The 72,089-nt window shown below is 36.3% G+C and overlaps 1 protein-coding gene across 1 annotated transcript; it reads left to right on the plus strand.

Moving 5' to 3' along the window:
* Nucleotides 1-39,444: 39,444 nt before the first annotated feature.
* Nucleotides 39,445-40,361, plus strand: LOC133096524 (olfactory receptor 2A14-like). The gene is given in 2 exon segments (XM_061198135.1): nt 39,445-40,204; nt 40,207-40,361. Coding segments are annotated over 2 exon segments (915 nt in total).
* The last annotated feature ends 31,728 nt before the right edge of the window (nt 40,362-72,089 follow it).

Here is a 72,089-nt window from a genome sequence, read left to right on the forward strand (position 1 = left end):
GGCCTCTCCCGTTGCGGAGCATGGGCTCCAGACGCGCGGGCTTCAGTAGTTGTGGGTCGCGGGCTCTAGAGCGCAGTCTCAGTAGTTGTGGCGCACAGGCCTAGCCACTCTGCGGCATGTGGGATCCTCCCGGACCAGGGCTCGAACCCGTGTCCCCTGCATTGGCAAGCGGACTCTTAACCACTGCGCCACCAGGGAAGCCCAAGATTTGAAATTTTAAATACGAGGTTCCAGAAAATCCTCACTGAGGAAGTGACATTGGAGCAAATATGTGAAGAAGCTGAAGGAGCAAGACATGTGACTAACTGGGCAGAGATCATTCCAGACAGAAGAAATCTGTCTTGATAACAAAAAGAAATCTGCCTTGATAACAAAAAGAAATCTTTTTGTTATCAAGACAAGGGAGCAATTTGAGTTTGGCTGCTCAGAACTGCAAATGCCCACTACATTACTCCATTTTGGTTGCCTGGAACCCCCATATACCTTATTTCGTAAGATAAACTTTCTAAGATGCTCATGCTTACCAAGAAAATCCTCCCCCATCACTCCCCTCTACTGCTAAATGGAGACAACCCAATTCTCATGGGTGCTACATTGAGCTCCGGGTCCAAGATGACAAGCCAGTAAGCAATCCTCTCTGTATAGGAAGAATAGAGCTCTTGTTCTTTTTTTAAAAAATGTTTTCAAACTTGGAAAAAAGGCAGAATGACAATTTCTTGACTTTTTGATATTATGCCAAAGCCTTTTTTAATAAACCCGTTTGATACTAATGGAGCTTTCTTGGGGAATGTTGCCGTATATTTGACCAACAATTTACAACAGACAAAGGTGCAGAATTTAAAGCCCTATATAGTTATCGATTAACCTGCAGACATTGACAAGATGTTATAATTCTGCAGCCTCTTTAGAAAAGTTGAACCAAAGTTGATTTGGTTTATTGGGCTGTGAAAAGTTCACCAGGCTTATATCTAACTCAGTAATCTTATGTTGGTATTCCTTTCCTGGCTGACTGTGTTAAGTTCTGTTCCTTAATGCTGTTGGGACAATTTATTTTGTCTTCCTGCTTCTTACTAACAGGTTAAATGAATGTTGGCACATGTTCATTATTTATTTGTCGGAGACTAGATGTGGGGCAGTGGGGCGAGGCAGGGAAAGTGGTAAATAAGCAACATGATAATAGCATGTGGCTAGGAAATACTTTATTTTATTTTATTCTTTTATTGAAGTGTAGTTGATTTACAATGTTGTGTTAGTTTCAGGTGTACAGAAAAGTGATTCAGTTATACATACATATATATCTTTTTTCTTCAGATTATTTTCCATTATAGGTTATTATAAAATATTGAGTATAGTTCCCTGTGCTATACAGTAGGTCCTTGTTGGTTATCTATTTTATGTATAGTAGTGCGTATGTGTTAATCCCAAACTCCTAATTTTATCTCTCACCCTTCCTTTCCCCTTTGGTAACCATAAGTTTGTTTTCTATGTCTGTGGGTCTGTTCTGTTTTGCATATAAGTTCATTTGTATCATTTTTTTTAGATTCCACATATAAGCAGCATCATATGATATTTGTCTTTCTCTGTCTGACTTACTTCACTTAGTATGATAATCTCTAGGTCCATCCATGTTGCTGCAAATGGCATTATTTCATTCTTTCTTATGGCTGAGTAATATTCCATCGTGTATATATACCACATTTTCTTTACCCATTCATCTGTTGATAGACATTTAGATTGTTTCCATGTCTTGGCTATTGTAGATAGTGCTGCAATGAGCACTGGGGTGCATGTATCTTTTTGAACTATGGTTTTCTCCAGGTATATACCCATGAGTGGAATTGCTGGATTGTATGGTAGCTCTATTTTTAGTTTTTTAAGAAACCTCCATACTGTTCTCCATAGTGGCTGCACCAATTTACATTCCCACTAACAGTGTAGGAGGGTTCCTTTTTCTCCACAACATCTCCAGTATTTATTATTTGTAGACTTTTTGATGATGGAATACTTTAGTAACAGTGGTCTAGGAAGGCCTATGAGGAGGTAACATTTTACACAAAGCCTGAATGATGAGAAGCAGCCAATCATGACAAATAAAGTGCAGTGACTGAAAAGCACAGGTTCTGGGGCCACACTACCTACTTTGAAACTAGTTCCTGCTGTGTAAAGTTGGGCAAGTTTAATCTTTCTGTGCCTCAGTTTCCTCATTTGTAAAATGAGGCTAATAACTGTACCTACCCCATTGCATTGGTTTGAAGATAAGTGATTACAGGTAAAGTAATTAATTTAGTGTTCAGCACAGAGTAAGTGTTCAGTAAAGGATTATTTTTATTTCTTTTTGGGACAAAGTTTTATAGGCAAAACACATACTGAGTTTAGCCGCTTGTAGTGAGAATTAGAGTGGCATGTTACGTGGAGAAGGCTAATAATGCTGGGAGTAAAGTGAAACTTGTAGTATAATCATTCCAATTTAGACATTTATACTAAGGAAATGCATACATGTGGGAATAATTAAGGAGATGCTCATTGCAATGTTGTTTATAATAGAAAAAAATGAATAAAGAAAACCCCAGCATGTTAAAAAATATAGCTGGATAGAGAAAAATGTCTTTGTGATGGAAAATACTGTAGCTAAAAAAAATGACATGGAAAGTGGCTCATAGTATTCTACTGGGTTAAAAATAGTTTGCAAATAAGCAATTACAAAAATGATGTACAGTATGATCTCATAAAATACATGAATATATGGCATATGTATACTTTTATGAAAAGAGATAAAAGGAGGAAGCATTAATAATTTTCAGGCTGCAGAGATGAGAGTAGATGGGTCAAATATTAATCAAATGAAGGTTTAATAGCCCAATATAGTTTGAGAGAACTAGGCAGCTATTTCTTTAACCTGCTTCCTACATTCTGTACTAGTGATACTACACCAAGGCAGAATAACAATGAATGGCAAAATATGATTTTCCTTTTTCCCTTTTGTTTATTGACAGATTCTTCTGAGGCCCAGAAGCCTCTGTGGATTGGGCTGGTTATGACCCCATAAGTGTATACATAGGGTAAACAAGTTATATTGAAATATGAAATTTAGGTAAATTAATGTTTCTGATGTATAACAGAGTATGCACAAAGGCTGTGGTTTATTTGATATTAAAAAATCTAAAGCATCAAATAGCGAGGCAAAGCTTCTGGATCAGAACAACTTCGTCAACCTTGCCTTTTGCTCTGAAGGTTGTCATGGTAACGGTAGGGCTCAGAACTGAGAGCATACTAAAGCAGTTATTATAACTCTACATAAAACATATCTGACATTTGGAGCATTTCTCTTTTGATTCATGATTAGTCTGAGACACTGAAATGTCCCCATGGTGGGCTGAGGCCATGTGGACAATAATAATCTAAAAAGAAAAAAATCTAGAGATATAGATACAAAATAGAAGAAGTGTTTGTCTAGGAGTGGATGCACTGCAAGATTTTTGTGTCTCGTCCTCCTCCCTCTGGTCCTCCTTCTCCTTTTTTTACTTACCTCATATTTTCTACTGTTTTTCTGCTTAATAAATGCTGTATTGCCTGTTTCCAAGATAAAATAATTCCCCCCTAAATGAAAATGCTACTGTGCTCCTGTCACACTCCTCTTTAAAACACTTCATTGTTTCTCTTCACCACCTACGAAGACGAGGTCCTTAGCTGGGTCGTAAAGCTCTCTGCTGTGTTCCTGCCCATGCTTCCCACCTCGGCACCTCCTTCTCCAGCATCAGTGTCAGATATTCCCACCTAACACTTTTGGTCTCAAACTTCTTGTAGTTTATAAACACAACATGCTGTTTTAGGCATCCCTGTCTTGTTCAGGCTATTTCCTGAGCTTAAAACATCCTGCCATCTCCAGTTATGTGATTGAGTTGTTTTTGTTTTTTTCATTCTTTTAACTCAATTTAGGTATCACCTCTTTCAGGAACCTTACCTCCCCTTTCTGTCTGAGGCACAATCAGCTGTCCTGCATTCTCTTTCCTGATATCAAAGGAACAGGAACTTGTCTTATTCATCTTTGTCTCCCTAGAGTCTAACACGGCCCCTGGCATATAGTTGATGCCTGATTAACAGTGTTAATCTAACCTGAACTGAGTTAAGGGAGAGTTTGTGCTTCTGAGTAAAAGGAAAGGAACTAAGAAGTTTATACAGGGTATTTCTCTACTACTACTGTAAATGTCTTGAAAAGTTTCCTTATGAGAAGAATCCTAAAGATGTACACAATTCTGTAACTATTACTAACAGACTCAAGAAGGACCTGGCTCTGAGTATTTGCTTTAGATGATGCTACAATCATAATGCTTACTCAGCAGATCTAGTAGCTTTTTAAATCATCAGCGAACATGTAGCATGCTACAAAAACAGAAATGGGAAGCTGTTGCTGTCGCTGAGCAGAAAAAAAACACTGGATTTGTGAAGAGAGAAGCTGTAGTGTCAGCTTCTAAGACTCAGGATGTTCAGATTAATCATTATAATATCTTCGTAACTCTTAAAAATAAAACTGACTCATTTTCTCCAGTTATTACCCAGTTATTACCTTTGTTCTCATTTTCCTTGCTCTCCACTTCAGTCCATCCCTTACTATGCTCCTTGATGGCCTATACCCCTCATCACTGTTACCATCATTCATCTCTAAGCCATCAGAATCTCTCACAGGAATGTACTGTCATGTCCCTTCAACCAGTAGCCCTATTTCCTTTCTCTTATTCTCATCAAATAACCACACCACCAGCAGATGTATCTTTTATAAAAATTGCTTTATTGAGGTATAATTGACATGTAAAAGCTGTGTGTATTTCATATACTCAACTTGATGAGTCTGGGGATGTGTACACCTGTAAGTATATCACCACCATCAAGGCCATGACATAATAACCATCACCTCCCAAAGTTTCCTCCCACCCCCCCTTTTTGTTGTTATTATTAATTATTGTTATTTTTTAGTAAGAGCACTTAGTATAGATCTATCCTATTAGAAGAATTTTAAGTATACAATGCAGTATTGTTAGCTCTAAGCACAATGTTCTGTAGTAGATCTTCAGAACTTATTTTTCTTGTATAACTGAAACTTTGTACACTTTGATCATCCCCCTTGCCCCTTCCATCAGCCCTGTCAAACACCATTCTACTCTCTGCTTCTATGAATTTGGCTATTTTAGATTCCATGTATCAGTGAGATCATGTAGTCTTTGTGTGAGCAGATATAACTTTTTTTAAACTGAAGTATAGTTGGCTCACTATACTAGTTTTAGGTGTAAAACATAGTGGTTCAGTATTTTTATAGATTTTACTCCATTTAAAGTTATTACAACGTAGTGGTTATATTTCCCTGTGCTGTGCAATAATATATCCTTGTTGCTTATTTATTTTATACATAGTAGTTTGTATCTCTTAATCCCATTCCCCTATCTTGCCCCTCCCCCCCCTCCACAGTGGTAACCACTAGTTTGTTCTCTATATCTGTGAGTCTGTCTTAATTTTGTTATACACATTCATTTGTTTTATTTTTTTGATTCTACATATAAGTGACAACACAGTGTATTTGTCTTTCTCTGTCTGACTTATTTCACTAAGCATAATACTCTGTAGGTTTATCCACGTTGTTGCAAATGGCAGAATTTCATTCTTTTTTTTGTGTGGTTGAGTACTATTCCATTGTATATATGTACCACATCTTCTTTATCCATTCATCTTTTGATGGACAGTGACATTGCTTCCGTATCTTGGCTATTGTAAATAATGCTGCTATAGGGCTTCCCTGGTGGCGCAGTGGTTGGGAGTCTGCCTGCCAATGCAGGGGACACGGGTTCGAGCCCTGGTCTGGGAAGATCCCACGTGCCGCGGAGCGACTGGGCCCGTGAGCCACAATTGCTGAGCCTGCGCGTCTGGAGCCTGTGCTCCGCAACAAGAGAGGCCGCGATAGTGAGAGGCCCGCGCACCGCGATGAGGGGTGGCCCCCACTTGCCGCAACTAGGGAATGCCCTCGCACAGAAACGAAGACCCAACACAGCCATAAATAAATAAATAAATAATAAAATAAAAAAAATTAAAAAGAAAAAAAAAATAATGCTGCTATGATCATTTGGGTGCATGTATCTTTTTGAATTAGTTTTCATTTTCTTCTGGTCATATGGTTGTTCTATTTTTAGTTTTCTGAGGAAGCTCCATACTATTTTGCATAGTGACTGCACCAATTTACAATCCCACCAATGGTATACAACAAGGATTCCTTTTTCTCCACATATTTGCCAACACTTGTTATTTGTTTTCTATTTGATCATGGCCATTTTGACAGGTATGAGGTGATATCTGTTGTTTTGATTTGCATTTCTCTGATGATTAGCAATGTTGAGTATCTTTTCATGTGCCTGTTGGCCATCTTTATATCTTCTTTGGAAAAATGTCTGTTCAGGCTTCTGCCCGATTTTTAATTGGGTTGTTTGGTTTTTTTGATACCAAGTTATGTGAGCTGTTTTTATATTTTGGATATTAACCCTTTATTGGTCATATCATTTGCAAATATTTTCTCCCATCAGTAGATGCATTTTTATTTTGTCAGTGGTTTCCATGGCTGTGCAAAAGCTTTTAAATTTAATGAGGTCTCATTTCCTTATTTTTGATTTTATTTCTTTTGGATTAGGAGGCAGATCTACAAAAAATATTGCTGTGATTTATGTCAATAAATAGATGAGTGTTCTGCCTATGTTCTCTTCTAGGAGTTTTATGGTTTCAGGTCTTACATTTAGAACTTTAATCCAATTTGAGTTTATTTTTGTATGTGGAATGAGGAAATATTCAAATATTATTCTTTTACATTTAGCTATCCAGTTTTCCCAGTACCACTTACTGAAGACTGTCTTTTCTCCATATATTCTTGCCTCCTTTTTTGTAGATTAATTGACCATTACTGTGTGGGTTTATTTCTGGGCTCTCTATTCTGTTTCATTGATTTATGTACCAGTAACATGATGTTTTGGTTACTATAGCTTTAGAGTATAGTCTATTTTCTTAAATTTGTTGAGATGTATTTTGTGGCCTAGCATGTGATCTATCTTGGAGAAAGTTCTATGTGCACCTGAAAAGAATGTGTATTCTGCCGTTTTTGAGTGGAATGGCCTGTAGATATCTATTAAGTCCAGCTGGTCTATTGTATCATTTAAGACCACTGTTTCCTCTTTGATTTTCTGTCTGGATGATCTGTCTATTGATGTTGGTGGGGTGTTAAAGTCTCCTACTATTATTGTATTTTTGTCAATTTCTCCCTTTATATCTGTTAATATTTGCTTTAGATATTTAGCTGCCCCTGTATTGGGTGCATATATGTTAACAAGTGTAATATCCTCCTGTAGTGGTCCCTTTATGATTATATGATGCCCTTCTTTGTCTTTTGTTATAGTCTTTGTTTTAACATGTCTGTTTTGTCTGATGTGAGTATTGCTACCCCTGCTCTCTTGAATGAAATACCTTTTTCATCCCCTCACTTTCAGTCAGAAAGTCATAACTTTTAAACATATCTCTGATCATGAAACTCTGTGTGGAAAAGTCTTCAATTTTATCTCATTGTCTCTGAATAAAGTCCAAAGACCTTCGTTTTATATTCAATATCCTCTACTATCTGCTTTAACAAGCTTTTGTTTTTTATGTGACACAACAAATTGAGCCCATAACCCCAAAATAAAATGCCCCATGAAGACCCAGTGCTGATTTCTGACCTGAAAGTAATATCTGCAGCCTCTGAATAAACTCATTTTCAATTTGTATTTTGTTTTTTAAAATTGTATGTATTTCATTTTCTTTATAAGAGCATCCATGCATGATTTACCTTTGTGTAGTCTCAAACAACCATCATATTGTTGTGTTCAGAGTAGGAACTCAGTAAGCATTTGTTTAACAAGGTATTTTTGGTTGATTTCACAAACATTACTGTAAAAAATGTGTGTTTTGAGGATACTCGTTTATTAGCAAATAACTGTCCATTTAAAAAAGTAGAAAAAATTCTATGATTCTCTGTAATTGATTTTTCACAAATTATAACTGGTATACATAATGGGCTACCTATTCTGATTATTTACTTTTACAACTCACTTAATAAAAAAAAGTCAATTTTCTCAAGCAGTGTTTATTTGGTGTCAGTACCATCTAGTGGCAAATATGAGTAATACTCAATGATTAAATTGGCATTGGAGAGTTAGTACTGAGACAGGCCTTGAAGGTCATCTGGTCTATATAATCTGTATAATTCATTATACAGATTACTAAACTGAGATTTTGAAAGTTTAAGAAGTTTCTCATGGTCTGCAAAAAGCTGAGCACTTATTATGTGAAATGAACTGTTAGACGGGATATTAAGAATTATAAAACATGGTTCATGACCTCACATAATTTACCACCAGCACAGGAAATAGACATTAATATGTTAAAGATGACAATGAAATATTTAAATTATTCAATATGAGTTAAAATACTTAATGAAATATCCGGACAAAAGTTTCTATAAGAATTCAGAAGAATAAGAACAATGTGCTAAGAGTGAAGTGAATAAAAAGTAGTCTTTAGAAGAGGTTGAATTTGTGTTGTGTTTTGATGAGGTTTTAGTACGTTTATTGTACTTTGCATCACTGATTTGAGATGCCATTTTCATCATAAAATTCCAATATACATTTGTCTGTTTATGGTCTTTTTATTCTGATCCATTGGTGTATCTCTCTACTCATGCACCAGTAACACGCTGTTTGATTACTGTAATCTTATGAAGTTTGAAAATAGAAAAAGTTTAGTCTTCCTTATGACTCTTCTTTTATAAAATTTTGCCAGTTGTTCATGCTTTTTAGTTTTCCATATGATTTTAGCATGTCCTATCTAATTTAAAAATCCTGTTGCCACTTTGGAATATTTATTGAATTGCTTAGGGGAATTGACATATTTATAATGCTCAGACTTCCTATTCAAGAACATAAAAGTTTTTCCATTTGATCAGGTTTTTGCATCACTAAGCAATTCTTTAAAGTTTCTTTGACATAGTGTTTACATGTTGTGTTAATTTTTAAGAGACCATGGATGTTTAGTTTTCTTACTAGTATTCCATATTTTTTTGGATTGTGTTTAGAAAATAATGTCTGTATTAGTTCTAATTTTTGAAATTAGTTTTCTTTGAGCCTTGATATGTGACCTTTGTGTGTATGTGTGTATGTGAGTGTTCTATTGGCATTTGGAAAGAAGACTCATTTTTTTTCAGGATAGAGTCTGTGCAATATTAATATGATGTACTTGATTGATTATGCTATTTTTAATCCTCCATATCTTAATTTTTTCAGTGATCTGATAGGGACTGAGAAAGGTGAACTAATGTCTCCTACTGCTTCTGTTTTTCTATTTCTCCTTAAATCACTTGTAGTTTTTGCTTTGTGAAGGTTGACCTTATTTCATTTGAAGTTACATCATTATAACTATTGTATCTTCTGTGTTAATTACATTGCTTGGTGTTATGAGTGCCCTTATATGATTTATGCTTTTTTTTGTCTGTATTAAGCCTTCTCTGATATTGAGATTACAACTCATGCTTTACTTGTGTTTGTATTTGCCCCATTTGCCATTATCCACACTTTTCTTTCTAAATATTCTGAATCTCTGCTTTGCCTATCTTTCTTGTGAACAGCATAGACTTGAACTTTGTTTTTCTCATCTAGTCTCTAAGTTTTTTTTGGTAAGTGAGTTTAAGTCTATTTACATTTATTGTTGTGACTAAAATGTTTGGTATGGATTCTATCATCTAATTTTATGTTAAACTTGATGGGTTTATAGCCTTGAAAAACTATGCTGTATATTTTATTTTTGTCATGCATGCATCTATTAATAATTAGGAAAACTGTGGTTTCATTCTAGAGGTTATGTTTTGTATCTATAACTTGGTATAACTTCCTTAATTTTCTATGTTTTTACATTGAATTTAATTATCTGCCACAGGTAATAATTACCTACTGTGGGAAATAATGAAATTTTTCTGAGTACTTACTCTTTATCCTTCTTTCTTTCTCTCTTTTCTTCCACCTACATTTAGTTGATCTTATCGTTCTTGGTAATTACTGTCATCAACTAAATGTACTTATAAATCACCTGGTTTTCTTATTTAAGTAAAATATTTTTGTTCCTAGATACTAAAGATGAGGAAGTCAGCATTACAGAACTCCTCTCCTTCTTTCCTGTCAACTTTTGTTACTTATATTTGTTTCTGCATTGTCAGGGCATGTTTTAAGCATTTGAATTTTGCTCTGTCACCTTAATCCTCATAATTATGTTCATCATAGTCTACAATTAAAACGCTTCAATTCTCACTGCCAATTCTTTTGCCATAGATTTTCTAGGACTGATATTCTTTGGATTTTTTTCATGTTCTGCACTGTGCTTTTGTGTTTATATAACCATTTGGCTGGGTATATAACTTGGTTGATTCCTTCTTTCCTGAAGGATTGTGTAGGTGTTGCTTCACAAACTTTAGCATTGAATATTGCTATAGAAATGTGTAAGTCCAGATGGAATTTTTTTTTTTTTGCTTTATAAGTAGTTTTTTCCGCTCGCTAACCACATGATTCTTTATGTTTTTAATCTAGTAACATTACTAAGATATATTCTTATATGATCATTCTGTGTCAGTTTACCAGGGACAAAGTTTGTCTTTTCAGTCTCTAGATTCATTTATTTTTTTACTTCACAAAAATTTTCTTTAATTGTATTTTTAAATATTTGTATTTTATGATTTAGATATTTTAGAAAATGAATGCATTGTCTCCTATGCCTAACTTTCATATCTTTTATTTTCCTAATTCAATTTAACTCTCTATTTCAATTTGGTTATGCTGCTTTTATTATTTTTATGCTCAATTTCCTTAGTGTGTTTCCAGCAGTGTCTCTATTCTCTTTTACTCATTCCAATTTCAACTTCATTTCTGGAGTTTTTCCCATAGTTTTTCATTTCTATTTTAAGCTTTATATTTCCATATTTTATCTCCTTTTGCTGCATCACTATGTTTTTCCTAAATTCTATTTTTTTTTACATTTTTTATTGAGAAAAAATTCACGTAACATAAAATTCACCATTTAACCATTTTAAGGTGTTTCTTTAGTAAATTCATGATGTGATGCAACCTTCATTCCTAATTCTAAACCGGCACTGACTTTTCAGCTTATTGCACCTGAACAGGTGTGGTGCTCCTGACACCTAGTGGGCAGGGGCCAGAAATGCTGCTAAAGTCCCAGAAGAGAGAATTATCTGTCTCCAGAGTGTTGGGACTGAGACACCCCACTCTACACCATTAGAGCACCACATCACATCCAAGGAAGTAAACAGCCATTCAGTCATGTCATCCCTACTGGTCTCAAGAATGTCTTTACAGCATTTTTTATTTCAGTTCAGGAGGCAAGGTTCACATGTTTGGTTGTTAGGTCTTTTTAGTCTCTTTTGATACGGAAGAGTATTCTCTGCCTCATACTCAGCCTTTTTGTCTGATTACTTTTTGTAAGAGTTCAGGCCAGTTTTAGCACTGCATTCTGTTTCCATATTTTATTATTACCTTTTTTTTACTGAAGTGTAGTTGATTTACAATGTCATGCCAATCTCTGCTGTACAGCAAAGTGACTCAGTTACACACATACATTCTTTTTTTTTTTTGAATTTTATTTTATTTATTTTTTATACAGCAGGTTCTTTTTTTTAATTAATTAAATTTATTTTATTTATTTTTGGCTGCACTGGGACTTCGTTGCTGCGCGCGGGCTTTCTCTAGTTGCGGCAAGTGGGGGCTACTCTTTGTTGAGGTGTGCGGGCTTCTCATTGTGGTGCTCTTGTTGTGGAGCATGGGCTCTAGGCACGCGGGCTGCAGTAGTTGTGTCACGTGGGCTCAGTAGTTGTGGCTCACGGGCTCTAGAGCACAGGCTCAGTAGTTGTGGCTCGTGGGCTTAGTTGCTCCGTGGCATGTGGGATCTTCCCAGACCAGGGCTCGAACCCGTGTCCCCTGCATTGGCAGGCAGATTCTTAACCACTGTGCCACCAGGGAAGCCTTACAGCAGGTTCTTATTAGTTATCTATTTTATACACATCAGTGTATACATGTCAATCCCAATCTCCCAATTCATCCCACGACCCCCACCCCCCTGCCGCTTTCCCCCCTTGGTGTCCATACATTTGTTCTCTACATCTGTGTCTCACTTTCTGCCCTGCAAACCAGTTCATCTGTACAATTTTTCTAGGTTCCACATATATGCGTTAATATACGACATTTGTTTTTCTCTTTCTGACTTACTTCACTCTGTATGACAGTCTCTAAATCCATCCACGTCTGTACAAATGACCCAATTTCGTTTCTTTTTATGGCTGAGTAATATTCCATTGTATATATATACCACATCTTCTTTATCCGTTTGTCTTTTCCTAAATTCTTGATTCTCTACAAAGTTGTGAGTCTCTGCAAAGTTTTGTTTTACAGAGAAAAGAGCTTCATAAAATTTTATGGAGAAATGTTTGGTTACCATTTTCATCTATTATGTGAGAAAATTTCTCTCATGAGTACTCTTTATCACCTATTAAGTTTTCTAGTTTCTTTCCTTTTTTCTTGCAGAGTATTTTCATAGATACAGCCAATCCTCATTATTTGAATATTCTGTAATTGTGAATTTGTCTACTTGCTAAAATGTATGTGTAACCCCAAATAATCACGTGGGATACCTTCATGGTCATTCATGGACGTGAGCAGAGTGGCTGAAAATTTGAGTTTCTCAATATGCATGTTTCCAGCTAAGGTGAACAAGCTGATACTCTGCCTTCTTGTTTCAGCTCTCATGTTGTAAACTCGTGTCCCTTTTGTGGTCTAATTAATGCCACATTTTTCACATTTTGGTGCCTTTTGTTGGTAATTTCACTGTTTAAAATGGTTCCCAAATGTAACACTGAAGTACCGTCTGGTGTTCCTAAGCACCAGAAAATTGCGATGCGCTTTATGGAAAAAATAACCATAAATTTGGTTGATGAAGGTTAGATAACCTTCTTCAGGCATGATTTATAGTGCTCTTGGCCTTGAATCCAATGTTAATGAATCAACAATACAGTATATCCAGAAAAACGAAGAGGAAATTTGCTGATGTGTACATGAGAACTCTCTTAAAATGCTAATGTAACAGCTATAGTGCATGATGAAGCTATGGAAGAGACGGAAACGTGGCTAAAATGTGTATTCATGAGATGAAAACTGGTAAAAAGTGTAATGGGCAGCATTGTTGTGAGGCTTAAAGCCAAAAAAATTGTGATCATGTTACCCAGAGTCAGAAAAATGTTAGCCCTTCTCAGCTAGTGCTGGCTGGCTCACAGTTTTCAAAAGGCAGTGCAGCGTGAAAAATGTTAAACGCTCAGGCAAGGTATTCTCTGCAGATATGGGGACTGTGAAAGAATTTTTATAATACTTGCTAAGTGTTATACAAGAAAAAAAGTTACGTGGAAGAGTAAGTTTTCAATGCTGATGAGATGGGCTTGTTTTGGTAAGGGAACCTATGTAATGCAAGTGGCATTTTGGTTGATAAACATGTTGTGACTAGAGGTTTGCAGGAACCTAATGCTGTATTTTACCTGAGAGCACTAGTTCGGTATTTGGTAATTCAGTGTTTACAGTGACTTTATAGAACATAACTACTGCAAATAATGAGAATCGGCTGTATTAGTCTGTTTCCCATGGACTATCTTTGAAGCAGATAAATTTTTCCTGGACAAGTAAAGAAAGAGCCAAAACCAACAGGAAATTTCCTTATGAACCAGAATAATACAGTTGATTTTTAGTTATTTGTAATAGTTATGTTCTATAAAGTCGCTGTGAACACTGAATTAACAAATACAGAACTAGCACTTCTGGGGGAAATACAGGGTTAGATTTCTTTTTTAGACTTGTTTTTTATTTTAATGCTTTATATATAGAGCAATTTTAGGTTTACAGCAAAATTGAGCAGAAGCTACAGAGATTTCCCATATACTCCCTGCCCCCCAACATGGGCATAGCCCCCCCATTATCAACATCCTCCACCGGAGTGGCACATTTGTTATAATTGATGATACAGAATATTTTCACTGCCCTAATTCTCTTTTCTTCACCTATTCATCCCTCCCCTCTCAACCTCTGGTAACTACTGATAATTTTATTGTCTCTATAGTTTTGCTTTTTACAGAAGGTCATACAGTTGGACCCATACCGTAGGTAGCATTTTAAGATTGGCTTCTTTCACAAAGAATTATGCATTTAAGTTTCTTTCCTGTCTTTTTATGGCTTGATGGTTTATTTCGATTTAGTGCTAAATAATATTCCACTGTTTGGATATACCATAGTTTATTTATCCATTCACCTACTGAAGGACATCTTGGTTGCTTCCAGGTTTTCACAGTTATGAATAAGGGTGCTATAAATATCCATGTACAAGTTTTCTTATTGGACTTGCATTTTCAACTACTTTTGGTAAATACCAAGGAGTACAATTGTTTGATCATATGATAAGAGTATGTTTGTTCTGTAAGAAGCCACCAAACTGTCTTCCAAAGTGTATGTACCATTTTGCGTTCCTTTCAGAAATGAATGAGAGTTCCTATTGCTCCACATTCTCACCAGCATTTGATATTGCAATTGTTCTGGATTTTGGCCATTCTGGTAGGTATGTAATGGTATCTTATTGTTTTAATCTGCATTTTCCCGATGACATATGCTATGGAGCATCTTTTTATATGATTGTTTGCCATCTGTATGTCTTTTCTGGTGAGGTGTCCATTGAGGTCTTTGGCCATTTTTTTAATTGAGTTGTTTGTTTTCCAGTTATTGACTTTTAAGAGTTCTTTGTTTGTTTTGGATAACAGTTTTTTATCAGAACTGTCTTTTGCAAATATTCTCTCCCAGCCTGTGGCTTATCTCCTACCACCTTTATCCAGTATTGTACCAAAGTATCCAGAAAGTGCATTGAGGCAGTAAAAAGAAATAAAAAGTATATAGATTGGAAATGAAAAAGAAAAATATCTTTATCCTCAGATAATGTGTGTGTGTTTATGTGTACATGTACACAGAGAGAGGGACTGCAAAAAACTACTAGAACTAACAAGTTATTTCAGCAAGATTGCAGGACATAAAGCCAGTATACAAAATCAATTATATTTCTAAGTACTAAAAACAAATAAAAATTGAGTTTGGAAAACAAAAACCATTTATAATAGCAACACAATTATGAAACATGAGACAAAAGTTGTGTGAGAGCTATACTCTGAGAACTACAAAGTATTTTGAGGCAATTTAAAGGAAACCTTAGAAATGGAGATATATCATGCTCAAGTAAAAGAATATTCACTATTATTAAAATGCCAATTGATTTTTGACAAAGGTGCTAAAAGAAGTCAATGGGGAAACAATTTTTTCAGTAAATTATGCTAGAACAATTGGATAGCCATATGTAAATAAACAAAAAATAGCAAAACTCAACCACCCTTATCTCTCATCACATATAGAAATTAATCCAAAATGTATTATAGCTCTAAATGTAACAGGTAAAGTTATTAAAACTTTAGAAGAAAATATGAGAAAATTTAGTGATATTGGGTTATCAAAGATTTCTAAAATAATATCCAAAAAACAAATTATAAAAGGAAATAGTGATAATTGGACTTTATAAAAATTGAAACATTTTAGTCTTCAAAATGGTGTATAAAGAAAATGAAAAAGCAGCTTATAAGCTGGGAGAAAGTATTTGCAAAAAATGTGTATCTGTGTTAGGTAAAGAATTTCCTCAGTTCAATAATAAGACAAATGACCCAACAAAGTAAGCAAAAGATTTGAATATACACTTCACAGAAATATATACATGTAGGAAATAAGCACAAAGGAAATTACTGCATACTATTAATTATTAGGAAAATGGTAATTAAAACCACAGTGAGATAGTAATATACAACTATTAGAACGACAGAAATTTAAAAATTGACCATACAAAGTGTTGATGAAGCTGGACCTCTCATCATGTGGTAGTGGAAATGTAAAACAGCACAACCACTTTGGAAAACAGTTTGATAGTTTCTTAAAAATTTAAACATATACCTACCATACAGCCCAGTCATTGCCCAAGAGAGGTGAAAGCATTGATCCTCACAAATATTTGCACACAAATGTTCATAGCATCTTTATTTGTAGCCAAAATTGTCCATCAACAAATGTCCATCAATAAGTGAATGGATAAACAAATTATAGTATATCCATACAACAGAATACTATGTATCAATACAAAGAGATAAACTATTGATACAAGCAACCACACCTACAAATTTCAAAATAATTATGCTGAATGAAGAAAGTTTTATCAAGAAGAATATATACTGTATGACTCTTTTCAAATAAAACTCTAGAAAATATAAATTAATCTATAGTAACAGAAAACAGAGTTGAGATTAACTGGGAATGAAGTGCGATGAAGGATGGATTTCAAAGGAAGCTTTTGAGGGTGATGTTGATTGTGGTGCTATTTATGGGTGCGTGCATATGTCAAAACTCATTAAATTGCACTCTTTAAATATGTGCAGTTTATTGTTCTTCAATAATACTTCAATAAAGTTATAAAATAACAAAAGGATGACCTTAGTTTTTCCAAAATAGTGTTTGTAATTTTTGTTTTTTATTGTCTTTGAGGTTTATGGAGAACTTCAAGGAAGAGAAGGTGGAAATGTCAAATGTTTCTATGGTTTGAATATTTGTGTCCCCTCAAAATTCATATGTTGAAATCCTAATCCCCAAGGTGATGGTATTAGGAGGTGGGGGCCTGGGAGGTGACTAGGTCATGAGGGCTGAGACCTCCTGATTAGGATTGGTGGCCATAGAAGATGCCACGGAATGCCCTAGTCCCTTCCACCATGAGAGGACACAGTGAGAAGGCGCATGTCTATGACATAAATCAGGGCCCCACAAGACACCAAAACTGCTGGCACCATCATCTTGGACTTCGCAGCCTTCAGAACTGTGAGAAATACATACTTGTTGTTGATAAGCCACTCAGTCAATGGTATTTTGTTACAGCAGCCCAAAGAGACTAAGACATATCCCATTACTAAAGCTGGAAGCCCCCCTGTTTTGAGATTTTTAGATAAAAATATCTAAGATCATATTTTTTCAGCAGTGCTCAGCCTGAGTCTGAAGGGAAAGACAGTAAAAGAGTGGGATGGATCCAAGAACAGTGTCTTTCCCAGGCAATTTCAGAGAAAGGACAATGGGATTTAGATTATTTATTAAAAACATTGTTAAAGAGATGGAACATGAAGTATAAGTAGGGTGAGAAAAAAAGTGAAAACAGCTGAGAGTAATAGAAGAAAGGGTGGGAAAATGGAAAGACTAGAGGGTCTCAGGAAGTCAGAGAACCAAGATAAGTGAATTCCAATGCATGGGAAAGCTAATGAGTGGATTTTGTGCTTGAGAGATTATAGGTGGCCACAGGGCTCAGTGGGCAGAGAGTGAGCAGAGGAGGGAAATACAGGCAATTAAGCTGAACATATTGTACTGTTTTTTCTTCTTTTAATCACATTGATCTGATTCTTTAAAAAGCAGCTTGGTATAATTATTAATCTTTAGCTTAAATGATGGAATTAAAAGTAGCTGAAGCTAAATAACCTTACCAGAGCCTTAAGTGAGGAAAGAACAGCTTGAATAATGTTTTTTTTTATTTTTATTTTTTATTCAACTCAGGGTTTTAGCATGAGAAGAGAGACTGGAAAACAGGGGAAGAAAAGGAGGGAAGGTTGGAGTAAGGGGACCTAAGCAGGCTGACTTGGAAAGGTGTACTCACTAATTAGACTGATTCTTCAGGGTAGGGTTATTTTATTTGTATAGTAGTTTTTTTTTCATAAATAGAACACCATCTTCTAAAACCCAAAGCAGATCATGAGTAGGGATGATGCTGACCCTAAATGTTTCACAGTAGCAATGACAGCTTGTGTTTAGTGGCCACCTCTGTGCCAGGTAACTGCTCTGTGCTGGATAATTTAAAAGTATAAGAAATAGAACAAATATATGAACAGATTTTTTTGTGATCTTTGGCTATCAAAAGTAAATCAGAGTAAATGATGAGAGAAGGAAAGTGGGTCAGAGTCAGACTGACAGATATAGACTGTTTTATATCTCATGCTCTTACTTTGTCTTCTTATTTTTGTATCACATCTTTTGGCCAGTCTAGTTGATGTTTTATTTGATTCAGTTTTTCTTTTTAACCAGTGTTTTATTGTAAGATTTTGAAATTCACAGAATTTTGGAAAGAATAATATAGTGAACACCTATATCTCCTCCTGTATTTACTAATTGCTAATTAGTATTTTGATATATTTTATCTATTGCCTATCTATCAACTATCTATTTATCTCTCTTGCTTTCTCTTGATAACTACCTAGCTCTATATAGATGTACAGCTATTCATATACATATATCCATGGCAATTTTGTACCCCTTCCCCAAGGGATATATTACAAAGTCTGGAGATATTTTTGATGGTTAAAATTGGAGAGGGATGCTATAGTCATCTACTGGGTGGAGACCACAGGTGCTTCTAACCATTTTACAATGTATCAAACAACACTCCACAACAAAGAATTATCTAGTCCAAATGTCAATGATGCTGAGGTTAAAGAGGGAAATAACATATATATTTATGTGTGTGTGTGTTAATATAATATGTATTATGTGATACAATATATAATGTATATTCAAAATAAATGTATGTAATTTACACATTTATATATATGTTGCTGAATCACTTTTAAGTACATTAGACATTATGAGTAAACTTTAATAGAATATATGTACATACAACCTTCTCACCAATGAATAACATGTATCTCCGAAGAACAAATATTAAACATAATACCATTATTACACTCACAAAATTTAACATTGATACAATATTATTATCTACAAATGGTTCTTTGGAATTTTTTTTCCAGTTCAGAATCCAGTCAAAGGTCATGCATTGCATTTAGTTTCTTATCTCTTTAGTTTCATTTAATCTCAGACTTTGTCTTTCACATCATTGACATTTCTAAGAATCCAGGCTAGTTGCTTTGTAGAACGTCCTGAAATTTGGATTCATCATATTTAGAGCCAGATAAAACTTTTTTGGAAGGAATTCTACATAGATGGTGTTGTGTTCTTCCTAGTGCATCATATTAGGGGGCCCATGATGTCAGTCTGTCCCAATATTGATAATGTTAAGTTTGGTAATTTGGTAGACTGGTTTCTATTAGATTTCTCCATTGTAAAGGAACTTTTTCTTCCTTTGAAATCAGTTAGTATTCTGCAGCATGAATCTTGGAAATTATGTGAGGATTATGTCTCCTAACACTATTTTCAGCCAATTATTTTAGCATCCATTGACTGCCTGAATCAATTATTAAGTTGGCCACAAAATAGTGATTTTCTAATTCTGTCCTTTTACAATTATTAGTTAACATTCTTTGCTAAAGAAGAACTTTCCCTCTTCTTATCACTATTATTTAATGTACTTTTATTACTATCCAAAATGTTATTTATTCATATAAGTAAATATTTATAAATAAAATGTGTGTATTTCCTTGAGGTTTCTGATCTGGTGGAGTCTAAAACCATGGCCAGTTATGATGAACATACAAATCAAATGCTGTGTGGGCATCTTCCATTTGCTTCTCCATATCCACACTTTACCTTTCTCTCCCCTGCTCTGTGCCTGGTAAGACTGATCTGCATGTACTACATCATGGGGCTTCACTGCCCTCTGGCGTCTTGTTGGGTTTGGCTCATTAGAAACAAAGACAAAAGACCAAAGAGAGGGAGGAGAGTGAGGCTAAGTATTTATTACTTTCTGCAACATCAGTGTGGACTGGTCCATTTGCCTTAAGATTCCAGTTTCTATCAGGCTATTCTTTCTGCACAGCCCTCCTTGTCTCCAGGTTCTAGTAACATCAATCTCTTCTCCTTTAGACCTAGGGGTTGTAAAAAGTTTTATTAATAGCCCAGGTTCTTGCACTAGCATGGGATCTTGCACTTTCCCTTGTGGTTTCCCCACACCCTGCACATACCTTTGTAAATAGTCCCTTTATTAAACTTTCCTCAAATTATCACATTTGAGTGTGCCATCTGTTTCCAACTGTGGCCCTAGGTGATACACATGCCTTGATCCCTTCCTTCTTTCTCTCCATCACAGGAATCAGACCAGCATCAAATGGCTCTTCAGGCTTTCACTGGATCCCTCATTTTCCCTCATGGTGTTTTCCCAATAAATCCCTTGCACATCTAATCTTGTCTTGGCACCTGCTGCTTAGAGGACCCAGACAAACACTGTAGCTCATTAACCTCAAGCATTCCCCCATGCCTTGAGCCTTAGTTAAGGCTTACAGAAGAACTAAGAGGGCTGAATAATTTGCCATTGATTTGGTATCAATCTATTGAGACAATTCTATTGTAGCATATCAGCAAATGTGTATAAATGAAATATATGGCAAGGAGATGGTTGAGTTAGACCTGGGGTTATCATCATATCTTCCATTAATGTTGCTTTGTTTTGTCTTCCTTGCTGTTGCTAAGAAAAAATATACAGGGCAGCTGTTTGAGTAGCTGAACTAGAGACTATGAGATGGTCTAGAGAGACTGGGCTTGAGTTCATACTAGAGTCTATTAGCAGAAAAATGGAAAAGGCTTCAGAATCATTTTTAAATTTGGGGGCTGTCACTTATATGGCCTTGGATGAGTTATTTAACTTGATGGAACTTGCTTCTTTTATAAACAGGAAGGTAATAAACATCTACTTTAAAATATCATTTTGATAATTCACAATAATTCATATAAAGCCCTTAACAGTGTACCTGGAATATATTGCAGTTATTTGGTTTATTATTCTCTTATCTAAATGTGTGGATAGGAAAAGAGCTCAATCCATTGATAAGACACTTGGAGCCCCAGTCTCCAAGGAGGGTATCCCCACACTCCACTTAAACCTTAACTCTGGGGCCCCACTGCTGAGCAGCCAGGACTTTTTCCCAAAAGGCCAAGTGCCCGCATGCTTTCTTGAGCAACTGCCTGAGGAGAGCTCTGCTGCTGTAATTAATAGTGGCAACGTTTTAATGAACTCCACAAGGAGATTTTTTCTGACACCTAGTTTTAGATCCTGAAATAGTTTCTATTCCTTCGAGATCAATTAAAAAGTTTTTTTTTTTTCCATCTCTGCCAAGATGCCTGAGGCAACTTTCCAGCTGTATCTTTTTAATGAGTTCTCTAAAAGGCTCCTGAGCCTTGAGGTTCTGTAGAGAACTAACTAAAGTTGCAGGAGCTCTTGGGGAGTAAGGGCATGAAAACTTCCGAGAAACCCTAATGGTGATTTCCCTGGGCAGGCTCAGAGGTGCACACACCTTGTAACTTAGAATCTCTCCAAATTCATTTGCAGTCACTGAGGGAGGGAGGAAGTGGGGGAGAGTACATTGGAAGTCTTTAATAAAGTCACTGATAAGTGAGACTCTTCCAATTAGTTTCATATTTGAGTACAGACTTTGGGCCTCTGTCCTATTGGCTGGCAACTGGAGGACCTACAACGCTCACCAGATCTACAGTGGGGAGCATAAGCACACACTCACCAACTCTATCCCCAGACTCAGGCTACCTCAGCGCTTTAATTAACCTGATGGGTGTGTCAGGTGATCCCCTCATCCCCAAGAAATCAACAAAGAAAAAAAATATATATATATATGCTTATACATGCACAAAGCAGGTTGGACATGTAATTGAACCAATCAAGCAATTCATGATGAAGACCATTTAATTTAAACTCATTTGTAGAAGAAAGTTTGGGTGCATGAAGCAAGTAATGGAAAGGACTGAAATTTATTGCTGATGTGACCAATTCTTCTGAGTTCTTTGACCTTGCATTTACATTGATTTTCATACTTAACCACCTATCAAACATACCAGTGGAACAGGGTTGGGATTAAGGTAAATGGAAGAAGAACCTGGGATGAGTTCAATTCATTATAGACAGTCCAGGCAGGAGAGACATTGACATGATATCTCTGATGGAATTTAATAAAGAGGATTTAGACCATTATGTAAATGTAAATAATTTCCCCATTTCTCAAATACCTCTCGAAAAAAATAAGCCAGCAGGGGCTTCCCTGGTGGCGCAGTGGTTGAGAATCTGCCTGCTAATGCAGGGGACACGGGTTCGAGCCCTGGTCTGGGAAGATCCCACATGCCGCGGAGCAACTAAGCCCATGAGCCACAATTACTGAGCCTGTGCGTCTGGAGCCTGTACTCCGCAACAAGAGAGGCCGCGATAGTGAGAGGCCCGCGCACCGCGATGAAGAGTGGCTCCCGCTTGCCACAACTAGAGAAAGCTCTCGCACAGAAACGAAGACCCAACACAGCCATAAAAAAAAAAAAAAAAAAAAAAAAGCCAACAAACTACTAGTAGTCAAAAGATTTTCCTGAATATGCTAGGGTTATTTTCTTGTGTAAAAATTTAGATGAATTAAATTCAATTTACTTTAGAGAGAGAGAATTCTTAGGGTGAAGAATTACTTGATAGAAATAAAAAATTTTAAGTGATAAGTACTCTTTTAGAGCGAGGAAGATTGATCATACATGTATATCTTTTCTCCCTTCTAAGATACCACTGATATAGCAATAGACCAAAAGGTATAATCCACAAGAACAAATAGAATGGCAGAGGAGACATAAGCAAACAAGAGAAATTGCAGCATTAAAAAATATATGAAAAGTACTTGGAGGGATGATAACGAACATATCAGAGAGGAAGCAACCAAATAACAAGCATGCAGAAGGGGAAACCATTAAGAAGTAAGATGAATTACCTCTCAGAGCCCTTTAGGGGCTAGAGACTTGAGGACACTAGCAACAGTGGAGGGTTGGGGTACCCTCCAAAGGGTGAAATGGAGATAAAATGAAAGTATTTTATTACAGTGGTTGGATCTTCTGACTTCTGCACCATCCCTACACAGCTAGGTAACATCTCACCCTGGGCAAGAGCACATTTAATTTAAATGAGCCCATACAATTTAAAAGATCTCATTCTGTGGAAAACCTGAAGATTAGAAGCCTTAAATTCTGGTGTCCCAGACAAAGCAGGAGCCAGTGAAGCTTGGGTCTGCAAACAGAGGAATTAAGTGAAAGTCTGAGTACCGAAGGATGAGAAGGTGAGCCCAGTTACTCTCCCTGCACCTCATTCTCTCACACTCAGGTGCATTCTACACCTCCTGCTCACAATTCGACAAGGGGTTAGAGAATTCATTGGATAAACCAAAGAGCCCAGGAGACATTTATATTTGAGAAAATCTCAACAAAATGGCTAGCTGGACCATCTGTAACCCTATGTAAAAACTCTATATATGGATTTTTCCAATGAGAGACAAATGCAAAAAGAAAAGAAATCAATGGAAACAGATACAATGAAGAAAAGAGAATAAAACTATAAAATGCAATAATTAAATATTTCTATCTTTCCCACCTTCTTTTCCTATAAGAAGAAATCAGCAATTGGCCAGCTGTATGGATGTGGGTGGGGTGATGTTTCAGGAATCTGTGTACATGTACTGGATTGTGGAAGTAGCATGGTTTGGAGATTGGATGCATTGAGCAAATAAGTAATTGATTGAGCAAGTAAGGAAATAATTTGAGGACTTGCAACTGGAAAAGGTACTCACAACTGTAAAATGGTAATAGGGTAGAAAGCACCCAGAGAGAGTAGGATTGAAATGGAGCAATCAGTATGAACTTATTTTGTTTTTTAGTCAACTTCATTGAGGAATAATTTACACACAATTAAGTGTATTTCTTTTAAGAGTACAGTCCAATGAGTCATGACAAATCAACACAATCAAAATTTAGATCATTTCCATCACTCAGAGAACTCTCCTGGTATCCCTTTTCAGTGGATTTATGCCCTCTTATCCTCTGCCCTATCCTCTGATATGCCACTATAGATTTCTGCCACTGTAGATTAGTTTTGCCTGTTATACAATTTCATATCAATGCAATCACAGAATATACTCTTTTTAATCTTCTTTTACTTGTCATGTTTTTGATTCATCCATGTTAATGCATGTATTAGCAGTTCATTTATTTTTATTGAATGACATTCCATTGTATGGATATATCAAAATTTTTAAAATCCATTCAACTGTTGGTTAATATTTGGATTGTTTTTAGTTTCTGCTATTTTTTTAAAAGCAGCACTGAACATTTGTGTACATGTCTTTGTGTGACTTCATTCTCTTTGGAAAATGTCAAAGTATTTATATACTTCACCATGTAAAAGTATATTTTACTTTATTTGACACTGAAAAATAGTTGTTCCCACCAACAATATATGAAAATTTCAGTTGCTCAACATTTTCATTACAGTTGGGTTTTAATTTTTAACCATTATAATGTGTATATTGTGGTATCTCATTGTTTTAATATGTATTTCTCTGATGACTGACGATGTTGAACATCTTTTAATGTGCGTATTGACCCTTTTTATATTCTCTTCCTTGGAGTATCTGTTCAAGCCATTTGCCCATTTGTTACTTGGGTCGTTTGTATTCTTATTAAATTTTAGAGGTCTTTATATGTTCTAGATAGAAGTCCTTTGTCAGATATGTATTCTAAACATTTTATTCAGCTCTCTGTTTTGCCTTTTCATGTTCTTAATGGTGTCTTTCAAAGAACAGATGTTTTTAATTTTGATGAAGTACAATTGATCATTTTATGTAAAACCATGCTTTGAAATATATTAATACAGAAGTAGTTATAGATGTATGTTTATATGTAAGTGTGTGTATGTAAGTATGTAAATACATTTATTTACCACCCCTGTTTGCTGACCTAGAGGGCTTAGAAATACTGACACACTACTGGCAGTGAACACACTGAGAGCTCAGATCTTGGTTTTTAAATACTCATCTCCACTAAAAGTTACAGGGCTTCCTGAAGAAATGGCTAATTCTAGGGTAAGATTAAAAAAAAAGTACAAGAAGAGCCTTTAATGTCTTTTTTTCTCTTCCAGTTTTATTGGGATATAATTGACATACAGCACTGTATAAGTTTAAGGTGTACCGCATAATGCTTTGACTGACATACATCATGAAATGATGATCACAATAAGTTTAGTGAACATCCATCATCTTATACAGATACATCAAAGAAGTAGAAAAAAACTTTTTTTTTCTTGTAATGAGAACTCTTAGGATTTACTCTCTTAACAACTTTTGTGCATAACCTACAGCAGTATTAATTATATTTATCATGTTGTGATAGATACATTACATGTCTAGTACTTATTTATCTTGTAACTGGAAGTTTGTACATTTTGACGACCTTCATCACCATACAAAAATGCTACCTTATTATTGACTGTATTCCCCACATTATACATTACATCCCCCTGCTTGGACCTCTTACTTTCCCTCACCTATTTCACTCATAACTCTCCCCCTCTTTTCTGGCAACAACCTGTTTGTTCTCTGTATCTTTAACTGTTTCTCTTTTGTTCACTTGTTTTATTTTTTAGATTCCACGTATAAATGAAACCATATGATATTTGCCTTTCTCTGACTTACTTCACTTAGCCTAGTACTCTCTAGGTCCACCCATGTCCCTGCAAATTGCAGGATGTCATTCTTTTTTATGGCTGAGTAATAGTCCATTGTGTGTATGTATGTGTATTACATCTTCTTTATCCATTCATCAGTCTGTAACATCTTTTATACCAGAAATAAGAAAATACTCAAAAAAACAGTGGGGATGTCACCTTGAAGGAACTCTTATTGGCCAAATAAAAACAAAAAATGAAAGTAACAGATTACAGTCCGCTGAGTAAAATGTGGATCCATGAGTCCATACTGACATAAACAAATAAATTACCAATAAAATAATGAAAGATGTGTAAGCTCTTATTTAGTAGAATTATAATTCATAAATGTAGGATAAATGATAGAAATAGAAACGTGTCATTTGGTGACCATTATAATGCTGATTGATTTAGACAGAAGTCATCAATTGAGGCTGAACCTGGTGGATAAAGTTCTCATAAAGATCAAAATGTTGGTACAATGTCAGAATATCTCCTACAAAACTCTATAACTACAAAGGGAAAATCAGGAGTCTATGGTGGAGAAACCTGGCAGATATCAACATAATCAGATGATCAAGATTAAAACACTGCCAGTGGTGAGATGGGTCAATGTCAGGTATGCTCTGATGTACTGTGAAGAGCACAGCACTGTCACTAACAATTAGATATATGCAAACAATGGAAAGGCATAAGAATTGTAGTTTGTGACCTGTGCTCTTGAGTAGATAACAGAAGTGTGGTTGGGGTAGAAGGGGACAAGTGATCATTAAACCGAGAGCATACTTCTGGTATAGGGATCAGTGAGTGAAAAAATCCCAAGGCTGGAAAGAGCTTGATATGATCTAGAACTTCTTCTAGGCCCAGTGTGGGCTTAACTCACTAATCAAAGAGAAGGATAACAAGAGATGTGGTTTAAGAAGGAGGAAGGGCCAGACCATTTATCTCTTTCAAAACTTTTGAAAGGAATTTGGTTTTATGATGTTCAAAGAGAGGATGTTATAGATTTTTAAGTAGGAGACATATGTAATATGTTTTGCATTTTCAAAGGATAATTGTTACTATGTAGAGAAAGGCTTGTGTTGAGGCAGGAATGGAAGCCAGAGGCCAAGTTAAATGACTTTACATTAGTTTCGTGGGTTTGGTTGGCCCTGACTAGAATAAAGCCTCACAGAGGTTAAGAAAGGCACAGATGAAGTGTTTTCATATAACTAATTAATGCTTTTAATACACAAAAATAACAAAATCTATCTTTGTTAGAGATAAGGTAATTATAGGATAATAAAATATTATTTATAGTACTTTATAGGCAGCATGGTCCAGTAATGGGATGAGAATTGAAGGTTATACAATAAATATAGGTTGATGTAATGAACTTATATCTGTTTACACTATTCAATTTGGAAGTAATGCTAAATATATGCATTTAAGGCCATTATAACTATGAGGCTCAAACCTCTCCTCTCTTCTTATCCAGGAACTAACCCCCCTAATAGACTGTGGACTATGATGGTGGCACTGACGGTAGAGAAAAGTGAACAGAATTAAGACACGTTTTGAAGAGGAAGAAAAATCAAGAGTGATTCCATTTCTCACTTGAGTAACTTGAGGGTGCAGTGATACAACTTACTGTGGTAGGTAAGACAAGGAGAAGAAAACTAACCATTACATTTTGCATACACTAGATTCGAGATGCCTGGATTATTATCTTAAATCTGCCTTTGGTCTTCAAGAAATCATACCTTTTACAGCTTCAGTATTCTTATCTTTAAATTGACACCTTTGGACACTATGGTCTCTAAAGTTCTTTGCATGCATAAAATATTTTATTTTAAAAATAGCGTCATACCTTTACTTTCAGCTTTAGAGTTTGCAAAGTGCTTTTAGCTTCCGTATAAAGAGTGAAGTACTCTTCTCATGCTGGAGGTCCTTGGACCATACTTTGAGAAATACTTCTCTGTCAACTAAGCACTCTACCAAATGTTTAGCAGTTGAGAAGTAACAGGAGAATTTGATGGTTTCCTTAAAAACACCCAACAAGGGCTCTTTGGTGGGGATAACGGCAGACTCTGGGAGGGCTCACGCCAAGGAGTACTTCCCAGAACTTCTGTTGCCAGTGTCCTTGTCCCCGCAGTGAGCCAAAGCCACCCCCCGCCTCTGCAGGAGACCCTCCAACATTAGCAATGGCTGACAGGGCCTTGGTGCTCCGGCCAGGTATCAGGCCTGAGCGTCTGAGGTGGGAGAGCCGAATTCAGGACATTTGTCCACCAGAGACCTCCCGGACCAATGCAATATCAAATGGCAAAAGCTCTCACAGAGATCTCCATCTCAACGCTAAGACCCAGCTCCACATCAACGACAAGCAAGCTACAGTGCTTGACACCCTATGCCAAACAACTAGCAAGACAGAAACATAAACCCACCCATTAGCAGAGAGGCTGCCTAAAATCATGATAAGGTCAAAGACACCCTAAAACACACCACCGGATGTGGTCCTGCCCACCAGAAAGACAAGATCCAGCCTCATCCACCAGAACACAGGCACCAGTCCCCTCCACCAGGAAGCCTACACTACCCACTGAACCAAACTTACCCACTGGGGGCAGACACCAAAAACAACAGAAACTATGAACCTGCAGCCTGCAGAAAGGAGACCCCAAACACAGTAAGTTAAGCAAAATGAGAAGACAGAGAAATACACAGCAGATGAAGGAGCAAGGTAAAAACCCACCAGACCAAACAAATGAAGAGGAAATAGGCAGTCTACCTGAAAAAGAGTTCAGAATAATGATAGTAAAGAGGATCTAATATCTTGGAAATAGAATGGAGAAAATACAAGAAACGTTTAACAAGGACCTAGAAGAACTAAAGAGCAAACAAACAATGATGAGCAACACAATAAATGAAATTTAAAATTCTCTAGAAGGAATCAATAGCAGAATAACTAAGGCAGGAGAACGGATAAGTGACCTAGAAGATAAAATAGTGGAAATAACTACTGCAGAGCAGAATAAAGAAAAAAGAATGTAAAGAACTGAGGAAAGTCTCAGAGACTTCTGGGACGACATTAAACGCACCAACATTCGAATTATAGGGGTCCCAGTAGAAGAAGAGAAAAAGAAAGGGACTGAGAAAATATTTGAAGAGATTATAGTTGAACACTTCCCTAATATGGGAAAGGAAATAGTCAATCAAGTACAGGAAGCACAGAGAGTCCCATACAGGATAAATCCAAGGAGAAACACGCCAAGACACATATTAATCAAACTATCAAAAATTAAATACAAAGAAAAAATATTAAAAGCAACAAGGGAAAAGCAACAAATAACATACAAGGGAATCCCCATAAGGTTAACAGCTGATCTTTCAGCTGAAACTCTGCAAGCCAGAAGGGAGTGGCAGGACATATTTAAAGTAATGAAAGAGAAGAACCTACAACCAAGATTACTCTACCCAGCAAGGATCTCGTTCAGATTTGACGGAAAAATTAAAACCTTTACAGACAAACAAAAGCTAAGAGAAGGGCTTCCCTGGTGGTGCAGTGGTTGAGAATCTGCCTGCTAATGCGGGGGACACAGGTTCGAGCCCTGGTCTGGGAGGATCCCACATGCCACGGAGCGACTGGGCCCGTGGGCCACAATTACTGAGCCTGCGCATCTGGAGCCTGTGCTCCACAGTGGGAGAGGCCGCGACAGTGAAAGGCCCGTGAACCGTGATGAAGAGTGGCCCCCGCTTGCCACAACTGGAGAGAGCCCTCGCACAGAAATGAAGACCCAACACAGCCATAAATAAAAATAAATAAATCAATTTAAAAAAAAAAAAGTGCTCCACTATCAAATCCAGGATTTTTTCCAAGCTGCAGATCCTATTCCTCAAGTTTAAAAAAATAAATAAATAAATTTAAAAAAAGCTAAGAGAATTCACCACCACCAAACCAGCTTTACAACAAATGCTAAAGGAACTTCTCTAGGCAGGAAACAGAAGAGAAGGAAAAGACCTACAATAACAAACCCAAAACAATTAAGAAAATGGTAATAGGAACATACATATTGATAATTACCTTAAATGTAAATGGATTAAATGCTCCAACCAAAAGACATAGACTGGCGGAATGGATCCCAAAACACGACCTGTATATATGCTGTCTACAAGAGACCCACTTCAAACCTAGGGACACATACAGACTGAAAGTGAGGGGATGGAAAAAGATATTCCATGCAAATGGAAATCAAAAGAATGCTGGAGTAGCAATTCTCATATCAGACAAAATAGACTTTAAAATAAAGACTATTACAAGAGACAAAGAAGGACACTACATAATGATCTAGGGATCAATCCAAGAAGAAGATATAACAATTGTAAATATTTTGCACCCAGCATAAGAGCACCTCAATACATAAGGCAAATGCTAACAACCATAAAAGGGGAAATCAACAGTAACACAGTAATAGTAGGGGACTTTAACACCCTGCTCTCACCAATGGACAGATCATCCAAAATGAAAATAAATAAGGAAACACAAGCTTTAAATGATACATTAAATAAGAGGGACTTAAGTGATATTTGTAGGACATTCCATCCAAAAACAACAGAATACACTTTCTTCTCAAGTGCTCATGGAACATTCTCCAGGATAGATCATATCTTGGGTCACAAATCAAGCCTTGGTAAATTTAAGAAAATTGAAATCATATCAAGTATCTTTTCCGACCACAGCGCTATGAGACTAGACATCAATTAAAGGAAAAATGTAAAAAATACAAACACATGGAAGCTAAACAATACACTACTAAATGACCAAGAGATCACTGAAGAAATAAAAGAGGAAATCAAAAAATACCAAACAAATGACAATGAAAACACAACGACCCAAAACCTATGGGATGCAGCAAAAGCAGTTCTAAGAGGGAAGTTTATAACAATACAATCCTACCTCAAGAAACAAGAAACATCTCAAATAAACAACCTAACCTTACACCTAAAGCAATTAGAGAAGGAAGAACAAAAACATCCCAAAGTTAGCAGAAGGAAAGAAATCATAAAGACCAGATAAAAATAAATGAAAAAGAAATGAAGGAAATGATAGCAAAGATCAAAAACTAAAAGCTGGTTCTTTGAGAACATAAACAAAATTGATAAACAGCCACTCATCAAGAAAAAAAAGGAAAAGACTCAAATCAATAGAATTAGAAATGAAAAGGGAGAAGTAACAGCTGACCTTGCAGAAATACAAGGATCATGAGAGATTACTACAAGCAACTATATGCCAATAAAATGGACAACCTGGAAGAAATGGACAAATTCTTAGAAAAGCACAACCTTCCGAGACTGAACCAGGAAAAAATAGCAAATAAGCAGACCAATCACAAGCACTGAAATTGAAACTGTGATTAAAAATCTTCCAACAAACAAAAGTCCAGGACCAGATGGCTTCACAGGTGAATTTTATCAAACATTTAGGGAAGAGCTAACACCCATCCTTCTCAAACTCTTCCAAAAAATTGTGGAGGAAGGAACACTCCCAAACTCAGTCTATGAGGCCACCATCACCCTGATACCAAAACCAGGCAAAGATACTACAGAAAAATAAAATTACAGACCAATATCACTGATGAATATAGATGCAAAAATCCTCAACAAAATACTAGCAAACAGAATCCAACAACACATTAAAAGGATCATAACCATGATCAAGTGGGATTTATCCCAGGGATGCAAGGATTCTTCAATATATGCAAATCAATCAATGTGATATACCATATTAACAAATTGAAGGAGAAAAACCATATGATCATCTCAATAGATGCAGAAAAAGCTTTTGACAAAATTCAGCACCCATTTATGATAAAAACTCTCCAGAAAGTGGGCACAGAGGGAACCTACCTCAACATAATAAAGACCATATATGGCAAACCCACAGCAAACATCATTCTCAATGGTGAAAAACGGAAAGCATTCCCTCTAAGATCAGGAACAAGACAAGGATGTCGACTCTCACCACTATTATTCAACATAGTTTTGGAAGTCCTAGCCACGGCAATCAGAGAAGAAAAAGAAATAAAAGGAATACATATTGGAAAAGAAGAAGTAAAACTGTCACTGTTTGTAGATGACATGATACTATACATAGAGAATCCTAAAGATGCCACCAGAAAACTACTAGAGCTAATCGATGAATTTGGTAACATTGCAGGATACAAAATTAATGCACAGAAGTCTCTTGCATTCCTATACACTAATGATGAAAAATCTGAAAGAGAAATTAAGGAAACACTCCCATTTACCACTGCAACAAAAAGAATAAAATACCTAGGAATAAACCTACCTAGGGAGACAGAAGACCTGTATGCAGAAAACTATAAGACACTGATGAAAGGAATTAAAGATGATACCAACAGATGGAGAGATATACCATGTTCTTGGATTGGAAGAATCAATAATGTGAAAATGACTATACTACCCAAAGCAATCTACAGATTCAATGCAATCCCTATCAAATTACCAATGGCATTTTTTATGGAACTAGAACAAAAAATCTTAAAATTTGTATGGAGACACAAAAGACCCCGAATAGCCAAAGCAGTCTTGAGGGAAAAAAACGGAGCGGGAGGAATCAGACTCCATGACTTCAGACTATACTACAAAGCTACAGTAATCAAGACAATATGGTACTGGCACAAAAACAGAAACATAGATCAATGGAACAAGATAAAAAGCCCAGAGATAAACCCATGCACCTATGGTCTACTAATTTATGACAAAGGAGGCAAGGATATACAATGGAGAAAAGACAGTCTCTTCAGTAAGTGGTGCTGGGAAAACTGGACAGCTACATGTAAAAGAATAAAATTAGAACACTCCCTAACACCGTACACAAAAATAAACTCAAAATGGAGTTGAGACCTAAATGTAAGACCAGACACGATAAAACTCTTAGAGGAAAACATAGGAAGAACAGTCTTTGACATAAATCACAGAAGGATCTTTTTTGATCCACCTCCTAGAGTAATGGAAATAAAACCAAACATAAACAAATGGGACCTAATGAAACTTCAAAGCTTTTGCACAGCAAAGGAAACCATAAAGAAGACGAAAAGACAACCCTCAGAATGGGAGAAAATATTTGCAAACGAATCAACGGACGAAGGATTAATCTCCAAAATATATAAACAGCTCATGCAGCTCAATATTAAAGAAACAAACAACCCAATCCAAAAATGGGCAGAAGACCTAAATAGACATTTCTCCAAAGAAGACATACAGGTGGCCAAGAAGCACATGAAAAGCTGCTCAACATCACTAACTATTAGAGAAATGCAAATCAAAACTACAATGAGGTATCACCTCATACCAGTTAGAATGGGCATCGTCAGAAAATCTACAAACAACAAATGCTGGAGAGGGTGTGGAGAAAAGGGAACCCTCTTGCACTGTTGGTAGGAGTGTAAATTGATACAGCCACTATGGAGAACAGTATGGAGGTTCCTTAAAAAACTAAAAATAGATTTACCATATGATCTGGCAATCCCACTACTGGGCATATACCCAGAGAAAACTGTAATTCAAAAAGACACATGCACCCCAATGTTCATTGCAGGACTACTTACAATAGCCAGGTCATGGAAGCAACCCAAATGCCCATCGACAGACGAATGGATGAAGAAGTTGTGGTACATATATACAATGGAATATTACTCAGCCATAAAAAGGAATGAAATTGGGTCATTTGTTGAGACGTGGATGTATCTAGAGACTGTCATACAGAGTGAAGTAAGTCAGAAAGAGAAAAACAAATATCCTATATTAACACATGTATGTGGAACCTAGAAAAATGGTACAGATGAACCGGTTTGCAGGGCAGAAGTTGAGACACAGATGTATAGGACAAACGTATGGACACCAAGGGGGGAAAGCTGCGGGGGGGTGGGGTGGTGGTGTGATGAATTGGGCGATTGGGATTGACATGTATACACTGATGTGTATAAAATTGATGACTAATAAGAACCTGCTGTATAAAAAAATAAATAAAATTCAAAAATTAAAAAAACAAAAACAAAAAACTAATACTAAACTTTCTTTGGGTTATTTGTATGGAAATATGTTAATATAAATATTTCAGACATTACATGAAATTCCTAAATTCCTAAATTCCTTATATGTTCTGGTATAATAAGTCATAATTCTAGTTATTATTTTAAAATGTGTATCTCAGAAATAACTAAATTTCCTTGTCAATTGCATTATTATGAACTTTCATCAAATCTTTAACCGTGGTCATTTTTAAGTCTTTTGTCATTTACAGACAGTTCTGGGTGTACTCTGATGCTTTTGCAAATATGTTCCTATAAAAGGGTTTCATCTTCAAGGAATTCATGGAAAAGACTCTAACAAGTACAGGTTTCTGGTAACTGACTATACTGCTGAACTGAATGAATAAGCATTTTCAGAACTCTAATGGAAAACTGATGAACTCATAAAAGTGCTAACAAAAGATCAAGATGAAAAAAAAATTAATTACATGGGACTGAGTGAACTGATGAAGATGATTATAATTTTTGTGACTTTCTGTTTGAATTAAAAAAAAAAAAATCCCACAAGGACTCAGAGGCAAAAAATATACAAATCAATTTTCACTGCAAAGTAAAGGAGCTGTTACAGTGGAGGATTATTGGACTGAGTGTCAATATTATGACATAGTATAAGTGTGTTTCATGTTTGGTAATTGCAATCATTGTTGCTTTTGTTGTGGTAATCCATTTACAGTGCTTGGTGTCAGTCTATTTATCTCTTGTAAAAATAAAATACAGTGTGTGTGTATGTGTGTGTGTGTGTGTGTGTGGAAAAAAAATTAAAAAAAAAATAAGAGGAAAAAGGGAAAAATAAATAAATAAATAAATAAAAATAAAAATTTAAAAACTACATCAAAAAAAAAAAAAGAATTGAACCGCTTAATCTTCAAGTATTTTGGAATTTTCCAGCTTTGTTTTTGTTATTGACTTCAGTTTGACCTCGCTGCAGTCTGAGAACAGACTTTATATGATTTCTGACATTTTAAATTCGTTAGAGTGTGTTTTACGGCCCAGAATGTGGTTTGTCTTTGTGTATACTTCATGTGAGCTTGAGACAATGTGTATTCTGCTGTTGCTGAAGTAGTGTGTAGATGTTTATTATATCCATTTGGTCGATGGTGTTGTTGAATTCAACTATGTCTGTACTGATTTTCTCCCTGATGGATTTGTCCATTTATGATAAAGCGGTGTAGAAATCTCCAACAACAACAACAACAAAAAAAAAACTTGCATATTTGATAGTGAAGCATCCCTGTGCCTGCTATCCTAGGTCCCTGGTCTGGATGCAGTAGGAACACAGATGCTCACTTCACAGCTGAGCCCACTGGACTTTTCCCTTGTTGTTCTCCCAGGATCCATCTCAGGCCCACACAGGCTTCCCTGGCCCAGGTCCTGACTCAGCCTGCTTGTCGTTCTTCTTCAGTTTCTTACCCATACTTCCCCTCCTGGAGGTCTCCCATGACTCCTTCCAACATTCTCCTTGGTTAGAAATTTAGTCTTTCCAGCTTCCTGTGTCTTTTTTAGCTCTAAACCTATGCATATGAGACTTTTTCTGAAGTCATTATCTAATTTTCTGTCATTACTTTTGTTCCTTGCTTTCCTTGATGACAGAATGTACTTACTCAAAAAGAGCCTAAAAAATTTACAAAATATCCAGGCCTCTAGATTAAGAGCTCCCTGAGCCTTCCTATTCAGATTGATTCATGGACTTATTAACATAATAATTGATGTGTCCCCAAAGTGCCAAATTCCATTCTGTCATTAAATTTGTATTGTCCAGAAAATTGGACAGTTTCCCATTTCATAATTAGAACTGCTAATTAGAAGTTAGATATATATCCTTTAACTGTGCTCTGCTTGCATGAGTTTAAAAATAAATCCATTAATAAAAAGCCAAAAGTGTATCTATCGGCTCAAATAAAATCAGTTCATTAATATTTGAATGACTTGTTAAGATATTTACTGACCATAATTTGTTGCTGTTTCTTGGGCGCTCTAGTGAAGTGTCCACCCAAGACTTTGGAACTTAGTGTAAGAGACCACCTCCTTCTAAGAGAAACTCCAGATCCATGTAGGCATAGACATAGAAGTCCACATGCAGGAGGGCAAGTGTCTCTGAAATTTGCAATTTCATGGCACTGATCAATTGTGTCAGTATTTTTCACCTGTGCAACATTAGAACTTTGCTTTTCTTGTGCTCTCTTCACATTTTGATAGATGTTGCAGTAATTTTCAACTTGATTTGAAATCTTTTTCTACTTTTTAGTCAGTGGAAGATCGTGATCTTTATCAGGACAATTCAGAAAAAAATATCTCAATAAACAAAAATGAGATTGAGGTTTTCAATTTCCTCTTTCCTGTCATATGTTAATTATTTTTCGTAATGTGGTGACTTGTTTCTCCCATTTGAAACTCTAAGAAAATCTGCTCAGGTTTGACATTCCTGTTACAACTTCTTGAGTATTACTCTCAGATGGGCAAGAAAAATGTGCAACTTTACTTCTGTCTTACATAGGGGATTTTTAAAATGTCTTTTTCTTTGATACTGTACAAGTTTATTAAAAAACAAACAAACAGTAACCATACAGTATATACAAAAGATAAGTCCCTGCATAATCCTAGTCTCTAGAGATAATCAGTGTAAACAGTTTCATGTTTAAATTACAGAATCTTCCTACATATATGCAAATAGACCCCAAAGGCATTTGTTTATAGATAACGTTTAATTTTGAAATATAAATCAAATCATATTATGTACACATGCTTTGACTTTATGTGGAAAATTTTTCATCACCATATAATAATTCATTATACATTATTCATTATATGTATAATATTCTATGTTATAAAAATTGCCAAATAGTTTAATCCATCTCCAACTTATAAATTTTATGTCAATTCCAAATTGTTTAAAATATCAGTAAGATAACAATGAATATTTACAACCTCTTGGTCACTGTGGTTCAGGAACATTGGATTATTTTTTCTGTTCCCTGAACTCACCAAGTCTTTCCCTCCCAGGACTTTGCCTTTGCTCTTCCCTGTGCAAGAAGCAGTCTGCATTGGCTGTTGTCAGGGTGGACTCCCCTTTATCATTCAGATTCCACCCACATGTCTCCTATTTAGGAAGACCTTTCCTGACAATCCCATCTAAAGATGTCCCCTTCAAGTCACTTTCTATCATTTTCCCTGTTTGTTTCCTTCATAGTGCTTTTGACTATTAACAAATATTTTATTTATTTGTTTACTCCTGTGTTTTAGAAATGGTAACTAACCATGACCTCTTCTTGCTCCTAGTCTGAAAAAATAAACTGAGAAGTATACCCAAGAATCGGGTATAAATGAAAAATATATGTTTTATCAGTGAGGTTTATTGGAATACATCATTTCTATCTTCCACAAAATTTCTCTCCAAATTAAAATCACGACCATTAGCCCACCCCCACCCCCAGTAGGGACATAATATGCTCCTATGGGCTTTAACCTGAATGATAGAAGTGTATATGATCAAAAAGAGAGCAGAGAAGGGGCATCCTCAGTTCCTTGTCCTGTTTCACAAATCATTTAAGTCAGAAGACAGAGAGGGGCAGGTATATTGAAAAGTGTTCCCTTCCAGAGGTAGAGAGGTTTCTCCCCTACATGAAAATGTGAGGCATGGAGGACAATATATCACCCTATTCTTCATTATCTCTCTCCCCGTGGAATATGTCTACCTTATTCACTGCTGTTCCTCCAGAGCTTAGAACAGAGCCTGGAAAAGGTGATTTATTCAAGGAAAATGTGTTAAGGAATTCTTGAAATATAAATTTAAACTGTAAAATATTTTTCACATATCAAATTAGCAAAGGTTAGATCTGATAATCCATAGTTGATGACCATGTGGGAAGAAGACACAATTATCACACCCTGTCAGAGGGAGAAATTGGTACAAATTTTCTGCAGGGAAGATGGCAATGGGATCAAAAGCTTTGAGAGGTCTGTATCTTTAGCATCCACAATTTCACTTTTAGAATATGTCCTAACGAAATAATCAAGAGTATAGACAAAACTTTAGATTGAAAGATTATTAATCTCAATGCTACCAAACATAAAAGAAATGATAGACATGAATTTCCAAAAATAAGAAACTAAGTAAATTATGATATAATAGAAGATTGTGTTCATTTTAAACAATATCTGTAAAGATTATTTTAATACATGAAAAATATTTATTATATGAAGCAAAAACATTAGTTTAAAAATACTCTGTATAAATAATCTCAATTTTAGAACAAGAACTTGAGGATATAAATTTTTAGTAAAAGAAAACACAAATCATTTAAAAATTTTTCTTTTAGACATGAAACTTTAGCCTAATTTTAAAATAAAGATAGTTCAGGTTGTTTCTGGAAAAAAATGTGAGGAAAGTGTAAAGAGACAGCACCAGATCACATGGCTTCTCAACGTGATGTTGCCATCCATCCCTTTCATGACCATTCTCCTCTGGATAGACCCAGGTACCTTCCAGGAGGGATGCTCCAGCAGATCCCACTTCCTGTTACTTGTTCAGAATCCATCAGAACAGCAGTAGATAGCATGGTAACAGGTAATAAGGGAGGTCTTCAGGGGATTTGATGGCAATGGGAGTTGCCAAAGCTGGGAAGATGTCATGATGACAAAAGATTTGTTCACACCAGAAACTAAGAAAAGCTCTGAGATTTGTCTCTTTATTTTTTAAAGGGAAAAGAGAAAACACACAAACAAAATACAATTACAATATTGATGTCATCTTTAAATGTACCCACTGTTAATATAAATTCATTTTCCCTTTTTTAATAAGTCTTGAAAAGGCTGCAGAAATATTATCACATTTAACTGAATTAAGATACGTTGTGTATATGTATTCCTTGCATGAAGCCAAAGATTTCTTTCACTTATGCCTAAATTTCAGGATCAAGTGCTGATAAAGTAAGTAAAACTCTGAGAAGCAATGGAGGTAGAAAAGAGGTACCAGAAGCTGCTTCTAGGGAATATGAGTCAGCTGCTGAAAAGGAGGGGCTTACCAAGTTTAAAGACACTACAAAACTGAGAAGTCATTGCTAAGGGCTTTCAAATCTGAAATTAGTGGATAGAAAAGCAAGTGAGAAGGTAAATGGATACATAAGCCAAAGCAACATGTAAAGAACAGAGGACCTTAATAACTTCATGTATTGGACCGAGAAGACAAGCAAGTCTAGAAAATAAAACTACCTCTTATTGCAGATGGTTTGTCAGGGTTCTCTCTCTTCTGACTACATTAATAATCAAGACTCATAGCCTTGAAGGGAAGCCAGAATGCTTGAATTCTCCCAAACTTCATATGTGTGCATGTGTATGTGTATTCTGTTAGGTAAAGATATAATAATGTATCCTATTATGTTATATTTTATTATCTATAATAAATTTTACATTTGTATGTCTATCTATCTATCTATCTATCTATCTATCTATCTATCTATCTATCTATCTATCTATATCCTATTATTCCATTGATACAAAGAGAATTTGTTCTGATTCATATGAGCACACAGAGTTAGTTTTAACAACATACCGAAAAATAAATTGTAGGAAATCCATCCAAGGTAATATATTTCTAAATGTTAGTTTGTAACATTCAGTAAGTATTTTGTGTCTTGATTTCCCTACAGCTGTGACCTTCCTGTTGTGGACGCGGGCCTGTCTGTCTCTGCCCAGGAGCATGGGAGGCAACCAGACATGGATCACAGAAGTCACCCTGCTGGGATTCCAGGCTGACCCAGCACTGGAGTTTTTCCTCTTTGGACTTTTCTCTCTCTTCTATACCCTTACCCTTTTGGAAAATGGAGTCATTCTGGGGCTTATCTGCTTAGACTCAAGACTTCACACCCCCATGTACTTCTTCCTCTCACACTTGGCCATCATTGGCACGTCCTGTGCTTCCAACAATGTCCCCAAGATGCTGGCAAATCTTGTGAGTCAGAAAAGAACCATTTTCTTTGTTCCCTGCATTATGCAGACATTTTTATATCTAGCCTTTGCTCACACAGAGTGCCCGATTTTGGTGGTGATGTCTTATGACAAGTATGTGGCCATCTGTCACCCCCTACATTACATTGTCACCATGAGCTGGAGAGTGTGCATTGTCCTGGCCACCACATCCTGGGTGTTAAGCTTCCTCTTGGCTCTGGTCCATTTAGTTCTCTTTCTGAGACTGCCCTTCTGTGGGCTTCATGGAATCGACCACTTCCGTGAAATCCTGTCTGTCCTCAAGCTGGCCTGTGCTGACACTAGGCTGAACCAAGTTGTCATCTTCTCGGCCTGTGTTTTTATCTTACCGGGGCCCCTCTGCTTGGTGCTGGTCTCCTACACATGCATCCTGAGGATCCAGCCAGGTGAGGGCCGCAGAAAGGCCTTCTCCACCTGCTCCTCCCGCCTCTGCGTGGTCGGGCTTTCCTTTGGCAGCGCCATCGTCATGTACACGACCCCAAACCCAGCCGCCCTGAGGAGCAGCAGAAGATCCTTTCCCTGTTTTACAGTCTTTTCAACCCTATGCTGAACCCGCTGATCTACAGCCTGAGGAACACAGAGGTCAAGGGTGCCCTGCGGAGAGCGCTGTGGAAGGACAGGCCAATGTGAAAGGTATCGAAGTGCAGCACAGGGTAGAGGGTTTTGCTTCCTCTGAAATACGGTAGGGGGTATTTTTTGCCTTGTGCTGTAATGCCACAATATAATAGAACATTACAGACCTAAACATATAACCAGAAACTATACAGACCTTAGAAAATAAAATAGATGACTATCTTCATGACCTTGGGTAGGCAGACGTTCTTAGAGACAATCCAAAAAGCACAAGACATAAGATTTGAAAAATTGGTAAATATTGGGCCTTTTCAAAATTAATCATTTGGCTATTCAAAGTCACTATTAAGAAACAAGAAATGCAAATCACAGACCATGTGCTTTGTATTTTTGAAAATGCGTTGGTCAGACAGGTGCGGTCACAAGAGGAGACAAAGGTGAGACTTAGGAAAAAGCAAAGTTTATTATATGCTCAGGCTCTGGGGACGGGAGGCATGGCATGCCCTGCAGGGCCACATGGGGAAGACACCTGGGTGGTCAGGGGGCAGGAGACAGGGCAAGGGGGACGGAAGATCTCAACCATGGCCTTTGTTGGCATTTCTGCAGGAAACACTGAATTAAGGGGTGTTTAAGAACAAGTTTGAGTTCCTATAATAGATAAATCTTCACCATGTAAAAAAGGAAATCATGTAGACTGAGAAAGCACAAGAGAGTTCTAAAGGCGAGAATTACTCTGATATTTGGAGCCCAAGTTATCTTACTTTCAATAATCTCATTTTAAATCTCTCTGGCCTCTCTTCTTCCTTGAAATACCAAGTGCTGTATAATAGTATGCTTTATTGTTTTCTTCTTGCTTTCTTGGTTCTCCTCAATTTGAAATCAACATACCCATTTCTGAATTGCATACAACTGTGAGTAATTTTTCTCTGTTTCTACCAATTCCCTGGTATTAAAATATTCCACTGACAAATTGCTCTGCAATTTGATTTGAAATATCTTTTTGCTATCCTTTCACAAAAAGATTTGGACGTTTCTGTCTTCCATCCGTCTTACTCAAAACACGTATTAAAAAAGAAATACATGAAGTAATTTGAAGAAGAACAGTTTCCAACTGTAAACTTCAAGCTCATGAAATGATGAATCCCTGCTCTATAAAAGCAAAATGAAATAAAAATAAATAAATTTTACCAAAAAATCTAGATATCTTAAGTTAATGACTTTAGTGCTTTTCTATGTATAAGAAGATACATGAGTCTGGGCTCATTGAAATCATTCCTTTGATATGCACCCTAACTATCTAGGGCCAGTATCCTGGTTTTCTCCATCCTGAATTCCCCTCAGGGTGCACGACCAGCTGCAGTGCTGACGGCTTGATGATGACAACATTCTCAGAGCTATCTGACAGGCTGTCTCCCTGAGGCTATAGTGCTCAGTAATGTCCCACAATTAAACATAAATTGCACCTTTTAGGTTGTGCGTTTTTAAAAATTTGACAACAGTAAAGGAAATCTAATACTATATTGATGCCTCAAGAAAAGCTCACAGCTAGAGAATGATGTTGTCTCTTAACACAATTATGCCACATGCACAAAAATGTGAAGTCACATGTTTGCCCAAACCAACCCTGCTTTTGGAACCTAGAATGTAAGCATGCACTCCTGAGTGCCATTGCACTGGGAACCATGTTGGTCTTATGATAATTTGGAGCCATTGTTGGTGACTGAATGGAACTGTAGTTATATAGCAGTAACTTTTGACTTTTATTTTTCAGGTTGCTTCTACTGCATAAGATCTCATTAGGAAGAAATTTCTGGGAACCATTCTCCCTGTGGCCATCAGACCATGTGTTGTACAGTTCTCAGCTGATGGATCACTGTGTAACTATAAATCTTGATGATCAAATGCGTAGAAAGGTCTTTGGTTATAATGGACAAAATATATCAGCTTCATTCCTAGCAGTCCATAGTGTGCTATGGACAGGTACACATCACCTCCGTTTTTGTGGATGGAAAGCTGTTAAACAGAAGAGGAGAAGACAATGGGTTTCTGACAGGAATAAAGCATAGACTTCATACAGTGCGTATGAATTTCATGGGAAATGACCCTACCCTGACAGGAGGAAGATTCTAAGAGGACTTACGGCATACTCATACTAAATTACATCTAGGTAGGCTACTTATCAAGCCCTATATGCGGGACCCAATATTGTGAGGTAGCAAAACATATACATAACTGCACTCATGCTATTAGTACACAATGGCAACAACAAGCATGGTGGATTGTCCCACAAAACAAAAAAATGGCTTTAAAAGAGATAGGTGGCCATCTAGACATCACTGAACAAGCTGAATTCATTTTTAATGAGGCATGACAGCCAGTAGAAAAAAGATTTTCTTAACTAGAATGAACAGATTAGAGGGAATTCTTTCTAGGAAAAAAGCAAGGGATAGGAGTCAGCCTGAAAATATGATGAGATTTCAGTGAAATGGGTCAGACAGATTCAACAAATAAAGCTGGATACTGCTAGGACTCAGCTCTGACCCAAGACCTCTTGACTGTTTTGATCCAGATGGAGACCAAAGTAACTATGGGGCAGAACCCCTCCATTCTAGCTGCTGAAGCCAAAGGGGTACACTTATGGGGATCTTATTGACCTTGGAACTATTCTTTTTCTCTGGAGGCATTTGTAATTTTCATTCATGCATTGTGATTGCCCTCTTGTCTATGAAGAACAGATCAGAAGAAGACATAATCTGTAGTATGGTTAGGAGGAAAAGAAACTAGTCTGAATAACGCCATGTCCTTCTTGTCACGGTGGGGCAGGCACAGAAGTGGGCCCCACTACATAACAGCCCACAATAGAAACTAGTTGTAGTACGAGTCTTTAAACTGAGATAGGGTAACTGGCTTTGTCCCCAACTGACTTGAAACCCAGAAATAAGTGAATCATGGCTAATTGTAATGACACCTGTCCACAATAATAATCTGGTATATGGACAAGGGCCAGATCTGTTGGAAAGGCATAGCAAAGACCTCTAATTCTTACTGATTGGTTCTGTAATGAAACTGAATTGTACCATGCCTGTACTGTAATACGGTGTAATATTGGCTTGTTGCTAAGATTCAGCTACCTTATTTCAATAAGCCACATGATAATACTGATACTGACGATCAAATGTACTGGGGGATGGGCTAAAGCTGCCTCAGAATCTAATACCAATGGAAGATGGCTGGCCTGAGGAAGAACTTTATTTAGCTAACCTTTCAGCTCACTTCTACACTAAATAGTTCTGCACAAGGTTATTACAAACTCAAAGGGGAACAAGTAATCAAATTAGTACAAAAATATGAAAATGTATATCATGGCTTTATAGGATATACATGTTTCTTCAAGGCTATCCCTACCCTACACTCGCTCCTCCAAATGTTAAGTATACTCACGTTATTGCTGTATCTATTGTATTAAACTATTCCTGTAGCTGTTATATAAATGCTCTTCTAAATGTAAATGCTTAGAAAAATATGATCATTTTGCTGCAAGAGAGACTAGGCCATGGTCCAGGTGGGTGGACTGTGTAAAAAGAGTTAACTCAATTAAATTCCTATAATTTGGGAATTAAAAGAAATTAAAATGTTTTAATCCTATCACTTAGAGTAAGACAGAAATAGACATTTTTTCATTCTGAGTTAGGATTGAGGGTCATGATTATTTTGGGTGGGAATTGTGGAGACATATGCGGCTGATAATAAAGATAGCCATGACAAGATGCATCTTTCTGAGGAAAAATACAGGATCCAAAAAATGAAAGCACTGCTCAGCAGTTATGAAAAAGGGCTTTGTGCTGCAGGCAGAATTCTAAAGATGGTCTCCTAAGATATCTGACCCCTACCCCCAGTATTTAATCAAGCACTAATCTGGGCACTTCTGTGAAGGGATTTTGCAAATCAGTTGATGTTAAATATGGAGGTTATCTTGGGGCTTGGCCCAATCAGGTAAGCCTTCTAACAGCAGATGCAGCCTTCCTCCATCTAGTATTAGTGGAGGAAGTCAGGGAGATATCTGGTGTGAGATGAAGCTGGGCTCATGCAAGGACCTCAGATAAAGATCGCAAATCCAGCCAAACCCTCGATTTCAGTCTATGAGACACGTGCGGAGAATCCAGCTGACTGGGACCAGAACTGCTGACCAGTGGAAATTGTGAGGTAATAGATGCATTATTTTAAGCTGTTAAATTTGTGTTAATTTATTGCAGCAGCAATAGAAAACTAAAACTCTTTTGGTGTCAGATAAAATTCATTTGTTTCCAGCTCTGGCCCTTGCCAGATTGGTAATCTATCATTTACTTCAATGGTATCTAACTTTTTGGTCAGGACCCCTTTGAACTCTTAAAAATTACTGAGGATACAAACATTTTATGTACGTGGTTATCTTTGTTGATATGTATCATGTTAGAAATTAAAACTGAGAATTTATTAAACATTTACTTTTAATTCATTTAGAAATATTTCCATTATATAATATAGTGTATTTTTATGAAAAATAACTATCTTTTACAAAACAAAAAACAGTGAAAACAGTAGTTATGTTTTACATTTTCGAAAAATTTTTAAATGTTTGGCTTAACAGAGAAGACAGCTGGATTTTATATCTTCTTCTGCATTCTATGTGTGGCAATATCACATGCCATGATGCTTCTGGAAAATTCCACTAAGAGAGTGAGAGCGAGAAAGGCAAAAAGTGTCTAAATATTATTGTGAAAATAGTTTTGATCCCATGGACCCTTGGAAATGTTCTCAGAGATTCCCACTTAAAGAATCAAAAACTTTATCTTTTAAATAATTTATTTATATAAGTATGTATACTATATGTTTATTATATATTAATATATGTAATTATATTAATAATTTATACATTATAATTTATTTTAAATTTATATTTAATATAACTTCAGTCTCCACATCTGTAAAATGAAGATAATGATGATATTAAACTATGTAGTCAGTATAAAGCATCTGGCACATATCCTGAAACAAAGAAGGGCTTAATAATTTTTGCTTTGGGCTATTAGAATCCTTCCTCATTTGTATCTATCCACCCTTACTGCAGATAGAAATACACCTTGGCTTGTGGGATCTGTTCTCTCTCAGGGTTGCCATAACAGTCTCCGTGGAAACCCACCTCTCAACCATCTAAATGTATACCTTCACGGGGGTTGTAGAGGAGCATGAGTTCATAAAACTAATCATTTTAAGGGTGTGGGTACTGTAATTTGTGATATCTGTCTCTGGTTTATAACCCTAGAGATATTTGAAAATCTGTGTAGAAACAGTATGATGCTAGTGTCTGCTCTGACTGTTCCCTAGAATTTTTCCTCCAAGGACAATTCAACATAATCTTAGCTCTCTTCCAGAGACAAAATTCAGGAGTTTCCCTCCACCTCCCCCTTAGAGAGAAGACAAAAATGTATTATATCTTATGATCTTTCTGGGAATTTGAATTCTCAATAGAAACTCAAGAATGTTTTAAATTTGATTCTAAAATAAAACCTATGCTCCTGGGGTTCCAATGAGCGACTCCTCTTGTATCTGGAATTTAATCCTCTGAAAGCTGCTGGGGGAGCAGGATACTCTGTACTCGTTTTAGAGGTACATTTCTCACCTCTGTGGGGTTTATTCTAGGTCAGAGAAGATTCTCATGAGAAAATCCTGAGCTAATATCTCCTTGTGCAGAAGGGATTAATTTACCCTGGGAGGTAGTTTTCAGTACAGGTAGGTGAGATAGGACAGGACAGCAGCAGACACCACCATGGCTCTGTGGACAAGAACGGCATCCCTGGGTGATCTTTCCTCCAACTCATATTGTACATTGTAGGCAGAATAATAGACACCGATGTCTCCCTCCCCAGCTTTAGGGAACTTCTGCCTACTCTGCTGTGGGTGGAGGGCTCTTGCACTCCCTCAGCATCTCTCTCACAATCACCTCCCAGTGTCACTGAGTGGTGCCGGTCTGGGCTAGCACCGCTGTCTCAAAGAAAAGGGGCTCAGAGAATGAAAGGCTCTATATCTAGGCATCGTCTCTGAATAAGGCTCTGAAATAGCCAAATTAATAAAATGACTTTATATATTAACTAGCCTAAATGAAGATATTGATGTCTAGGGAAGCCTCCCTTGATGGAAAATAAAATTCTAGTAACAGTTACAGTAAATCTTTGCTGAAACAATGTAAGAGGTAAGTTTGCCATATGTCTAATTTTTTTGGAACCATCCTAGGTTATCACCCTGTCGTGATGATTATCAGATTTGAAATCACAATATTTTATATAAATATCTTTCCTATCACAAATAAGATAGAATGAGTGCCAACACTCCTGACAAGAGGTGGAGAAATAAATAACCTGCATAGATCAAGAAACATTCTGAGCTACAGGACTGCCCAGGTAGACAGAGTTGCTCATACTGACCACGTAAACCTTTTGTTATCTGAGCTGTTATTCTTTTATTTACTCTATTGGGAAAGTGACGTTTTTGGCATCATTTTTGTGATCTTTTCTTCTCTCTTCCAGTACTGTATCTGCTTAAGAGTGTTAAGCTACCTTCAATTTTATTTTCATGCTGATTATTTTTTAACCGCAAAATGGTAATAATGGTGATGAAAAAGGAAAATTAAAAGATTTATTAATTCAGGCACAAAAATAACTAGACCAAAAAGCTGATAAACACATATTCCTACTGAATACTAATAGACTGAATTACCTTCAACAATATTATTGTCCTTTCTGTTCAGAGATTACATGCGTTAGACATTGCTTTTTGTGTTCAAGTGTGTCTAAGAATTTTGCAGTACAGATGTTGCTATCTCCCACTTTATGTAATATAGAAATATTCTTAAACTGTAGCAAAAATCAATGTCACAAACTTAATGCCCATTTATATAGAATCCTCCCAAATGCAATCATATTTATGGAAGTGAAGGGATCTATGATTTTTGTCTCTGTTTCATTTCCCAGTGATCAAATCCTAACTGTGAACTTTTCTAATAAAATAGAAGCCATGTCTTGGTTAACTGAAAGTGGCAAATAGAAGATACTTAGTGTATGCATTTTTTGAACTAAAAATGACAATCATCCATTTAACAAACATTTCCTGAGTGCTTTTTTCATCTAGAATTATACTAGTTATTATGAGACATAAAGATATATAAGACTTACCCGTAAGACTTATTATTTGGTGAAAAGGTATCTCAGTTCAAATAAATGACATTTGGTATAAGTACCTTTTGATTTTTGATTTTTATCTTGAGGATTATCCATATCTTCATAGTGAGGAAATATCTCTTTTAACTTTTATTTTTGACCAAGCCTACACATTTAATAGGTGCCTGAAGAGCCTCACCATATGAATCTACTCTAATTCCAAGAGTAGAAAAGACCCCTTTTATAGGTCATTAGCCTTATAATGGGGCCTAGAGAAGACCAAGCAGGCTGCCACTTTTCTCTTTATAGTAACTGGTAGTAAACTGCAATAAAATGGTTCAAAACAGGATGGCCATGACCCAACTGCAACACTCTTTCAGGTTTATGCAATGAGAGGAGTAATAAGCACAGTTTGCAATTGCACTGGTCTTTTTGCATGACTCCTATGCATTTTCCAACTCAATATGTACCAGCCTGAGAATTTGCATTTACTGACACCTGATAGCCCCCAAAAAGATATACAGTAATTCTCAGCATTTTAAATGACTGAATTCATCCTATACTCATAAACATTAAAAAATGTGTGAACTAAAATAATATCCATCATCTTAAGAGAATTAACTCATAATTATCTGGGAGGGAATACATTGTCTGTTCTATTGAAACTTTACTGCAAGCCATGTGTGATAAAATTGCATTATATTTATGCAACATTTTAAAGTGATATGGTATTAATTATATCAAAATATTGTTAACTTGTAATTATTTAACTTGTGTAGGTAAAAACCTTTCCCTTTTTTTGACACACAGAGTCTAATAATTACAGATGTTATCACCTAGGAGAAACAGGAGTTCTTCTCAAGCCAAAAACTGGGATTGAGAAGAAAACACTAGATTAGATACCACATGAGAAATCAGTATCTCTTATTCTTAATAATATAGATATAAAGCTGTCCAGAAAGGAAATCTGAATAGTGGTGTTAGAGTGGTTTCTTTCACGTGGAACCACATGGAACCTAGGGAGGAAGAAACACAGACAAATTTTGTATAAAATTGTGTCAACTCTCTCAAATTAAAGGGTAGATAGCTCAGGTAGCAGGTGGAGAAAGTAAGAGTAAGAGAGAATTTCAGCCTGGTAACCAAATAGCTGTACACATTATAAGTCAGGTTGTACTTAAGCTTTGTAGAATATTAATTTCCATTTAATATTTTTCTTCCTGCTCAGTATCTAATATCAAGCTGAGATAAGAATGAGCCAAAGGAAGTTGGCGTTAAGCAGACTTTCACCAAAGTGTTTAAAGAGGATCAATGGCCCTTTGGGAGCCAGCATGATAGGAAAAGCCATGAGTGGGACAACCACATGGGAAAGGTAGATTTAGGATTGTAGAGTCATGACTGTCAACTATGACATCCTTTCCCACTGGGGAGATGTCTTTGTACATGAGGGACTTCTGCTTGTTTAATTTTTGGACAACCAGAGATACATGCATACATACACAGTGATTGATTTGACTGAGCACATTCCAGTCTCAGAATTTATTACAGGAATTCATGAAAAAAATAAAACATATATATGTGTAAAATTTAATCACTGAAATATTATACTGTATGTACTTAATGAGGAGATAAAATATTAAATAAAGTAAAATACTTTTATTCAAGGAAATAGTATGCAGCTGTTCAGAGTATGACGCAGAGAAATATTTTGACATGGAAAATCATTCCTGATATGTTTGTAAATGAAAGAAATAGGTAAAATTCATTATATATATATGTGGATTATACAGTAAAAAGGTATAACTATATATACAAAGCATTAACAGTGATCATCTGTGATTGTATGTTTTGGGGTATTACCTCTTTAGTCTTTTAAACAGAGTTTCATAATGTTTTTGAAAGAAGCTTTTGAAATGATGTCAAAAGCTCATACAAGGTAGGTACCACGTTATTCACACAAGGAACCAAACTCTTAAAATTTTACTCTCTAAATTAAAATGTTCAAAAGTCTGTAATTTTCTAAATAGAAATAAAAGCAAGAAAATAATATAAACTTGATCAGTAATAGGGTGCTGGTTACAATATATATTTTACCTAAAAATAAACTACTGGATAATATCAAGACCATTTTCTTCAAAGCTATTATTCAATTTAGAGAAATTGATTTGAGTCCATAAAGGAAGACAGTTAAGGTATGTTTTCAGAAGTAATTAGAAGAATCTGTTATCCCCTGTAACAATCTGTATACATTCCCAAATTAAATGCTAGCTCTTTTCAATGAGGACATCAAAAATTTGGTAAAAATCATAATAAAAATATAAATTATTAAAATTCAGATATTGCTTTATATGATTATTTACTGAAAGTAATCAGATATTTTTGAAGAAATGGCTGTGTCCATGGCTGAAGTGGGGAATGTACAAAAAAAGCTTGAAATGTCTTATCAGAAGTAAGGAAGTACTCAAAAATTATGGGAACATGTTAAAATGACAAAGGAGTAAGCTTTCAGGGTTCATATCTAGAACAGTTAAGCATGTAATGATAATAAATAATTGTAATCCCTTGATAAAAAAATTCATGAGCCCATATTGACAGAGAGGAAGAGAGAGAGTAAGAGAGATAAGAGATAGATACAGATGCATAGAGATAGATAGATGGATAGAGAGAGAGAGAAAACTTTTCCGTATACTAAAATTGACAACCAATACTAAATACAAAAGCAGTGAAGGAGTTAGAAGGCCGCATTTTGCAAAAATCATTACCAATAATTGAGTGAGTCAAGTAATCAATAGATGCTCAAATTAGTGGCTGAAATCTTTATGAGGAACAGAATATTTACATATTAATTTTAATGGATGCTCCAGAAATTACATTAGGGAAAAAAGGAATGATTTTATAATGGAGATAGTTGGGAGGCACCATCTTCACAAAGTGATCCAAGTTAACGTCACCAACAATGGGACAAATTAACATCATACACCCACTCATGGATACACCGAGGAGGATCCCTGTTTTTCATGAAGAGAGTGAATAATCTGAATCAAAAATGAGGAATTTCATACAATTTCAATTTGAGGAACACTCTACTAAAGAACTGCTCTATACTCTTAAAAAATATCAGTGTCCTGAAAGGCAAAGACAGGTTTAGTAACTATTCCAAATGAAAGGAAACTAAAGACAGATGACATCAAATATAATATGTAACCTTGGATTGGGTCCTAGATGGGGAGTGGTTGGGCTAGAGACCAGTTATATATAATTTACTATAAATTAAAGAATCATGTCAATATTAAATTGTCTGATTTTGATCATTGTATTGTGGTTAGGTTAGTAAATATCTTTGCTCTTAGTGAAAAAATGAGGAATTTAGGGTAAATGGGCATCATGTCTACACTGTAACCCCAAGGGGGTTGGTCAAATGAAGGAAATTCATTAGTAATGTTTAAATTGTACTGGAGGTATGGGTTTTGAGCATTGCTCACACTTTACATTTATTGTGGGATTATGATAATTTCTAATAAGGCAAAGTAATCAGCTATTGAAGGTCTTGAAATTTTTCTCACCAATATTTTTGTAATTTTGAAACAACTTCTCTGAAGATGCTTTAGGGTAGCACCAAGCAGCATGAGACAACTATGATATAGCCAACATTATTTCTCTTTCATGGTGGCAAAAGTTCCTCTGGATTTATAAAAACAGATCGAACAACTGTCCTCGTGATGCTAATGGTGATTTTTATGATTAGATATTTGTATATATTGCAAAAAGATCACTGCAATGTCTAGTTAACATTCATCATTCATCACCATACATAGTTACAAAAATTTTTTCTCTTGTGAAGAGAACTTTTAAGATCTACTGTCTTAGCAACTTTCAAATATGCAATATAGTATTATTAACCATAGTCACCATGCTGTAATACATCCCCTTGGTTTATTTATTTTATAACTGAAAGTTTATCACTTTTGACCTCCTTCACCCATTTTGCCCACCCTCCACCCCTTTCCCCCTGCCTCTGGCAAACACCAGTCTGTTCTCTGTAACAACAAGCTCGGTTTTTGTTTTTATTTTTGTCTTGTTTTATTTTAGATTACATTAGTGAGATCATATGGTATTTGTCTTTCTGTCTGACTTATTTTACTTATCCTATGCCTTCAAGGTCCATGCATGTTGTTGCCAATGGCAAAATTTCAGTCATCCATTATGTATATGTATGTGTATGTGTATATATATATATATATATACATATATATATATGTGTGTGTGTATATATATATATATATATATATATAAAATTTTCTTTATCCATTTATTCTTTGATGGACACTTAGGTTGCTTCCATGTCTTGGCTATTGTAAATAGTGCTGCAGTGAACATGGGAGTGCACCTATCTTTTTGAGTTAATGTTTTTGTTCTTTTGGATAAATACCTAGAAGTGGAATTGCTGGATCATATGGTAGTTCTTTTTCTAGTTTTTTGAGAACCCTCCATACTGTTTTCCATAGTGGCTGCACCAATTTACATTCCCACCAACAGTGCACAAAAGTTCTTTTTTCTTCACATTCTTGCCAACAGTTATTATTTCTTGTCTTTTTGATAATAGCTATTCTAATAGGTGTAAGGTAGTATCTTACTGTGATTTATTTGCATTTCCTTAACGTTTAGTGATGTTGAGAACCTTTTCATATACCTGTTGGCCATCTGTATGTCCTTTTTAGAAAAAAGTCTGTTCAGATCCTCTGCCCATTTAAAATTGGCTTGTCTCTCTTCTTTTTTTTTTGCTATTGTTGTATGAGTTCTTTATATATTCTGAATATTAACCCCTTATCAGATATATGATTTCCAAACATTTTCTCCCATTTGGTAGGTTGCCTTTTCATTTTGTTAATGGTTTCCTTTGCTTGCAGAAGATTTTCAGTTTTTATTATAAAATGTATCATAACGATATTGATTATTCTCTATTTTCTGACAAGTCATAAAAATTTTATTTACCTCAAGAGTTATAAAATTCTAGATTAATTACAAAATTAAACATAATTAACTTTCATTTAAAAAATATATAGTGCCCAAAGCATAAAATATATAATATTCAACATGGTAAACAAATATAGGTATTAAAAAAGGTGAAGTCCAGATTGCTGCTCTAGACATTTACAATATCTAAATAAACATATAAATAAACAGAATTCACTTTACTTGGTAGAGGATCATTATCTACAAACTTCTTTGCTGCAGGTTTTTTCCATCATAATTTTGTCTAAATTGTTCACATGTGCTGCCAATGTATGATTGTCATTATAATTTTAAAATAAAGGCAATTCTATGTTTTTTCCCTTTTCTGAGCAAGATAATCATATTTCCTTGAAATATAAATTGCCACCATTTTTAGAGTTAGAAACTCTTTAAAGAAAATATTTCTGGAGAAGATCTCAGTGTTCCAATTCAGTGCTTCCAGTGCGAATTTAAAAACTGGCTTAACTGTTGCCCAAAGTCAGTACCTCAGATTCTAAAATGTGAGGCTGTATATTTTGAACAAGCTTAAATATATGCAGCAATATCAGCAAGTCTTGTAAACTATAAAGTTATTCCAGTGAATCAAATGTTTATCTTCTCTATATAATCAAAAATAGGAAAAATCATATGGTTATAATATTAAACATGGCTCATTTTTGGGTAAAAATATAAAGCATTTCTCCATTATCTTACTTGTTTTACAGAGAGAATGAATGGAAAAATCAAAGAAAAAAGTTAATATTCTTAAAATAAGGGAATAAAAACTGCATTTCTAAACTATTATCTGGTTCAAAATCATTTTTCTGAGAAAATAATTTCTAGAGTAAAATTTCACTTTCACACATCTTTCCTTTCCATTTCTGTAATACTTCCAAGATATTAGAGCTATGTTTTTGTTGTTCTGATGTAGTTGTGAATACTGTACTGTAAGCTGCATTATAGTAAAGCTTATAGAACCTTGCATTACAGGAGGAGACCAGCAGTAGTGGTCTTCTGGTGATTGGAGGGTCTTCCCAATGTTAGGAAGTTTCTACTGAGTCACAGTGGAGACAAATGCTCCCTGACAACCTGACTGAAATCTATCATTCTCACAAGTAGGCCATGGAAGAGGGAACACACACACACACACACACACCCCTGGACACAACACTGGCATTATATGAGAGCAGCATAGTACCTCAAATATCAGAGGTCAAGAATACAGAGATACATGAAGTTATAAGAGCAGACACTGACTGCTGGGTTGGAGCCAGAGAAATGGGTGAATGAACCCTGTTTTCCCTACTTACTGTGTGGATGGAGCGAGTACTTAAAATACAGGACCCTCATCCGTAAAATAGGAATAACCTTATGTCATAGAAGATTAAGACCTGCCTATAAGATACTACATCAGCACAGTGCTTGACACATAAGATACACTGAGAAAATGCTACTCTCAAGTATATACTATCCAGAGACCACTGGTCAAGCCTGAAGCCTGAGGATTGTCCCCAATTGTGGACACAATATGAACAGAATCATGTGTGTCCAGCTGCCCGGAAGTAAGGCTCTTTCCACTTGAGGTCTGTGTCCAAGAGCGGGGGGCCCACTCTGGGGCCTCTCACACCTGAAGAAGCAGTTTTGTTGGTAGCAGCCGTATACTTACTAGTTATCACTATTACACCTGATTATTATTGGTTTTTTAGCCTTCAGAGTCTTCAGAGATCTCTTTTGTTTCTTATCCCCAACAAGGATCCTTTCATTCTTGTACTACCTGAGAAAGTGGTATTTTTAAAGCCTCGAGAAAATGGCAGGGGCTCTAAAAACATCAATGCAGTAATATCTTCTATCCTGAGATGGTACATTTTTTTTCTTAAGAAGAATGTAGAGAACCTGCTAGGTGACCAGCAGCATTTACAGTTGACCCTTCAACAACATGGGCTTTTGAAAATTTGTGTGTAACTTATAGTTGGCTCTCCTTACAGGTGGTTCTTCTGTATCTGTGGATTCAACCAACCACAGATTGTGTAGTAGTATAGTATTTACTCTTGAAAAAAAATTGCGTATAAGTGGGTCCATGCAGTTCAACCCTGTGCTGTTCAAGGGTTAACTGCACACAGGTAGGAAACCCTCATTTGTCAAAACAGGTGCTTCTGGGACACTTTCGCTACCATCTTCTCAAATAAGGGCTGATCCTAGTGCCTATGGTGTAGAAGGTTCAATCCAGGGACAGATGACAAATATAAACGCACAAGCATCAGAGCGGGCAGTGGGCAATACAATTCAATACAAGGAAATGACCTAGGCTTTAATTACCTGGACTAGGTATTTCATTCCCTCCTACTGGGGCCCTTTAAAGTTCAGCTTATTTAAGATTATCTGTCGTCGTTTGATCCCTGACAAGGCACAGCCTGACTGGTGGAGAATCAAGCAGAGGGACAGGATATCAATTAGTAAACAGTTTAGTGAACACAGTCTTTGGATCCAGCTTCCTGAGTTCAAATCCAGGTTCTGCCACTTACCAGATATTGTGCCTGGGCTGGTTATTTAACCTCTCATTGTCTCAGTTCTATCATCTATAAAATGGGGAGAATATAACTGCACCTGCCTCATAGGGTAAGCATGTAGATTGAGTTAACTTTTGTAAATGCATAGGGCATGCATAACACATAGCAGAAACTATGTAAGTGTTTAATTGATACATGACATAGAATAAATAAATCTACCCCAGGCTTGGCATTATGGTTAGATCAGAATCCAAGGATAGAAAACTACATCATATTAACTTTCCCCTTTAATGATTAGTCAGTGATAGACCTTGGAAGACTCTAAAGAGAGAGTTGTTTTTTTCTAGCCTTATTCTTTCATTTGGGGAAGAAATTATTTCCCCCACTTTATAGACGAAGCAATCAGGAAGATTCGGGAAGATTAAATTACTTACCAAAAATGAAAAAAGAAAAAAGAAACTCAGTGAGAAGAGAGAAACTAGAAACTGAGGAAAGAGTTGTCTTAAACCTGTAGTGAGACAGGCCTTTTGGGAAGAGGCCATTCACAGCCCCTGCTGAAAGCAATTACAATCCTGATAAAACTCCAACAGTTTTCTAAGGGACTTTCATGATCTCTCAAGATCCTTTCAGAATCACCCACTCAGCTGACTATCAGTTTTGAAACTTGCCTGCATCTTAATCTATTTTGTGAGTGGCCTAATAATCTTTAACCAGACATTACTTTATTGTTATTGCTTCTCTTTTTTCCTACAAAATGTTTTTACTATCAGGGGGCAACCTTGAGTGTGGCCTATCAGCAACCTCTCATTTACCAGCATGTTTGAAATAAAACTGTGATGCAGGCACAAAACTATTTTGTCTGAGAAGTTGTCTTTAAATACATACATATTTCCCAACTTAATACAGCATTCCTTCCTATATTCTTAATGATTCTTACTCCCTGCTACTTTTTATTAATCCTAAAAACTCATAGATCCATTGAATTGGCATTGGAAGAGATATTAGGGATCAACTAGGCCAACTTTCTTAATTGAAAACATAAGCATCTTCTCAGCTGCAGCTATGGAGACTCAAAGAGAACTTTAACCGAATGTGTCTTGAATAGCCATTATTCATCCTTTCTATGGGCAAGTATGTCTTTTTCTATGTTCAGTGGGTTTATCTATTATTTATTTGTTTATTGTGTCTCCCTTTTCCATACAGGCTCCAGACAAAAGTAAAAGTAGTAGTAAGTCCCCTTTTTTCTCTCTCTCTCTCTCTTGCACTTGGAAAGGAGAAGACCACAGAAGACACGACACACCAGTGGTTCTCACACCTGAGTTTGCACCAGGATTACCTGGAGGGTTTGTTAAAATTATGATTGCTGGGTTCCACTCTGGAGTTTCTGATTCCATAAATCTACAGTGAGGTTTTGCATTTCCAACAAGTTTCCGGCTGATGCATATGGTGTCAGTCAAGGAATAACCCGCGAGATCAGCTACCTCAAAGGAAAATCCCTTTTTGATCATCACCTTCAGGACAGACACATGTTTACTCTTCTTCCCCAAACACCAAAGCTTTCCCTCCCCCAGGAGAGGGGGTGGACTAAGAGAGACGTATAATCCAAATGCATGCTGTTGGGAGACTATCAGACTGGAGAGGAAAGTGCCGAGTAGACGGAGGGTTAAAGGATGTGGTGGGGGAGGGTGTCTGGAAGGTTCCTGGAGGATCTTGGTGGGAAGTTCCCTGTGGTAATTAGGTTCTCACCCAGAGAAGCCACTTCTGATTCTCTGTCATCTGGCACCTTTTGTAAGGATTGGATTGTATCAATGTAAACTGGAAAAAGAACTGGTCGAACATATTTCAAAACTCCCTTAGGAAAAGGTCAAGACACTCTCCCCTACTTGAGCTTCAGCAAATTTCTCCAGGGTAAGGGGTAGGGAGACAGATCCAGGCTTGACCCAGAAGTGTCTTTGTTGGCTCCTAAAATCGAGTCCCATCCCCCCATCCCTAAATGCCTTGTTTGATAGAACGAAGGGGTGGGGAAAACAAATGCAATTTGACTGTAAAGTGGATTCCTTCTCCCCATTTTAAAATTCCTGCAGGTGGGATAGATCTAAGAAGGGGCAGGTCCTCTTAATCAAAACGATCCTCCTGAAGGTTCTCCTAGTTAGAGGTTATTTGGGGAACAGGTTTAACTTTTACAAGCACGTCACTCCTCCCCCACCCCCATTCCCCACAACATCTAGTAACATCTCTGAAGTTGTTTTGACCAATGTTGCCAGCCTCAGCACTGTCATTAGCATCACATGCAGAGCACGACAGGCCAGGACTCTACACCACACCGTCATCATCAGAATCAGCCGCTGCGATTCGGCATCAGGTGATTCTGATGTTCCCTCTAAGGGTAAAAAGAAAATCCCAGTCTTAATCAAATAGCCAGTTACAGCTCTGTGAGAGCTGCCTGTCTTTTAATCTGGGTAGTGAGGAAACGCTTCAACCACGGGCCGATTTAGGCAGCGGGAAAGCAGCACGAGGGTGCTGTGCTTACGGAAAAAGAAATAAGACTGTAGGTGGGAGAGCTCTTCTAAAAAGGAGTCGTCATAAAAAGACCATGGAACTTTGGTAGAAACATCCAGTATTTTGCTAAACTTGCTGCCCAAAGTCACCAATGTCCTCAGTCAATTATGGTCTTTTGAGAAGTACAGCAACCGAAAACCTCAGCTTTCCCAAGTCAGCCAAGTTTCCGTTCCAGCTCTGAATCTGCAGTGGGGTGAGGGAAAGACTGAAGGTAAGTGCTTGAAACTTCTTTCACCTCCAAAATCTTCCTTTATTTTAGGGCAGAGTTTGTGTTATTCAAAGGGCTACCCTAATTATGGCTTCTTTATAACTGGGAGACTGGTCTTGGGCGCTTAAAGGCACCAGTGCTTGAAGGATGTCCACAAAAGGGGACAGTGGTTATTTCCTGCAAGATGAGGTTTGTTTGTTTTTTTTAACTTTGCTAATGAATGGTTTGAATTTCTCCTGGAGGGAAATGGGATGCATTGATAATAACTTTGGTAACTTGTGCCATTTACATGGTGAATAGAGCACAAATATGAAACATTTGGTTAAAGTCTCTGTTTATTCATGAACTTAAAAAATAAAATTCACTAACACACATTGTGAATAAACCCTACTTCCTTAGCTGTAGAAGAAGCTATTTCTTTTCTGAAGGCTTTCTCTTGTACAGCTGTTTTTAACCAGTTGACTCAAAGAGTCCCAAGAAAATTTCTTTAAAATGGGCTCCTACGGTTAGCATGTAATGCTTAAGTATTTTTCTTAATCTGTACAAACTCTTCACTCCTGGAGTTAGCTTTGTATTTTCCACTAGTTAGGACGGGCAGAATTTTCCCTCAGTCTCTGGTATTCAGAAATTGTGTGTGTGTGTATTTTCCTCCAAGGCTTAAATGCTAAGTATTTTTTTTTTCTTTCCCACAAAGAACGTGTGGATCATTAAGGCCAAAATTATTTTCAAAGTAACATCTCTATGCTTAGTAGTGATTCCCTTGTAAGTCACTTGGTCTCTCTTTATTAATGTCTCTCTTATAACCTTCTTTAAATTTTTGTTTTTTTATTCACACTTGTTTTCAAAACCCTGTAAATGACATCCAAAGTTCTATTCCATCAAATCCAAATTCTAGTCATAGGCATTCAAATTTCACCTTCTGGTAGCACAGGTTTCATTTCTCATGACCTCTCATTAGGGTGGTCTTCTCACTGTTTAAATAGCGAGACCCCTTGTTTGTTGATTATCACTTCATGTCTTCATTCCTGTTGTTTTCCATGCTGGAGTGGTCTTCACCTCTTTCCTAATGACAGCTGCCTGCCATGGCACAGGGCTGCCTGCCACCAGCCCTGTGAGGACCATTGTGGCAGTTTGACCCCCCCAAAACACCTCAACCACCCACTTGTTTCAAGAAATGGAACACAGAAAATACTTCTCTCTAACATTGGACAGCCCTTCTGCCTTTGAGTGTCCCTAAACTGCTCCCTTACCTCCTTGCAGCCAACCAAGAGCTACCAAATGTCCTTAAAAACCAATTAGAAAGACTATCCCGCTTCAAAAAAAAAAAAAAAATTCCCACCATAGTAGAATGTTTGCCAATCAGAGACTTGTCTCAGTGTTTCCTTTTTTTTACTGTATAAAACTTACTCTCCTTGCTAAAAACTTTGTACCCCTCCTGACATAAAAGCAACAGCAGATGAGTTTGAGCCTAATGTCTACAAATAACAGCCTTTTAAAATTGTGCCCCAGACTTAGTTTTGTCTTTGACACCAACCGTCTAAATCCTATCAACTTTTCGGAAGCAGTTTTGGTTCTAACCTCTCTGTAGCTCTCCAGCACTCAGTTTCCCCTTTCCTGTGTTATATGCCCCCCCGCCCCCGCCACAGCCTCACCCCCCCCACTCCCCCCGCAGGAATTGTAAAGTAATAGTGAGGAAATGAAGGGAGAGGTGCTGTATCTTCTCTTTTCCTCCCTGTGTTTCCTCTCCATCAACTCTCTCCCTCTCCCTCCCTTCTTCTCTCTCTACTTCCTTTTTCTTTTAGAATCTCCATATACCTAAAACTGAACCTAAGCGTAAACACGCAACGTCCTGTCAATCAATGTTTTTGAGCACGTTCATACTCATCTCCCAGGGCAGTGAGAACAAAGCCAACCAGATTACCATGTTATTTTACATATACAATATTTAGTCACAGTATAGAATTTTTAATATCACTTTGACATTATTAGGAGAAACTTCAATATTTCAAACACTCGTGTAAATAATGTTAAAAGAAACTTAAATTTTTTAAATAGTCTAAAAAAACAATATTTCTGTCCATTCTAGTAATCAATTGATCTTTACCCTTAGTGTTTGAATAGTACTATAGTGAAGTAAATTTTTTTTTAAAGGGAATGCTATTTATTTATTTATTTGATTATTTATGGCTGTGTTGGGTCTTTGTTGCTGTGCGAGGGCTTTCTCTATTTGCGGCAAGCGGGGGCCACTCTTCATCGCGGTGCGCGGGCCTCTCACTATCGCGGCCTCTCTTGTTGCGGAGCACAGGCTCCAGACGCGCAGGCTCAGTAATTGTGGCTCACGGGCCCAGTTGCTCCACGGCATGTGGGATCTTCCCAGACCAGGGCTCGAACCCGTGTCCCCTGCATTGGCAGGCAGACTCTCAACCACTGCGCCACCAGGGAAGCCCAGTAAATATTTTTGAATGAATGCATGTATGAATAAATGACTGACTGAATGAAGGAATACCCATAGAATATGCTTATAAATGAGGAGAAGGACTTGTAGATAGGAAAGTATAGGCGTTTGGGAGGAGGAATAAAAATAGAAATTGAACAGCAATCAAGGCCAATATGGTGTCACAGATCTGCAATTCTAATCCTCTGTTTTGGTAGGCATTATAGTTAATGCTTATCAGTTGCAAAGGAGGCAACTTGATTTATATTATACTTAGCAATAGCCCTGCAAACAATAAAATGTATCTGGTGTCCTAGAGAAAGCGACTTTATTCATGGAAATTGCTAAGAATCCTGAGGAGAGAGGAGAGAAAGTGCAAATAACAAGAAGTTATTTTTTTAATGTAAAACATTATCATAATAACATCTAGAAAATATTCCCTAGCCGATTATTGATTTCAAAAATAGAAACACTGTTTCTAAATGTTTATAACCTTCGTTGTTACTTTATATAATATTATACACACAGTAGGGGCTGAAACAGAAGCTTTTTAAATGCTGCAGGGTAAACTGTGTTAAAAGTTTCTTCCAGCTCTGATTAGTGATTGATTCTCATAACCTTCTTTGTTGAGGCTATATTCTTTACTATAATTTTCTAAAATAATTTGCCTTTCTTTCATTATATTTTAAATTGAAATATACTTGACATAGAACATTTTGTAAATTTAAGGTGTACAATTTTAATTTGTTACATTTATATGTTGTAATGTGATTGCTATTGTAGCAATAATTAGCACCTCGATCACATTACATAATTATCCTTTTTTATAGTGGTTAGAATAATTAAATTCTAGTAGCTTAGCAAGTTTGATTATAATACAATATTGTTGTCTATATTAACTATACTGTGCATTAGATCTCTAGGGCTTAACCACTACTCGTTAAATTTGTACGCTTAAGCAACATCTGTCCTATCCCTCTGCCCCCATTCCCTGGTAACCACCATTTTACTCTCTTTTTATGAATTTGGCTTGTTGAATTTCCCATATCAGTGATATCATACTTGTTTCTCTCTGATTTATTTTACTTAGCATAATATGCTCAAGGTCCATCCATGTGGTTGCAAATGGCAGGATGTCCTCCTTTCTCATGGCTAAATAATATTCCATTGTGTATATATAGCACATCTTCTTTATCCATTTATCCACTGATGAGCACTTACGTTGTTTCCACGTCTTGGCTGCGGTGAATAATGCTGCAGTAAACACGGGAGTGTGTGTATCTCTTTGAAATCCTGTTTTCATGTCCTTTGGGATTATAACCAGAAATGGAATTGCTGGATCATATTATGGTTCTATTTTTAATTTTTTGAGGAACCTCCGTATGGTTTTCCATAATGGTTGAACCAACTCCAATTCCCACCAAGAGTGTACAGAGGTTTCCTTTTTTCCCCCCACATCCTCTCTAGCACTTGTTATCTCTTATCTTCTTTTTTTTTTTTTAAAGAATTTCACATTTTAAGATTTATTTATTTATTTTTGGCTGTGTTGGGTCTTCGTTTCTGTGCGAGGGCTTTCTCTAGTTGTGGCAAGTGGGGGCCACTCTTCATCGCGGTGTGCGGGCCTCTCACTATCGCGGCCTCTCTTGTTGCAGAGCACAGGCTTCAGACGCGCAGGCTCAGTAGTTGTGGCACATGGGCTTAGTTGCTCCACGGCATGTGGGATCTTCCCAGACCAGGGCTTGAACCTGTGTCCCCTGCACTGGCAGGCAGACTCTCAACCACTGCACCACCAGGGAAGTCCTATCTCTTATCTTCTTTATGATAGCCATTCTAACGGGTGTGAGGTGATATCTCATTGTAGTAAAAAATAATAATAATAATAAAAATAAGCATTGGTCAGTAGGACTAACAGAGTAAGGACTCCCCCAGGTTCTTTGCTCCATAAAAGCAAGAAGGGCACTGACAAAATTTGTCAATCAACTTTTTAAAAAGTCTAGAAATTAAGAAATGCTTGATAACAGTCAAAACAGGCACTCTTGACAAGAGAAGTAAGGCATGAAGGTGACGCTTATAACTGGGGCCTTTTAAGTGGCTTTAAGGTTTAAAATTTTGAGATAGGAAGTCAAAGGACCTGCTGATTCACACCAGTGTACAGTAGGTAAACATTCTTTGAGAAATTCATTTATGTGTTAACAGCATATAAATTGTATTGAAATCCCTGGGCCTGATGAGGTCTCACAGGAAGTGGATAGAAAATAAACACAAAGAACAAATCCTGAAAACTGCCAGTGTTTGTAGATACAGGAAATGAAGAGAAACTAGCAAAGGCGATGGGAGAGGAACAGCCAGGAAGGTAGAAGGGCAACTGAAGGAACAAAACATGATAGTCAGGTAGAAAAAAATGTTTCAAACAGAGAGAGCACTTGACTATGTTCAATGCTGCTGGCAAGTCTAGTCGTAGGATGATTGAGAATTAATCCCTGGAATTAGCAAAGTAAATTTAATTAGTGTCTTTGATAAAAAGTTTCACATTCTGAGTAGCTGTGTTCACGAGAGAATAAGAGCAGAGACATTTGAGACAGAAATTGCTGGAGAGAAGTTCTTGTGTAAGCAAGAGGGATGGGATTCATAGCATAAGTGGAAGGCTGGCCTTTGCTAAAGACAAACTAGTAACTCAATAATAACAGCAGAGAAGTTGGGATAAATGCATAGATTTAGTAACTGTGAATGTGATGGTATAGATCAAGGGTCCGGGCCACACAGCAGGAGGTGAGCAGCGCGACAGCAGGCAAAGCTTCATCTGCCGCTCCCCATCGCTCCCATTACCGCCTGAACGATCCCCACCTCCCCGTCCGTGGAAAAATTGTCTTCCGTGAAACCGGTCCCTGGTGCCAAAAAGTTTGGGGACCGCTGGTATAGAATGTGAAGGTTGTCATCTGATTTCTTTTATGTTCTCAATTACTCTCACTCAGTTGTTGAAACTGTGAATGAGAGACTATATTACAGACTTAAAGAGTGAGGAAATCGGAAATTTTCATGTGGGAGAGAAGACTAGGGAAATTTAATATCATTTGGGATAACATCAAGAGCCAAATTAATGCGAATATTTATGAATTTAAAGGGATCTCAGCCATTATGTTTGCATGTTTTCTCTAGATCTGGGGATGCAGGCAAAGCCATCCATCATCTAAATTTAATTTATCATCTAAATGCTTTAAGTGGAGAGATTACAATGGGTTCTCTAAATGTAGGATATATATTTAGGGGAGAAATATTTTAGAAAATGGACAAATACTTGGGGAGTAGCTTGAAACCAAAAGAAAGCAGGAAAGCACTGAAGGAGTGGATTCAATCTCTATGAGTTTCCAAATAAAAAATAATATTTGCAATGGGAATTTATAGAAATTATTGCACATTAACACTTTTCAGCAGACAAAGATTTACTCCCTAAAGAAAATACAGTCCTTTGAGGGGCTACCTTAACAAGTTCCATGGGGGTCATATTTATAACATCATGAAACTTTCCAAAAGTAGGATATGGAGACAAGAAAATTTCAAGATAAAGTACATAATACATTCATATCCTTGGGGATTATACTATGGGACATAATTCATAATGCAAGACTTAGATCTGTTAAATTTTTATGGCAATATCCTCTTGAGGATGAACACCCCTGCCATTCTTCCAGAGTTCTTATTTCTCTGCAATAGCAGGTACGCATACACACACGCACACTCACAGATAGCAAAGCTGAAGAGCCAAGGGGAGAGGGGCAGGTTTTGCACTACTCTGCAGGGAAGACATAGAATGGAGAGGAGATCCTCAGTAATTTGTTCCCTGGACTCCACAGGTATGTCTCTGGTGAATGGGTTGGTTTTAGGTGATAAGACTATAAAGCCCATGTGTGTATATATATATATATATATATATATATATATATATATATATATATATATATATATATATATATAAAAGCTCCTGAGCATTCTTGCATCCTGTGCTCTTGACGAGGGCAGAAAAGGTATCTGGGACTCATCATCCACTGTACTTGCTTCAGGAAGCAGGCGACTCAGCTCCAACCATTCCCCATCTCTGTGAGTTTTCCTGTACATTCAAGCCCATTTTGAGAAAAATACCAGAAGTAGTACCACACCCCCTCTTTGAATAAATCATTATTTTTACGCCGGTTAATGGCCCCCTCTTTGAATAAATCATTATTTTTATGCCGGTTAATGGTTTACAGAAGAACAGGACAGAAGGCTGGCAGAAATCATCAGGTTTAGGAAGAAGAAAAAGGCACCTTTGTGAGACCCCTTTCTTGCACTGTGCCTGGGGTCTCAGAGTAACATCTAATACCCATGCTGTCTAAACAGGTTTCTTATTCTTCTTAGTCAGAGCCCCTCCCCAGTCACACTTACGGGAAGGGGCTGGTGAAACTCAATGACCCTGAGACATGGTATCAAACTGAAAGGGGCATAAGAGCCATCTGACCTGTTGCCTCTCCTTACAAATGATGAAGCTGGGGGTGTTCTGTGATTTGTCCTTCACTATCTTTCATTTCTTCCTCTGCTGAGGACCATGTGCTCCTACTACATCCTGGAAATGTCCTCCTGCCAGGGAAGTGAGAACACTGCAGCTCCTTTCTTTGCTGCCCAGTAGGGAGGTGTTAATAAGTGGCAGTGCGAAATCCTATAGCTATTTGATAAAGATCCCATTATTACTTCTTCTTGTATCAGGGAAGCTGATACAGATGCCAGTTTAGCTTATCCTGATTTGCTGTCCAGGGTTACTATGCAGGGATGGTTTCCTCATCTGAGGAAAACCCTTTATCATCTCCTTGATAAACATGACTACCATTGTCACTTATCAAATTTTGGGGAGAAGTTCTAGCTGGTAAAAATATGGTGAAATGTCCCTACTACAAAAGCAATTTCTCTATTTCACATGTGTTTGTACCTGGCAAATTTACAGTCAATAATTTTGCTTTTATTCTCTTTACATTTATTTGTCAATTTTTTTAAGGTAATGGAGTAAATGAAAATAAATCATTCTTAAATTTTACCAAATGCAAAAAGAAAATCAGGATAATCCTGTCATTGTTTGTAATGTTCCAATGAGACATAGGATTTCTAATACCTTCCTCTACACTGCTGTAATTTGGTTATTTTCATCCATATTTCAGCATTCTAATATTAGGATTCAAGTTACTATTTATGAGGCTAACAGGGTTTTCATATTCATATAATCTGACTTCTACAGTATAAAAGATGAGAATTGATGGTCTGTTAACAGGAAATTACTGGAAAGGAATTCTAGGTCACCCTGACCTGAGTTTGTTAGCCATCAGGGTCCACTGAGCTAGTTCGAGGTTTTAGACCAAAGGGTTTCACTTTTGCAGCAAGTCAGGGAAAGCAGCGATTATTTCCTGTAGACATGAGGTAGGATGGGAGATGTTCTAGGACTCATAAAGATAAAGCCCTCTGATGATCAACTTGTAATATAATGTTTATTAATACTGTTTATTATCTTCTTACTAATTAAACCTTTTTAGGTATATATAAAATTATGTAGCAATTTAAATATATTAACTGAATCTCCTCTAAGGTATATTCTTACATAATATACAATGTGCCAAATGTATTCTTTTGTCATATAAGAACAACATGCCTGAAATATACAAGGAATTTTAGAGATATTGAATCTATTGGGAGCTGGACTTCGAAGCTAATATCAGATAATTGGGAGCTCCTAGGAGAGATGATTAAGAAAGTCAGGCATATGAGAGCACAAGTCTGGGAGCCAAAGAATCAGGCAGTGTTGTCAGGGTACTACTACTTGTAAGACAACAAAAGCTACTGGAGGTTTGATTTATCTGTAAATATGTGAATGTGTAGAAGGCAGATTCTACATTAAACTAAGTTCCTAAGCAAACAACTCAGGACAGGAGGACAGACCAGAACTAGCAATTAAACCAGCAGCCACCATGGAGGTTTTTCACACTTGCGCTGACATTAATAACATTTGATGTTTATGCTACATTCATTGTAACATTAGTACCTAAAACTTTAATGTCAGAGACATGCACTAAAATTGGATGAAGGCCTTGGAGTCATTTTTATTAGCTGGCTGACCCAAGCTGCTTGAAAGCCTCATAAACTATTATTCAACAGAAAAATCTCTGGTATGTTCTCCCTGGTACACAATACAGAGTATTGTTACTCTAAGAAGTTAATAAATCAATGGTTACAATATGCTGTATTTGCTGTATTTAATTTTTAATTTAGGGCTCATATTTGAAATCACTGTCTGATTATCTGTTTGTTTTACCCCAATGGCAATGATTAAAAATTAGACTTTTCTGTAATTTCAGGCTTTGAAGGATGTCTTCCTTCATGAGTGCCTCTGAAGGTGGACTTTGTACACATTATATAGCCTATATCCCATCCTCAATGTGCCTTCCTGTTGTGAAAATCTGCTGAACGCTTTTCATGTGGTAAACACGCCAAAAATTTTAGTTCATTTACATAGATTTGTTACATCATTCTCAACACATAACGATGCACTTATTTTTCTCATGTTATTTATGGTAAGTAACAGAACAAATATTAGATAGTATCCCTTAGATTATATTTTATCCAAATAGAGGAGTTTTATAAAATTCCTTTATAAAGGTGCAAGATACATAATATAAAGGAGGCCAGTAGTTTGAGCGTAAATAAGGCCAACTTTTGAAATTAAAAAATTAAACTTTCTTTTTACTTGACTATGGATAAATACCTATCCTACTGTAATTTCAAAAAACCATTAGAAAATATTTATTAAAATTTTCGGCAATTATTCTCTTCAATTTAGAACCAGAAAACCACACCTATTCCTCTGCCTAATTTTGGATTTCAGAGGTGATATACAGACAGGGATTCTGTAGCTGATGCTGTGGGTACCCCATCCATAACACCTTGCCTTCCCACTTCAGTGCACACTGGCCTGACTTCTCAATGCCACCACATGCATTTCTTTGCCTGGGCAGGTTACCTGGAAACCAGAGCCACTTTACATGCCCATCACACAGGGAAAATTAGCCCTGATACATGCTCCACCCACCTCAAGGCACTCATCTAGTAATGGATACTAGTGTGTAAACACTCCAACTTCCTTCCATTCAGGTGGATTAACACTGAGATACACATTCTCTACTGGCTTCAAGATTTTCCCATTAGGATGTAACTTCAATTACTACAATACTATGGTATTTAATCATTCAACCTTCAGTAGATGTCTTTTCTTGGTTGTCTCCCTTTTCTGTTCCTCTACTTACATTTCCCAGGATTACTTCCTAAAAATTACTTGTAGTTGAATAATTGTCCCAGGGTTGGGTTCTGAAGGAATCCAAACCAAGATGCATCTCTTAACTGGAACCAGTATTTAGGTTTATTTAATTGTTAATGGAAAAGATATTCACAAATACAAGCAATATTGAACATGGATAGAAAAGTGATATGGTGATTTTTATGTTTAGAAATATTAAAAATATTTGTAGAAGTCTGCTTATTCTAGCACCAAAATACTTGGTTGTCAAAATATATTGCACTACAATTTTAAAAATTCTTTTATATCATTCTATTCATATTACAAAGACAAACTAAACAATGTTAATCGATGTTCGTAGATTTTGTAATCAGAGCACCTTTCGTGCAATTCATTATTGATTACATAATTTGGGGAATGTTTCTATAACTCTCACTTTTTTATTTCTAGAGAAAAATTTTGTTTAGAGAAATAGACCCAATTATTCTTGTCAAGTAGTTTCCCAAAACCATTAATTTTTTCTAGCAATAAGTAAACTAAATTATACATTTCTAAAAGTAATTATAGGAGTCCCTGCAATAAATATTTGTGTGGTCACATGGACTGTAAGGTCAAACAAAGAGATAAGTCCTTGTTTCAGTCTTCTTTAATGAGCTATGATAGATTTTTCCCTGGAAGTTAGGAAAAAAGTTATTATAATTATCTTATGAATATTCATATATAAACCTTATATATACAATCTTTATATAAATTTATATATGTGCATAACATGTGTGTATATATATATATATATATAGGCACTTATTTGGGACATATCTGAAACTAGAATCCATGAGTCATTGTCATGCATATGTTCAAAAACAGTCAATTCTTCCAGAATTTTCCAAAATGGGTGTACTAAATTACATTCTCAATAACAATGTATCCCTGCTTTGTAACCTTGCCAAGTCCTTGTAGTTTCAGACTTTTGAATTTTGACCAATATTGTGTTTTGCATTTTAATTTCCATCTCTTTGGTGACCTAGGAACTTTAGTACCTCTTAATTTTTTAATGTGCCCATGGGTCATTTGGACGATCTTTCACGTGAAATGTTTGTTCAAGTATTTTGCCGAATTTAAATTGGATTATCCATCTTTTCATTAACAATGTGCAGGAATTCTTTAAATATTCTGAATACGAGCCCTCTGTTGGTTATATGTGTTATAAATATTTTCTTCCATTCTGTGGATTTCATTTTTACTCTCTTAATGATGTCTCTATATAAACAGGAGTTAGGTTCTTAATTTTATGAATCTTTTCTTTAACACTGTTTTAATTCTGTTTCAGAAATTTTTGTTCCCTCTGAGGTTTTCACTATAAGTCACTAATTAGTATTCTACAAAACTTGTTTTTATCTTTTATAATTAGGTCTAAAATATACCTGATTTTTCTGTAGTATATTGGTACAAGTCATGTTTAGTTTTTACCGACATAGATAGCAATTGGTCCAGCATTATTTATTAAAAACACCAGTGCCTTTGTCTTGGTTCAAGTAAGCATGTGTGTGTGCATGTTTGTGTGTACACATTTCTGAATTTCTGAGTAAACTGTACTATTTCATGGGTCTGTTTATTTATCCTTGTCCCAATACAACATTAACTGACTGTATAAAGGCACTGTAACCTTATAGGTCTCAATATTCCATAGAGTAAGTCCTTTTACTTCCTTCTTCTTCAAAATTGCCTTGACTCTTCTTGATCTTTTATAATTTCTTATGAAATTTATAATAAGGTTCTTAATTTCTACACATGAACAAACCTTGGATTCTGATTTTCATCTTATAGAACCAATAGAACAATTTGGAGAGATTTGCAATCTTTACAAAATGCTCATTCCCAAAACAAGGTATTATATATATGTTGCCCCATTTTGTACATCATCCTTGCACACATATTTTTGGACATTTGCTTATTTGTAATAATAGGTCATCTATAAAGATTTTATTTTCAACATACACAAGTGTGTTGTCAACTATTCTATTTTATTTTCCATTTTAAATCCTAGCCCTTCTGTTTCTTCTTTTTGTCTTATTTCCAGCTGGTTCTTGAGTCAACATTAAAAAGAAGTGGTTTTAGTGGAGCATGTTAAAATCATTTCCTAACTCAAAGGGAAAGCTTTTAAAGTTTTACTATCAATAATAATGTTTTTGTATGTTTTTTTAGAATAAACAAGTTGCCTTCTATGTAAAATTTGCTTAATTGTTTTATAGGGAATAGGCAGACAGTGAATTTTTCCTCCTTTGGCAGATTGTTCATTTTATTATGATTTTGTAGTATCTTTTATATGCCCACCTATGCTTGGGTCTGATATCAGTATTGCCACTACCAGTCACTGTTGGTGTAAAAAATGTTTTTTCATTATTTCATTATCAATCTTTTTTGGTTTGGGGGTTCGTGTATGTCTGTGTGCATTTATGTTTAGGTGTGACTGTTGTAAGGAGTTCATAAGTGGATTTTCTGTTTTTAATCCGATATGATCATCTCTATCTTCTGAGAGATAAATATAATTTATTTACATTTAATACAGTAAAGGATATATGTAGACTTATTTATATCAACGTATTTTGTGGTTTCTGGATATCAACGATTTTTTGCTTCTCTTTTCTTGCCTTCTACCTTCTTTTATGATTGATAATGCTTTAACCTTTCATTTATTTGCACTGTAATTTTGGAAACCATAGATTCTCTTTTTTTAAAAAAATTAATTAATTAATTTTTTGGGGCTGTGTTGGGTCTTCGTTCCTGTGCGAGGGCTTTCTCTAGTTGCGGCAAGCGGGGGCCACTCTTCATCGCGGTGCGCGGGCCTCTCACTATCGCGGCCTCTCTTGTTGTGGCGCACAGGCTCCAGACGCGCAGGCTCAGTAGTTGTGGCGCACGGGCTTAGCTGCTCCACAGCATGTGGGATCTTCCCAGACCAGGGCTCGAACCCATGTCCCCTGCATTGGCAGGCAGATTCTCAACCACTGCGCCACCAGCGAAGCCCCTCTGTCATTTTTTGATTGATGCTATTCTACAAGTTCTAACGTCAAAATGAATAATTTATTGTAATAAATTTAAAATCATTCAGTATTTTGAGCCTCTTCAAGAATTTAGCAGTCTTTACTTTCAAATATATCTCTTCATTTATTTTTTAAAATTTTACTTTTATCCTTTTTAAACATCAAAATAATTATTTTATAGAACATGTTATTAAATATGTATTTTATTACATCGTTCAATATTGTTTGTATGTATTTGATTGATTCTGAATTCACTTCTGCCCTTATTAAGGAATAATCATTATTAGTATACTAAAGTGATATATGCCCTAAACTTTTATAATTTACATATGAAAAATCTCTTCTTTTGTTCTCATACTTTCAAGAGAGTTCTTGCAGTTATAAAATTCTTGATTGAGAGTGTCTCTGCCTCTTGTTACACTAAAGATAGTACCTTATTGTCTTCAGATTTTGTGCTGCTGATAAGAAATCTGCTGTTAGTGAAATCGTTGTTCCTATGTCGATACTTTTCTTTTACCTTTGGTGATTTTTAATATATCCTTTTGATCTTGGAACAATTAAATACTAAAATAATGCAACAAAACTTTTAAAGAGGCAAATGAAATAAATATTACAAAACTTATGAAACAAAAACTAAGACTGTAATTTGTTACAGCAATCCTAGGAAACTATTTTTTGTAAAGAGGAAAACAGCAGTCAAATATTTAATTGTTATTTATATTTATTGAGAATTTATTTTTTAATCTATCTAAATCTCAAATTTGTGATCTAAAGATTCATTTTATCTTCAATTATCAGAAGTTCTTCTATGTCCTTATGGGTGCATTTACCTTTACTGTACTCTTTCAGAATGCATTTATATCAGTTTGGGGACTAAGTTTAGTCTTTCTTCAATCTGGGACATTTCTGGTGAAACCTCTTCTAATACTGCTTCTTAACAATACCCTTAATTATCTTTCTCTGGAAATACTATCATGTTTATATTTATCCTCTCAATCTATCATTCATGCCCATAAACTGAATTTTCAAGAGTTTATCCCTCCGTTGTACACCTGACACTAACATAGTGGTTACAGATAAATTTTACTTCAAATAACAGACAAATAAACAAACAAAAAACCAAACCCTTAGAAAGGGAGATCAGATTTGTAGGACCAGAGGTCCTAGTGGTCGAGGAGGACTTGGAAGAAGGTGGTCCAACGGTACAAACTTTCACTTATAAGAAAGAAGTACTAGGGATGTGATGTACAACATGATGAAATATAATTAACACTCCTGTACGATATATGTGAAAGTTGTTAAGAGAGTAAATCCTAAAGTTCTCACAAGGAAAAAATACTTTTTCTTTTATTTGGTATCTATATGAAATGATGGATGTTTATTATACTTATTGTGCTCATCATTTCACAGTGTATATTAGTCAAATCATTATTCTGTACACCATAAATTTATAAAGTGTATGTCAATTATAACTCAATACAACTAGAAGAAAAATAATGTATAAAATAAAATATCCAAAAATGAATTTATCCCTTGTCTGTATATGTTGAG

The sequence above is a fragment of the Eubalaena glacialis genome, chromosome 8 (assembly GCF_028564815.1).
Source record: "Eubalaena glacialis isolate mEubGla1 chromosome 8, mEubGla1.1.hap2.+ XY, whole genome shotgun sequence".
In the NCBI taxonomy this organism is placed as follows: Eukaryota; Metazoa; Chordata; class Mammalia; order Artiodactyla; family Balaenidae; genus Eubalaena; species Eubalaena glacialis.